Source organism: Marmota flaviventris, chromosome 5 (genome assembly GCF_047511675.1).
Source record: "Marmota flaviventris isolate mMarFla1 chromosome 5, mMarFla1.hap1, whole genome shotgun sequence".
Lineage (NCBI taxonomy): Eukaryota > Metazoa > Chordata > Mammalia > Rodentia > Sciuridae > Marmota > Marmota flaviventris.
In genome coordinates this window covers 86,677,697-86,749,785 of record NC_092502.1, presented here as the reverse complement: position 1 = coordinate 86,749,785, position 72,089 = coordinate 86,677,697, and positions in this window count along the sequence as shown.

Below are 72,089 nucleotides of genomic sequence, written 5' to 3'. Positions count from 1 at the left end.
GAGGGGATCCACGGAATAGGGTGGAGGAGAGTGTGGCTGCAGAGTTGCTAATCAACACCTCCGGATACAAGCAGGAAGCCAGTCTGCACAGTTACCATGTTTATATACTCAGGCAGTAGCTAAGCAGATTACAGGCAGCCACCAATGCAATTTCTGCTAACCACCCTTGCAGTGACCAATCACGACCAATCAAGGAATGGGCCATGGAGCAAGCACAGGGACTTCAACACATGGCCTCACTCACGCCCAGGGCTGCGCCTACAGGGTAAGTGTTTGCCACTCACACACCTCCACACACACCTAGCACAAAGGGAGTAGCCTGCCACTCAGACGGCCTGCCATGCATGCAGTACTCCATGCACTTGTCCCCACAAGCAACTATAAATAGCTGCTTTATTGACAACTTGTTTATTAACACATGGCTTGTGGAATTATTGCTCTACCTTTTTGTGTGTGTGTGGTACTGGGGATTGAACTCAGGGCCTTGTGCAGGCAGGCACTCTATCAACTGAGCTATATCTCCAGCCCAAGCTTGTGAAATTAAATCTAAGGAAATATACTCTCAAATTGTAGAAATTGTCTCATAGCATCATTAACAGTTTTGGCTCTACCTCCCTTCTATATTTATTAGCCATGTGACTCAAGCAAATGGTTTAACTTCTCCAATTCTTAATTTCCTTATTTGTAAATTATGGTAAACTTTTAAAAAATCTCAGTTTTATATGCTGGTTTATCTATAGAACAAATAGATAAACAAAAATGTGACAAATCATGAAATTTTATATGTGTAATCATGAAACTTTAAACATTAAATTTCCATACTATCATTGAAGAGCACTAGGTTTAGATTGTGTCATTAATTTTATCCTGAATTTCATTGATTTTTCCTATTAAAAGTATAGGGCAGGGTTAATTTAAATAATATTTCTACTTGAGGGAGCTATAATGATGCAAGACTGTTCTGGCATATGATGTTATTGAGGAAAATGTGGAAACAAATTTGCAATCTTGATCTCATTCTTTCTTTTTAAAAAATTCTTGTAGTTGTAGGTAGACAGAATGCCTTTATATTATTTGTTTTATTTTTATGAGGTGCTGAAGGTCTAACCTAGTGCCTCACGCATGCTAGGCAAGCACTCTGCCACTGAGCTACAGCCCCAGCCCTTGATCTCCTTCTTAAAAGCCTTGTGATCTGTCAGTGGTAGTCACTGTATTGCATAGCCAGCTAGAAGTGAATACAGATTTATTAGCGGAAAGGGAATGTCAGTTGTCTTTGTTATGTTGCCTGCATACATCCTCTGAAGAAGAGAGAAATAGCTACAAAGGAGTGGTAAAATTAGAGTGTTTTCTTGGCAAATGCTTTATTCTGGGGCTACATTTTCTAACAGAGAGTATTCATATTATACTGATTTTCTATATTATGATGTGTGCTTTCTAAAGCCTATTAATTCCTTGCAAAGATGCAAATGAAAAAAATTTGATCCACGAAAGATGTAAATGACAAATTCATGCATTTTAATAAACTGAGAATTTAATGTTAGAAAAGAACTCTAGGATCATAGAATTTTATGATGATATGTTTGGCCTAGTAAACAACCCTGGGATCATATTTGTAGAGCAGACCTGTGTTTATTCATTTATGGTAAATAAAAAAGATAAATACTGTTTTGGGTAATATGAATGGTTTGTTTCCTATTTAGGACTTTTCTTGAAAAAAAAATGTCCATAATCTTTACCAAGAAACCTAAATCATCCCATTGATCTGGCAGTAAAATGTGACTCTCATTTGAATTTTTACGTAAGGGCAAAATAATCAGGAAATCTTTTGTAAGCCTATTATGGTAACTTGGAAGTCAGAAATGGAAGAATTTCACAAGTCAAATGAGATAGAGCTATATGTCAATATTTGTATACTGACTTGTGAAAACGAGCTCCAGTTGCCAGTTTCTTATAGAGCCTTGCAATTTGAATTTACATTAGTAATCAAAATGAATGACCACAAAATCTCCATTTTAAAAAAACCTGACTTGCAGTTTTTGAGAAAAATAACTTTAGATAGTTTTGGCAGCTGCTCATTAAATATTTGAATCTGGTTTTGTGCACATAGAACACATTCTATTCATTACATTAACCACATAGTAAAAAAAAGCCATTTACTTTTCTCAGTACAACTAAAAAGTTAAGTATTAAGTGTGTAATAAATATATAGGAATGAAAAAGTAATTAGAAATATTATTTGGATACTATTATACTTTTCTTGAAATTTATCTGCATAATACTAATTTTATTTCTTATTCAATTACATAAAATTTTTTGGTTTCAATTTAATTTTGACTTTCTTTATTTCCCTAAATGATTTTTAAATATTCCTATAATTCCTGAGCCAAAATTTGTGTTTAATTGTCCTACTGATAACACTTAAAAATATTCTTTTTTTTTAAATTTTTTATTGTTGGCTGTTCAAAACATTACATAGTTCTTGATATATCATATTTCACACTTTGATTCAAGTGGGTTATGAGCTCCCATTTTTACCCCATATACAGATTGCAGAATTACATCAGTTACACATCCATTGATTTACATATTGCCATACTAGTGTCTGTTGTGTTCTGCTGCCTTTCCTATCCTCTACTATCCCCCCTCCCCTCCCCTCTTCTCTCTCTGCCCCCTCTACTGACATTCATTTGTCCCCCTTGTATTATTTTTCCCTTTCCCCTCACTTCCTCTTGTATGTACTTTTGTATAACTCTGAGGGTCTCCTTCCATTTCCATGCAATTTCCCTTCTCTCTCCCTTTCCCTCCCACCTCTCATCCCTGTTTAATGTTAATCTTCTTCTCATGCTCTTCGACCCTACTCTGTTCTTAGTTACTCTCCTTGTATCAAAGAAGACATTTGGCATTTGTTTTTTAGGGATTGGCTAGCTTCACTTAGCATAATCTGCTCTAATGCCATCCATTTCCCTGCAAATTCTATGATTTTGTCATTTTTTAATGCAGAGTAATACTCCATTGTGTATAAATGCCACATTTTTTTTTATCCATTCATCTATTGAAGGGCATCTAGGTTGGTTCCACAGTCTTGCTATTGTGAATAGTGCTGCTATGAACATGGATGTAGCAGTGTCCCTGTAGCATGCTCTTTTTAGGTCTTTAGGGAATAGACCGAGAAGGGGAATAGCTGGGTCAAATGGTGGCTCCATTCCCAGCTTTCCAAGAAATCTCCATACTGCTTTCCAAATTGGCTGCACCAATTTGCAGTCCCACCAGCAATGTACAAGTGTACCCTTTTCCCCACATCCTCGCCAGCACTTGTTGTTGTTTGACTTCATAAAAAGTTTTTTCTCAGCAAACAATAAGAGAGGTAAATAGAGAGCCTACATCCTGGGAACAAATCTTTACTCCTCACACTTCAGATAGAGCCCTAATATCCAGAGTATACAAAGAACTCAAAAAATTAGACAATAAGAGAACAAACAACCCAATCAACAAATGGGCCAAGGACCTGAACAGACACTTCTCAGAGGAGGACATACAATCAATCAACAAGTACATGAAAAAATGCTCACCATCTCTAGCAGTCAGAGAAATGCAAATCAAAACCACCCTAAGATATCATCTCACTCCAGTTAGATTGGCAGCCATTATAAAAATATTCTTAAAAGAACATTTAATTGTCTGTGACTTCAGATATTTTTTCTTAACATTTTATTTTAGGCACTATTATCAAGTTGAATAGTTAAATCACAATTTTAAATATTATATAAAAATTATGTATTATTTGAACTTTAATCAAATGTCACTTATCTCAGAGTTATTTTTCTTCTTTTGCATGTTTTTTACATCTTTTTGGTGGGTAAAGATTGAAAGGAATAAGAAATGTGCTTTTAATCAACATCTATCTGATGATAGAATCTTTTATTCTGCTATTAAATCTGAAAAATTAGGATTTCAGATAATGTTTTCAATGATAATTAAATTTCATATTGTCTGCCTTCAATAAATTTATACATTTTTTTTTGCATTTATAAATTTAAATTGGGAGGGGGTAAGTTATTTGAGTTACTTGGAGGGAAAATTGATAGCTATGTTTACTATTTTAAATAAGATAGATGACAAATTAAATAATATAAGCACGGAGAGAGAAGATGGCCGCTGCGTACGGGGGTTGCTGAAGTGCTGAGCGTGGTGCTCAGAGCAGCGGCTTTAATAGAGATTTCGCACAGTCTGTTAGAGCTCCTTTCACCATTAATCTGTAGCGGACCACTTTGCCAAACAGCAGGAAGAACAAAGAGATCGAAAAAGAGACGCTTGGCTCCTGGAGGCTTGGCTGCTCGGTGCCGCGGGCGCTTTGCTCCCATCTGCTTCCTCTTTCGCTTCGCTCCGGGCAGAGAAGCTGAGTGTGTAATCAGCAGTGGATTGTAAGTACCCGAGGCAAAGAAAGCTCAGTGCGCCCCGCCTTTTTTTCTTTTTTTTTTTTGAATATTTTTTATACAGGGAGAGTTTGTGGATTGGGATTGTTGGCGGGGCTGTGGTTTCTGTGCCGAAAATCCACTCCGCGGGAGCCGCCATTTGCTTTCTGCTTGCTGTCTTGATGGCCCTGTATACATTGTCCGGCAGCCGCACCTAGAGGTTGGAGCTGGGCTGCGTGCCGAGCCCTGTCCTCCGAAGGCTGGACTGCAGCCTCGAGCGCCTCGGTGGCCTGTTTGCCGCTGCACCTTCGGGCAGAGCCTGCTCTGGGGTCGTTCTGCACCCCCCTGCCAGGGGACCCGTGCTCCGGAGGAGGGGGACAGAGAGCCGTGGGGACAGAGAGCCGTGGCGGCAGCCGCTTGGGCCCCAGGGGCCGGGCACCGGGCTGAAGAGCTGCGGAGGCCAGGGCGGCTCTGCTACGGTCGCACACGAGCGCAGTGCCTGTGAGCGCGGCCCAGAGACGGAGGCGACGGTGGCAGGGTTTCATTCCTAGAAATCTGGACTGGAAACAGAAGCAGCAGTTTGTATAATCCCAAGAACTTGCTTATGCCAGGAAGCTGTAAGGGCAACATGAATATTACTGAGGAGATCTAACATGGTGGCAGGCGAAGAGAGATCAAGTCTCTGACATCTTCAACTGCGCGGGCATAGGGAGCCGTAAACTGCCTAAATGCTGTTTGCTCAGGATCACTAGGCAATGCTGAGCTGACGTCGATCTGGGGTGTACAGGCTGGGCCCCTCAGAGCACACACACAGAGCCCGAATCGGAGGCAATTAAGCTCTGGTTCGCCTGCTTCGTGTGACTCAGCACTAACGATCCCACTGAAATAATTGGTCGGCCCTTAGGAACTTACAGAGGTAAAAGCCAACCGAGCCTTCATAGGCAGTGGCCACAGGACTGAAACAGGGATTGGGAGAGACAGTCAGGACCCACCCGTTGCATTGGTCACCCGGCAAAGGGAACGAACGGTCACCATTTGCATGGGAAACCACCATGGCAGAGAAATGGCGTCACGGGCGGAGGAGATAACTGCATTGAAACCAGCGCGACAGGTGTGTAATCCCCTAGTCATCTCTCTCCACACAGCGGGGAAACCTTAAGGGCCACTCCCAGCTCTCCTGTTAACGCAATAACCAGACCGAGGGAATCAGGAGTGGCGTGGGACTCGCGGCGTGGAACTCCCGGCTACCGCTCCCACCAGTGCTGACAACTGAGGGCTCTTGCACCAGCTACCGGGGGCGTGGCTACAGGAGGGCAAGCAAATTCGCTGGGGGATCTCAGCCCCAAGCTCTACAAACTTAGGGTCTGAGGGAGGCAAACAGGGAGAGTGAGCCCAGGTGTTCATGAAAACAGGGCTCCCAGGAGCAGCAGACCTGGCGTGTAGACAGTATTGTGGTGAGCGCCACAGGTGAGCACGGCCTGGCTTGAGGAAACACAAGACAAGGCCCTAGACACTGAGGATTGGAGACCAGCCCAGTCTAGGAGAAAGAGCTGCTGCACAGTGAATGGTTCCCACCTACTGAGAGGAGAAGCTTGGCCCAGTGGGCACAGCTCCACCTACTGGAAGAGAAGTTAATAGAACTCTAGGACTGCATTTATTATTATTATTATTATTATTATTATTATTATTATCATTTTTTTTCTTTTTCTTTTTTTCCTTCTTTTTCTTTCATTTTCAATTTTTATTTGTTGATGTTCTTTTACTTTTTTTCAATGTTTCTAATTTTTTTTAATTTTTTTATTTTATTATTATTATTTTTTTTAATTTTAATTTTCATTTTTTTATTATCATTATTATTTTTGTTAAATTTTTTTTCTCGTCTTTTCTTTCTTTCTTTATTATCTAATCTTTGTTATTTTTGTTCCTTTTGTCTTTTCACTTTTCTTATTCCCCCTTCCTTGAATTCTACCTGCCTACTCTCACTCTCTTTAGTGACTTGACTTCTTCCTTTCCCTTCTAATATCTTTCCTCCCAAGCATCAAATAAATCTATAAGAGTAAACAGAAACTCAGCAGTCAAACAGAACAAGAAGTAACATGAGCAGCATAAAAAAGCAAGGAAGAAAAGGAGTACAAACAATGAAGGACAGCCTAAATATTCAGGAGGACCTAGAGTCAGCAGAAAAATGGTCATATAAAGAACTCAAGGAATACCTTAGACAAATGGAATGGAACCTTAAAGAAGATACGAGACAGCAAATCCAAACAGTGAAAGAACACTTTGAAAATGAATTACATAAACAGATAAAAGAAGAAGTTAAGCATCTTTATCAGGAGATAGAGATTATAAAAAAAAACCAAACAATAATTCTAGAAATGAAGGAAACGATAAACCAAATTAAAAACTCAATTGAGAGTATCACCAACAGAGTGGAGCAAGTAGAAGCCAGAACATCAGATAATGAAGACAAAATATATCATCTTGAAAAGAGCCTAGCCAACTCAGAAAGGCTGGTTAAAAACCACGAGAAAAACATCCAAGAGATATGGGATAACATAAAAAAACCAAACCTACGAGTCATCGGGATAGAAGAAGGTACAGAGATTCAAACCAAGGGAATGAGTAGCCTGCTGAATGAAATAATTACAGAAAACTTTCCAGAAATAAAAAAGGAAACGGATATACAAATTGTAGATGCATACAGGACACCGAGCACACAAAATCACAGTAGACCAACGCCAAGACACATTGTTATGAAGATATCCAATATACAGAACAAAGAGAAAATATTAAAAGCTACAAGAGAAAGGAGGCAGATTACATTCAGGGGTAAACCAATAAGGTTAACAACGGATTTTTCATCACAGACGCTGAAAGCGAGAAGATCCTGGAACAACGTATTTCAAACACTGAAAGACAATGGATGCCAACCAAGAATTCTGTATCCAGCAAAATTAAGCTTCAGGTATGACAACGAAATAAAAATCTTTCATGATAAACAAAAGCTAAAAGAATTTGCAGCCAGAAAACCAGCATTGCAAAGCATCTTGAGCAAAACACTACACGAGGAAGAAATGAAAAACAATAACCAAAACCATCAGTGGGAAGTGCCTCTATAAAGACAGAGGGCGGGGGGAAAGCTAACCATGGAGAAACAAACTAAATTAAAAAAAAAAAAAGAAGAAGATAAATAATCAAACATGGCTGGAAGTACAAGCCATATATCAATAGTAACTCTAAACGTTAATGGCTTAAACTCTCCAATAAAGCGACATAGGCTGGTAACATGGATTAAAAAAACAAATCCAACAATATGCTGCCTCCAGGAGACACATCTGATTGGAAAAGACATACACAGGCTGAAGGTGAAAGGTTGGGAAAAAATATACCACGCACACGGTCCTCGTAAGCAAGCAGGGGTGGCCATCCTGATATCGAATAAAATTGACTTCAAGACTAAATTAATCAAAAGGGATAAGGAAGGACATTATATACTGTTAAAAGGAACCATTCACCAACAAGACATAACAATTATCAATATTTATGCACCAAATAATGGTGCTGCGACGTTCATAAAACAAATTCTCCTCAAGTTCAAGAATCAAATAGACCACAACACAATAATTATGGGTGACTTCAACACACCTCTCTCACAATTGGACAGATCCTCCAAACAAAAGCTGAATAAAGAAACTATAGAACTCAATATCACAATCAACAACCTAGACTTAACTGACATATATAGAATATATCAACCATCATCAAGTGGATATACTTTTTTCTCAGCAGCACATGGATCCTTCTCAAAAATAGACCATATATTATGCCATAGGGCAACCCTTAGTAAATATACAGGGGTGGAGATAATACCATGCATTTTATCTGATCATAATGGAATGAAACTGGAAATCAATGATAAAAGAAGGAAGGAAAAATCCTACATCACATGGAAAATGAACAATATGTTACTGAATGATCAATGGGTTACAGAAGACATAAAGGAGGAAATCAAAAAATTCTTAGAGATAAATGAAAATACAGACACAACATATCGGAATCTATGGGACACAATGAAAGCAGTTTTAAGAGGGAAATTCATCGCTTGGAGGTCATTCCTCAAAAAAAGGAAAAACCAACAAATAAATGAGCTAACACTTCATCTCAAAGCCCTAGAAAAGGAAGAGCAAAACAACAGCAAATGTAGCAGAAGGCAAGAAATAATTAAAATCAGAGCGGAAATCAACGAAATTGAAACAAAAGAAACTATTGAAAAAATTAACAAAACTAAAAGTTGGTTCTTTGAAAAAATAAATAAGATCGACAGACCCTTAGCCATGCTATCGAAGAGAAGAAGAGAGAGAACTCAAATTACTAACATACGGGATGAAAAAGGCAATATCACAACAGACGCTACAGAAATACAGAAGACAATTAGAAATTATTTTGAAAACCTATATTCCAATAAAATAGAAGATAGTGAAGACATCGATAAATTCCTTAAGTCATATGATTTGCCCAGACTGAGTCAGGAGGATACTCACAACTTAAACAGACCAATAACAATAGATGAAATAGAAGAAGCAATCAAAAGAATTCCAACCAAGAAAAGCCCAGGACCGGATGGGTATACAGCGGAGTTTTACAAAACCTTTAAGGAAGAATTAATACCAATACTTTTCAAGTTATTTCAGGAAATAGAAAAAGAAGGAGCTCTGCCAAATTCATTCTATGAGGCCAACATCACCCTGATTCCGAAACCAGACAAAGACACCTCAAAGAAAGAAAACTACAGACCAATATCTCTGATGAACCTAGATGCAAAAATCCTCAATAAAATTCTGGCAAATCGGATACAAAGGCACATCAAAAAAATTGTGCACCATGATCAAGTAGGATTCATCCCTGGGATGCAAGGATGGTTCAATATACGGAAATCAATAAATGTTATTCACCACATCAATAGACTTAAAAATAAGAACCATATGATCATCTCAATAGACGCAGAAAAAGCATTCGACAAAGTACAGCATCCCTTTATGTTCAAAACATTAGAAAAACTAGGGATAACAGGAACTTACCTCGACATTGTAAAAGCTATCTATACTAAGCCTCAGGCTAGCATCATTCTCAATGGAGAAAAATTGAAGGCATTCCCCCTAAAATCTGGAACAAGACAGGGATGCCCTCTATCACCACTTCTATTCAATATAGTTCTCGAAACACTGGCCAGAGCAATTAGACAGACGAAAGAAATTAAAGGCATAAAAATAGGAAAGGAAGAACTTAAATTATCACTATTTGCAGATGACATGATTCTATACCTAGAAGACCCAAAAGGGTCTACAAAAAAACTACTAGAACTAATAAATGAATTCAGCAAAGTGGCAGGATATAAAATCAACACGCATAAATCAAAGGCATTTCTGTATATCAGCGACAAAACCTCTGAAACGGAAATGAGGAAAAACACTCCATTCACAATATCCTCAAAAAAAATAAAATACTTGGGAATCAACCTAACAAAAGAGGTGAAAGATTTATACAATGAAAACTACAAAACCCTAAAGAGAGAGATAGAAGAAGATCTTAGAAGGTGGAAAAATGTACCCTGTTCATGGATAGGCAGAACTAACATCATCAAAATGGCGATATTACCAAAAGTTCTCTATAGGTTTAATGCAATGCCAATCAAAATCCCAACGGCATTTCTTGTAGAAATGGATAAAGCAATCATGAAATTCATATGGAAAAATAAAAGACCCAGAATAGCAAAAGCAATTCTAAGCAGGAAGTGCGAATCAGGCGGTATAGCGATACCAGACTTAAAACTATATTACAGAGCAATAGTAACAAAAACAGCATGATACTGGTACCAAAACAGGAGGGTGGACCAATGGTACAGAATAGAGGACACAGAGACTAATCCACAAAGCTACAACTATCTTATATTTGATAAAGGAGCTAAAAGCATGCAATGGAGGGAGGATAGCATCTTCAACAAATGGTGCTGGGAAAACTGGAAATCCATATGCAACAAAATGAAACTGAATCCCCTCCTCTCGCCATGTACAAAAGTTAACTCAAAATGGATCAAGGACCTAGATATCAAATCAGAGACTCTGCGTCTGATAGAAGAAAAAGTTGGCGCCGATCTACATATTGTAGGGTCGGGCTCCAAATTCCTTAATAGGACACCCATAGCACAAAAGTTGATAACAAGAATCAACAAATGGGACTTACTTAAACTGAAAAGTTTTCTCTCAGCAAGAGAAACAATAAAAGAGGTAAATAGGGAGCCTACATCATGGGAACAAATTTTTACTCCTCACACTTCAGATAGAGCCCTAATATCCAGAGTATACAAAGAACTCAAAAAATTAAACAATAAGAAAACAAATAACCCAATCAACAAATGGGCCAAAGACCTGAACAGACACTTCTCCGAGGAGGACATACAATCAATCAACAAGTACATGAAAAAATGCTCACCATCTCTAGCAGTCAGAGAAATGCAAATCAAAACCACCCTAAGATACCATCTCACTCCAGTAAGATTGGCAGCCATTATGAAGTCAAACAACAACAAGTGCTGGTGAGGATGTGGGGAAAAGTGTACTCTTGAACATTGCTGGTGGGACTGCAAACTGGTGCGGCCAATCTGGAAAGCAGTATGGAGATTCCTGGGAAAGCTGGGAATGGAACCACCATTTGACCCAGCTATTGCCCTTCTTGGACTATTCCCTGAAGACCTTAAAAGAGCGTACTACAGGGATACTGCTACATCGATGTTCATAGCAGCACAATTCACAATTGCTAGACTGTGGAACCAACCCAGATGCCCTTCAATAGATGAATGGATAAAAAAAATGTGGCATTTATACACCATGGAGTACTACGCAGCACTAAAAAATGACAAAATCATAGAATTTGCAGGGAAATGGATGGCACTAGAACAGATCATGCTTAGTGAAGCTAGCCAATCCCTAAAAAACAAATACCAAATGTCTTCTTTGATATAATGAGAGCAACTAAGAACAGAGCAGGGAGGAAGAGCAGGAAGAAAACATTAACATTAAACAGATACATGAGGTGGGATGGAAAGGGAGAGAAAGGGAAATTGCATGGTAATGGAGGGAGACCCTCATTGTTATACAAAATTACATATAAGGGGTTGTGAGGGGAATGGGAAAATAAACAAGGAGAGAAATGAATTACAGTGGATGGGGTAGTGAGAGAAGATGGGAGGGGAGGGAGGGGGGGATAGTAGAGGATAGTAAAGGTAGCAGAATACAACAGTTACTAATAGGGCATTATGTAAAAATGTGGATGTGTAACCGATGTGATTCTGCAATCTGTATTTGGGGTAAAATTGGAAGTTCATAACCAACTTGAATCTATTGTATGAAATATGATATGTCAATAGCTTTATAATGTTTTGAACAACCAATAAAAAATAAATAAATTAGAAAAAAAAATAAATAAACTGAGAGTAAAAGTTGATCTTAAGAAGAAAGATTATTATGGCTACTTATAGGCTCAATAATATGTACTTCTTTATACTATTTTATATTTGTAACCAAATATTATAAACTAACTTGAAGTAAAAAAATATTGGAAAAGATGAAAAAAAAATAAAAATAAAATAAAATAAATAAATAATATAAGCACAAATAACATAAATCTGAAATTACTCTGGTGATGGCAACATTTTTAAGAGCTCTGAACAAATTTTAATGTAATATTAAGAACTCCAGATGATTAACTTTCCTTTAGGTATTTTTAAAAAATATTTTATTTCTTATTTACTAGTTGGACACAATACCTTTATTTTATTTATTTATTTTTATGTGTGGCTGAGGATCGAACCCAGGACCTTGCATGTGCTAGACAAGCGCTCTACTGCTGAGTCACAACCCTAGCCATTTTCTTTAGTTTTTTAATGAAGCTAAATATGTGTCAGAACCTCAAAATTTAGAAAGTAAATAAAATAAAATTAGACCTTTTAAAATCTATTTTTGCTAATAACCATTACTGGAATATTATACAGATTATAATATGTTACTTTTTATTTTTTCAAATATCTATAATGTTTTCATGAAAAGATGATGGTAATAAAGCATCACTTTTGCTTTTGCTTTCAAGAAAAGAGTTAGAAAGTTTTTGGCTTACTGTGAGGTTAATGACCAGAATATATTTGATTTTTGAAATTCTCCATGGAATGGAAATGAAAATAATTTAGTATGAAAAACCCTAATCCAGACTCAAATTCTTAATGTAAGAAGAAATTTGCTTGAAAAAGAGTTAAAGGGAATAACTTAATTAGAAATCAGAGTTCTAACAAGAAGCTCTATGCAGTTTCTATTATGTATCAAAAATGTTTCTTTTGCATTTTATACTCCTCAAAGTCATCTGACATTTATACAAAGTCAAAGTGGATTTACTATGAAAATAAGGAAGTTTAATTTTCATGACCCCTGTGTTATTCAGCTTTTCATTGTTGTGTCTCACATACCTGACAAGAACAACTTAGAGAAAGAAATATTTATTTTGGTTTGTGGTTTCAGAGGATTTGGTTCATGGTCAGCCAGGTCCAAGGCAGAAAAATCACTGTAGAAGGGCAGAGGAAAGCTTCTCAGAAGATGGCAGCCAGAAACGGGGTGGGGGCGGAGAGAGAGAGATGGAGAGAGAGAGAGGGAGGGAGGGAGGGAGGGAGGGAGGAAAGAAGGAAGGAATGAAGGAAGGAAGGAAGGAAGGAAGGGACCACATATAAGAATCCAGGAATAAGATACAGTCCAAGGCCATGTCCCCATTGACCTACTTCCTCTAGCCATCACTTACCTGCCTATAGTTAATATCCAGTATCCCATTCATATTATTACTCCATCAAATGGATTAATCCACTGATGAGATCAGAACTGTCATTACCCAATATTTTCACCTGAACATTGCTATGATGCTTAATACATGAGCTTTCTGGGGGATATTCCTAATTCCAAACTATAGTACTATTCACTTGAAGAAAGACTTGACTTATCTATCTTGTCACTATAGAAAGTGATATTTTAAATAATTAATATTTAAAGAAGTGGTGAGAGAATATGCAGTGAAAAAACACAGAAAAAATACAATTGTCAGGTCAAATAATTTTTTTTGTGATTTTTGTGATATCCATGGTATTTTTCAGTTTATTAAAATCTGTAATTTGTTATTTCTCATTCTAAACAAATGTGTACTTTCATACAAAATTTTATATTGTCACTCTTTCTTTATTTTGGTACTGGGGATTTAACCCAAGGGTGCTTTATCACTGAGCTACATCCCCCGCAATTTTAATTTTTTTAAATTTTGAGACAGGTTTCACTAAGTTATTTAGGGTCTCACTAAATTGCTGAGGCTGGCCTTGAACTTACAATCCTCTTGTCTCAGCCTCCCAAGATTCTGGGATTACTAGTGAGTGCCACTGCACCCTGCTTGTCACTCTTTTTCTTAAAGAGGAGCCCCATATTATAAAACTTCCAGCTTTCCAAGATCTCAACCCAAAGAAGTATCTTTGCTTTTACGTGGTAATTTGAAAATAATGTAATAGTCATATTTTCATAAGGTGTTACTTTCATTTTTCCATAGTTGAATTTTTGTGAATTTTAGTTATCCACTGCAGTGGTAGATGAGTCATTTTAAGTCAGTCTCTTATTATGATACCACCATGAAACATATCTCTTATAGAAAATTAATGGAGTGAAAATTTCATATTGCAGCTTCAGATTTGTGTACCACTTTTCCTAATATGGATATATATATTTTTTGTTTTTCTGGAGGTAAATTTTTAATTTTTTTTAATTGTAGATGAACACAATACCTTTATTTATTTATTTGTATGTGGTGCTGAGGATCAAACCCAGTGCCTCACATGTGCAAAACAAGTGTTCTACCACTGAGCTCCAGCCCTACCCCTAAAGGTAAGATTTATGTTTTGCTAATTAATAATGATATTTTCTGTGATTTAACACTAATTTTCTTTATCTTCTTATAATAGCTCTTTAATTTTTTCAGTTGTTTGAATTTGTAATGGTTTAGATATGAGGTATCCTACCAAACTGATGTGTGAGAAAATGCAAGGATTTTCAGAGGTGAAATGATTATATCATAAGAGGTGTAATGTAAGCAGTGGATTAATTCACTGAGTTAACTGGGAAATAGCTGTAGGCAAGTAGGGAGGAGACAGGTGACTGGGGGTGTGACTTTGGGGTTATATATGTCCGTGGTGAGAAGAGCTCTTTCTCCTTCCTGACTGCCATGTCCTGAACTGCTTTCCTCCACTAGGCCCTTTGCCATGATGTTCTGCCTTAGTTCAGGCCCCTGAAGTTGGCTGAGCCAAACCTCTGAAACCATGAGCCAAAATGAACATTTCCTCCTCAAATTGTTCTTGTCAGGTTTTTTGGTCACAGTGACAAAAATCTCACTAAAACAAAATTAAAAAAAAAAATCAGGAATGAAAAGGCTTACTATTTCAGAGTGTAAGCAATTTTCAAAAAAGCCTACTTTCAGAGCATAAAAAAATTTTCAAAAAATGCAGAAAAACTAGATTCATTTTGAAAAGACAGAGTACACCAAGTATATTGGAACACACCTGTAATCCCAGTGCCTCAGAAGGCTGAGGCAGAAGGATCTGAAGTTTGAGGCCAACCTTAGCAATTTAGGGAGACCTTGTCTCGAAACAACAAAATATAAAGAGATAGGGATGTATCTCAGTGGTAAAACACTCCTGGGTTCAAGCCCCAGTATCACACACACGAAACAAACAGGAAACAAACAAAAAGCCATTGTAACGACAGAGTTCTATGGGTAGGAGCGTAACTCCTCAATGGTAGAACACGTCCTTAGCGTGTGCAAGGCCCTGAATTAAATATCTCTCTCTCTCTCTCTCTCTCTCTCTCTCTCTCTCTGTCTCTCTCCTCTGTCTCTGTCTCTCTCTCTCACACACATATATACACACAGTTCTAAGAATTATTTTTCCATTTTAAAACTTAAATATTAAGAATGTTCATAGACAATCTATGTCCTTAAAGAATTCTTTTTCTTTTATTTTTAGTGAAAGAATTTCTAATCATGGCATTTTACCTGTATCTTTTCTCATTTTTTAAAACAAAATATTTATTGTCATTCTAAAGCAAACTAACCTGGTAGTATACAATCCTTAGGCGGGGGAAATATCAGTAGTATTGATAAGAATCTAGGCATATATTATCTCCTCACTGGATTTTTGGGAGGCATTCAACATAATTATTATTAGTTGGGGGTCTGAAACTATACTCTTGAGTTTCAATCCTGGCTATGCCACTCATTGACCTAGTGAATTTATAGAGATCATTTAATCTGTTTGTGCTTCTCTACCTCTTTTGTCATATGCTAATAATGTTAATATGTAAACAAATGCTTTTCTTATGTAATACCGACTTTATCTGTTTTGTGTTGCTTTAACACAATACCTGAGACTGGGTAATTTATAAAGAAAATTATTTCTTATAGTTCTGGAGAATGTGAAGTTCAAGGTCAAGGGACCTGTATCTGGTGAGGGTTTTGTTATTACATTATCCCATGGTGGAAGGTGGAAGAGCAAAAGAACACATGCATCACAGAGGGGAGTGGGATGGGGCAGGGATCTCAAGATAGGGCCAATTCACTTTTATTACAAATCCACTGTCCAGATAACAAACACACTTCCTCTGTAACAGCATTAATCTGTGCATGAGGGCAGGGTCTTCATAATCTGATAACATCTTATTAGGTCATAGCTCCCAACACTATTGTATTGGGGATTAAATTTCCAAGCCTGTTCTTTGGGGTATACATCGAAACCATAGCAAGTTCATAGTAAACAACAAAATAGATGAGAGTTGTTATTATAATGGTGCAATAATAATAATTTGGGGGCATTTGGTTTTCAACAAGGGGACTGAATGCAGGCTTTGTCCTAGTCTGTGAGGGCTACTATAAATATTTTAGACTGGAAATTTATAAGCAACAGAGAGAGAAAACTCAAGATCAAGGTGCTGTGTCAGATTTGGTGCTTGTTGACAGCTCATTCTCTGCTTCATAGATAGTGCTTTTTATGCAGCATCTTCATATGGTGGAAGGGGTGACAAAGCTCTGTTGAGCCTCATTTATTTATTTTATTCTTGGGGTACCAAGGATTGAACTCAGGGACACTTGACCACTGAGTCACATCCCCAGCCCTATTTTGTATTTTATTTAGAGACAGGATCTCACTGAGTTGCTTAGCTCTTGGGCCTCTTTTATAAGGCATTAATTCTATGACGTATTTAATCTCTTAGAGACCCCACTTCTTACTACCACCATATGGAAGACTAAGTTTCAACATATAAGTTATAGGGGAGCACAAACCTTTAGGCTATAGCAGTCATATTCCCCTCCAGGAGGCTTTGGATGTTTTTGGAAAATTGAAGTCCACTTTGTATGTTATATAGTGTCCTATTGGTCATGCAGCCAGACACAATATAGAGACTTTGATCTTATTTAGGGGGAACCTTTAGAAAACATAATTACATTATGAAAATTATTTATTCAAGATGGTTAACATAATAAATGTCTTCCTAGTTTTAGTAAGAGAAAATCATGTATAGGATTTGAATTGAGAGCTAGATTATGATGCTAATTATCAGCTGGTTTTTGTAGAAATTTCTGGGATAAAATCAGATTCTTTAATTCTATATTTATTCTAATACCTGTACCTCTGCTTCACTATGTCAGACATTGTTTTAAGTGGGAGGGTTGTTTTTAAACCCTGTTATATGAAGTCACATTATTTTGCAGTACCTAAAGATGCAATGATTGAGGAGGGAATTTATGGCCTATCAGGTGGGACTGGAGAGGTTGGGAGAGGGTGGAGGCCAAAGAGGTGGAACAGTGATAAAATTTGGCTGACTGGAAGGATAAGGAAATAGAAGAGCTTCTGAATTGCATGCCAATCTTTCCAAAGTTCAGAGTAGTAAGCAATTCTTGAGTGTTAGGACAAAGTGGAGCCAATGTGCCTAGACTTATCCAAGAGGATTTTGGTTTCTTCTGTGATGGTGCTGCCCCTTGTGGTAACTGCCTCTTGGAAAGAAGGTAAAGACAAGCCAGGATTGTGTGGTAAGCCCCTGGCCAATTTGGATTTCATGACTAAATGAGTACAAAACATTTGTGTCCTATAATTCCTCATGCCTTGGTAAAAGAATCTTTGCTAAAACAAGACTGAGATTTTTAGAGTATGATTGATTACCAAGATGCAGAAAAGACTGCTTTCCAGACCCTGTCCTAAGTAGTTTAATCCTGTGCTTGTGGAATAACATCAGAGCAAACAAGAAATGTCTGTTGGCAATTTCCCTTAATAGTTCATTAGAACTTCTCACCCAGCTATTTTGAAACATATCTGTACTTCTGTAAATATACCGTGACACTTTGGAGTGAGATAGGAAGTAAGAAGAAAATGTCTAATTGCAAGTCAGTGTGAGATCACTGACAGATATAAGATGTGCTTAAGAAGAAAAATTCCATGTCGAGTGCATCCTATAGTTTCTTTTACCTCTATTGTAAATGCCGTTCTATAGAGATTTTTTGTTTGTTTGTTTTGTTTTTATTTCCCCAAGAATCTTCCATAGTGTAGAGTCTTCATTAAGAACATATGATGGGCAGCTGGGGTGTGGCTCTGTGGTAGAGCACTTGCCTCCCATGTGTGATGCACTAGGTTCAATCCTCAGCACTACACAAAAGTAAATAATATAAAAATACTGCATCCGTGTATAACTAGGGATACATATATATATATATATATATATATATATATATATATATATATATATATATATTTTAAAGAACATATGATGGCCTGCCCAGATTTATCCCTTTGCCTTTGCCTCAGGCTTCAGTTTGCATTTAGTATGATCTGTCATTTATAGGAGCTGTCTGGAGGCAACCAGACTTTTACTGCTGCCATCCCTGGAGTAAGAAAAATAAAGGAAATAGAGTTATACGATATAAGAAGAGAATTTCAAGAGACCATCTCCAACAGTTTTCAAGCAACTTTTTCTTTCTCCTTCCTTTTCTTCCTCTCTCCTTTCTTTGCCCCAACTTCTTTCTCCCCTTCTGCCCTCCCTCCCTCCTTTTCTCTTCCTTCCTTGTGTCTTCCCTCCTCCTCTCCTTTCCCTTCCTTTTCTCCTTCCTTCCATCACATCTTTGTTCCTTCCCACACCCCTTCCTTTCTTCTCTCTCCCTTCCTCCCTTTGTTCTTTTTTTTTTTTTTTTTATTGTTGGCTGTTCAAAACATTACATAGTTCTTGATATATCATATTTCACAATTTGATTCAAGTGGGTTATGAGCTCCCATTTTTACCCCATATACAGATTGCAGAATCACATCAGTTACACATCCATTGATTTACATATTGCCATACTAGTGTCTGTTGTATTCTGCTGTCTTTCCTATCCTCTACTATCCCCCCTCCCCTCCCCTCCCCTCCCCTCCCCTCCCCTCCCCTCTTCTCTCTCTGCCCCCTTTACTGACATTCGTTTGTCCCCCTTGTATTATTTTTACCCTTCCCCTCACTTCCTCTTGTATGTACTTTTGTATACCTCTGAGGGTCTCCTTCCATTTCCATGCATTTTCCCTTCTCTCTCCCTTTCCCTCCCACCTCTCATCCCTGTTTAATGTTAATCTTCTTCTCATGCTCTTCGACCCTACTCTGTTCTTAGCTACTCTCCTTATATCAAAGAAGACATTTGACATTTGTTTTTTAGGGATTGGCTAGCTTCACTTAGCATAATCTGCTCTAATGCCATCCATTTCCCTGTAAATTCTATGATTTTGTCATTTTTTAATGCAGAGTAATACTCCATTGTGTATAAATGCCACATTTTTTTTATCCATTCATCCATTGAAGGGCATCTAGGTTGGTTCCACAGTCTAGCTATTGTGAATTGTGCTGCTATGAACATCGATGTAGCAGTGTCCCTGTAGCATGCTCTTTTTAGGTCTTTAGGGAATAGACCGAGAAGGGGAATAGCTGGGTCAAATGGTGGCTCCATTCCCAGCTTTCCAAGAAATCTCCATACTGCTTTCCAAATTGGCTGCACCAATTTGCAGTCCCACCAGCAATGTACAAGTGTACCCTTTTCCCCACATCCTCGCCAGCACTTGTTGTTGTTTGACTTCATAATGGCTGCCAATCTAACTGGAGTGAGATGGTATCTTAGGGTGGTTTTGATTTGCATTTCTCTGACTGCTAGAGATGGTGAGCATTTTTTCATGTACTTGTTGATTGACTGTATGTCCTCCTCTGAGAAGTGTCTGTTCAGGTCCTTGGCCCATTTGTTGATTGGGTTGTTTGTTCTCTTATTGTCTAATTTTTTGAGCTCTTTGTATACTCTGGATATTAGGGCTCTATCTGAAGTGTGAGGAGTAAAGATTTGTTCCCAGGTTGTAGGCTCTCTATTTACCTCTCTTATTGTATCTTTTGCTGAGAAAAAACTTTTTAGTTTGAGTAAGTCCCATTTGTTGATTCTAGTTATTAACTTTTGTGCTATGGGTGTCCTATTGAGGAATTTGGAGCCCGACCCCACCGACTGTAGATCGTAGCCAACTTTTTCTTCTATCAGACGGCGCATCTCTGATTTGATATCAAGCTCCTTGATCCATTTTGAATTAACTTTTGTGCATGGCGAGAGAAAGGGATTCAGTTTCATTTTGTTGCATATGGATTTCCAGATTTCCCAGCACCATTTGTTGAAGATGCTATCCTTCCTCCATTGCATGCTTTTAGACCCTTTATCAAATATAAGATAGTTGTAGTTTTGTGGATTGGTTTCTGTGTCCTCTATTCTGTACCATTGGTCCACCCGCCTGTTTTGGTACCAGTACCATGCTGTTTTTGTTACTATTGCTCTGTAATATAGTTTGAAGTCTGGTATCGCTATACCGCCTGATTCACACTTCCTGCTTAGCATTGTTTTTGCTATTCTGGGTCTTTTATTTTTCCATATGAATTTCATGATTGCTTTCTCTATTTCTACAAGAAATGCCGTTGGGATTTTGATTGGCATTGCATTAAACCTATAGAGAACTTTTGGTAATATCGCCATTTTGATGATGTTAGTTCTGCCTATCCATGAACAGGGTATATTTTTCCATCTTCTAAGATCTTCTTCTATTTCTCTCTTTAGGGTTCTGTAGTTTTCATTGTATAAGTCTTTCACCTCTTTTGTTAGGTTGATTCCTAAGTATTTTATTTTTTTTGAAGATATTGTGAATGGAGTGGTTGTCCTCATTTCCATTTCAGAGGATTTGTCGCTGATATACAGGAATGCCTTTGATTTATGCGTGTTGATTTTATATCCTGCCACTTTGCTGAATTCATTTATTAGCTCTAATAGTTTCTTTGTAGACCCTTTTGGGTCTGCTAGGTATAGAATCATGTCATCTGCAAATAGTGATAATTTAAGTTCTTCTTTTCCTATTTTGATGCCTTTAATTTCTTTCGTCTGTCTAATTGCTCTGGCCAGTGTTTCGAGAACTATGTTGAACAGAAGTGGTGAGAGAGGGCATCCCTGTCTTGTTCCAGATTTTAGAGGGAATGCCTTCAATTTTTCTCCATTCAGAATGATGCTAGCCTGAGGCTTAGCATAGATTGCTTTTACAATATTGAGGTATGTTCCTGTTATCCCTAGTTTTTCTAGAGTTTTGAACATAAAGGGATGCTGTACTTTGTCGAATGCTTTTTCCGCATCTATCGAGATGATCATATGGTTCTTATTTTTAAGTCTATTGATGTGGTGAATAACATTTATTGATTTCCTTATATTGAACCAGCCTTGCATCCCAGGGATGAATCCTACTTGATCATGGTGCACAATTTTTTTGATGTGCCTTTGTATCCGAGTGGCCAGAATTTTATTGAGGATTTTTGCATCCAAGTTCATTAGAGATATTGGTCTGTAGTTTTCTTTCTTTGAAGTGTCTTTGTCTGGTTTAGGTATCAGGGTGATATTGGCCTCGTAGAATGAATTTGGAAGTTCCCCCTCTTTTTCTATTTCCCGAAGTAGCTTGAAAAGTATTGGTATTAGTTCCTCTTTAAAGGTTTTGTAAAACTCTGCTGTATACCCATCCGGTCCTGGGCTTTTCTTAGTTGGTAGTCTTTTGATGGTTTCTTCTATTTCCTCAATTGATATTGGTCTGTTTAGGTTGTCTATATCCTCCTGACTCAATCTGGGCAGATCATATGACTTAAGAAATTTATCTATGCCTTCACTATCTTCTAATTTATTGGAGTATAAGGATTCAAAATAATTTTTGATTATCTTCTGTATTTCTGAAGTGTCTGTTGTGATATTGCCTCTTTCATCCCGTATGTTAGTGATTTGAGTTCTCTCTCTTCTTCTCTTCGCTAGCATGGCTAAGGGTCTGTCGATTTTGTTTATTTTTTCAAAGAACCAACTTTTAGTTTTGTCAATTTTTTCAATTGTTTCTTTTGTTTCGATTTCATTGATTTCAGCTCTGATTTTAATTATTTCTTGCCTTCTACTTCTTTTGCTGTTGTTTTGCTCTTCTTTTTCTAGGATTTTGAGATGAAGTATGAGATCATTTATTTGTTGGTTTTTTCTTTTTTTAAGGAATGAACTCCAAGCAATGAATTTTCCTCTTAGAACTGCTTTCAATGTGTCCCATAGATTCCGATATGTTGTGTCTGTGTTTTCATTAATCTCTAAGAATTTTTTAATTTCCTCCTTGATGTCTTCTATAACCCATTGATCATTCAGTAACCTATTGTTCATTCTCCAAGTGATATATTCTTTTTCCTTCCTTCTTTTATCGTTGATTTTCAGTTCCATTCCATTATGATCAGATAGGATGCATGGTATTATCTCTACTCCTTTGTATTGTCTAAGAGTTTCCCTGTGACATAATATATGATCTATTTTTGAGAAGGATCCATGTGCTGCTGAGAAAAAAGTGTAACTGTTTGATGTTGGGTGGTATATTCTATATATGTCAATTAAGTCTAGGTTATTAATTGTGTTATTGAGTTCTATAGTTTCCTTATTCAACTTTTGTTTGGAAGATCTGTCCAGTGGTGAGAGAGGTGTGTTGAAGTCTCCCATGATTATTGTATGGTGGTCTATTAGACTCTTGAACTTGAGAAGAGTTTGTTTGATGAACATAGCTGCACCATTGTTTGGGGCATATATATTTATGATTGTTATGTCTTGTTGGTGTATGGTTCCCTTGAGCAGTATGTAGTGTCCCTCTTTATCCCTTTTGATTAACTTTGGCTTAAAATCTATTTTATTTGATATGAGTATGGATACTCCTGCTTGTTTCCGAAGTCCATATGAGTGATATGATTTTTCCCAACCTTTCACCTTCAGCCTATGTATGTCTTTTCCTATCAAATGCGTCTCCTGTAGGCAGCATATTGTTGGGTCTTGTTTTGTGATCCATTCTACTAGCCTGTGTCTCTTGATTGGTGAGTTTAAGCCATTAACATTTAGGGTTATTATTGAGATATGGGTTGTTCTTCCAGCCATATTTGTTTATTTATGTTACTAAACATGGTTTGTTTTCCACTTTGATTATTTTCCCCCCTTTAGTGTCCTACCTCCCACTGTTGGTTTTCATTGTTATTTTCCATTTCCTCTTCCTGTAATGTTTTGCCAAGGATGTTTTGAAGAAATGGTTTTCTAGCTGCAAATTCTTTTAACTTTTGTTTATCGTGGAAGGTTTTAATTTCATCTTCCATCCTGAAGCTTAATTTCGCTGGAAACACAATTCTTGGTTGGAACCCATTTTCTTTCAGTGTTTGAAATATGTTATTCCAGGATCTTCTAGCTTTCAGAGTCTGTGTTGAAAGATCAGCTGTTATCCTGATTGGCTTACCCCTAAATGTGATCTGCTTCCTTTCTCTTGTAGCTTTTAAAATTCTCTCCTTGTTCTGTATGTTGGGCATCTTCATTATAATGTGTCTAGGTGTGGGTCTCTTATGATTTTGCACATTCGGCGTCCTGTAGGCTTCTAGGATTTGGGGTTCTGTCTCATTCTTCAAGTCTGGGAAGTTTTCTCGAATTATTTCATTGAATAGATTGCTCATTCCTTTGGTTTGAAACTCTGTTCCTTCCTGTATCCCAATGACTCTTAAATTTGGTCTCTTGATGTTATCCCATATTTCTTGGATGTTCTGCTCATGGTTTCTTAACAGTCTTGCTGAGCTGTCTATGTTCTTTTCAAGTTGAAATACTTTATCTTCATTGTCTGATGTTCTGTCTTCTAAGTGTTCTACTCTGCTGGTAGTATTCTCAATTGAGTTTTTAAGTTGGCTTATTGCTTCCTGCATTTCTAGGATTTCTGTTTGTTTGTTTTTTATAACCTCTATTTCCCTGTATAGTTGATCTTTTGCTTCTTGGATTTGTTTATGTAATTCATTGTTGAAGTGATCTTTCATTGTCTGATTTTGCTGTCTGATGTCTTCCTTGAGACTCCAGATCATCTGAAGCATGTATATCCTGAATTCTTTATCTGACATTCCATCAGCTGCAGCTATTACCTCTTCTAAAGTTGAGTTGACCTGCAATGCTTGTGGTCCTTTCTTTCCTTGTCTCTTCATACTGTTCGCGTTCCTTTCTTCTTGGTGAAACTGTTGTGCTATTGAATTTTCCCCCTATATATTTCTATTGGTCTTGTATAGTTGCAAAGTCTCCCTCGCAGGCACGGGCGGCGGCTCTGCCCCTCCGCCAATTGGGGCAATGTGCCTACCACGCCGGCAGGCCGCTGGGCCTGCTCTGCCAGTCGGTAGCAGGTCCGCCGTCCTTGCAGGCGCGGGCGGCGGCTCTGTCCCTCTGCGGGCCGCTAGGCTTGTTCTGTCGGTGGTCGCTGTTCTGCCTACTTTGCAGGCGCAGGCAGCGGCACTGCCCCTCTGCAGGCCTCTGGGGCTGTACTGCCAGTGGGTCGCAGGTCCGCCTACTTTGCAGGCGTGGGGGGGGGCGGCTCTACCCTTCCTCAGGCCACTGGGCCTGTTCTGTCTCTCGGTTGCAGGTCTGACCTGTTCTGATGGTGGTCTCAGTTCTGATTACCTTGCAGGCGCGGGGGGGAGGGGGCGGCTCTGCCTCTCAGCAGGCCGCTACTCCTCTTCTGCCGGTGGGTCGCAGGCCCGCCTACCTTGCAGGAGTGATTGGAAGCTCTGTCCCGCCGCGGGCCACTGGGCCTTTTCTGTCGGTGGTCACCCTTCCCCTACCTGGCAGGCGAGGGGGGTGGGGGGCGGCTCTGCCCCTCAGCAGGCCGCTGGGCCTGCTCTGTGTTTGGTCCCAGTTCCCTCTACTATGCCGGCGCAGGGGGAGGGGGCGGCTCAGCCTCTCAGCAGGCGGCTGCTCCTCTTCTGCCGGTGGGTCGCAGGCCCGCCTACCTTGCAGGAGTGATTGGAAGCTCTGTCCCGCCGCGGGCCACTGGGCCTTTTCTGTCTGTGGTCACCCTTCCCCTACCTGGCAGGCGAGGGGGGTGGGGGGCGGCTCTGCCCCTCAGCAGGCCGCTGGGCCTGCTCTGTGTTTGGTCCCAGTTCCCTCTACTATGCCGGCGCAGGGGGAGGGGGCGGCTCAGCCTCTCAGCAGGCGGCTGCTCCTCTTCTGCCAGTGGGTCGCAGGCCCGCCTACCTTGCAGGAGTGATTGGAAGCTCTGTCCCGCCGCGGGCCACTGGGCCTTTTCTGTCGGTGGTCACCCTTCCCCTACCTGGCAGGCGAGGGGGGTGGGGGGCGGCTCTGCCCCTCAGCAGGCCGCTGGGCCTGCTCTGTGATTGGTCCCAGTTCCGTCTACTATGCCAGCGCAGGGGGAGGGGGCGGCTCAGCCTCTCAGCAGGCGGCTGCTCCTCTTCTGCCAGTGGGTCGCAGGCCCGCCTACCTTGCAGGAGTGATTGGAAGCTCTGTCCCGCCCTGGGCCACTGGGCCTTTTCTGTCGGTGGTCACCCTTCCCCTACCTGGCAGGCGAGGGGGGTGGGGGGCGGCTCTGCCCCTCAGCAGGCCGCTGGGCCTGCTCTGTCTTTGGTCCCAGTTCCCTCTACTATATCCCTCCCTTTGTTCTTTATTTCCATCTTCCATTCCTTCTTCCTTCCTTTCTTAAAGTCTAAAGCCATTTCTTCTGTGAAGGGTTTCTATGGAAACCCACAGGAAGACAAGATAAAGGCTGCTCTCCAGGATGCGTGGATGAGGCAGTGCCCATAATTCGTCCTGGTTGTGGTCATGAGGAAATACTTTAAAGAACATTTGTTTGGTTCTATTAATAGAAAAAAAAAGACATAAAATTGACTTGCTTCGATTTCTGATTTTGGCTGTTGAGACAATGAGTGCATGGGACTTTCTGGTGATGGGGAAATTCTTGACATGGAATGCCACATCTAGCCATTGAAGTTTGAAATTCTCTCCCCATTTCTTACTTTCTAAAAAACTGTTTCAATATTAAGTGTAGATATGGTGGCAAAATTATATGTGTCAATTTTGTTTCTTTCTGTAACTCTGGGGTTGTGGTTCATTGATAGAGTGCTTGCCTAGCAAGTGTGAGGCACTGGGTTTGATCCCTATAAAAGTACCATATAAAAAGTAAATAAATAAAATAAAGATATTGTGTCCATCTATAACTAAAAATATTTTTTATAAAAAGATTATGTGTACTGTACACATAGCTCTATTGCTGTAATAACTGGGGACAAATGTCTGGTATATGTAAAACTACATACTTTAAGAAAAACTAAAATCTTCCTTTTCTCTGAAACAAATCTGTATTATGTAATGACAGTGCAAAGGTATTACTTAAAAAGTTTATAAAATAATGGTCCCTCAAAATTAGCTTATCAAACTCTTGAAACAAACACCAAATTTGTTATAAAAATTTAACACTTACTACACTGAATATATTTTATGTTTCTTCTCAATGCCCTAAAGATTATATACTTGAAATTAGGACATTACCTTGTATAAAGCAGCACTTCATTACGGTGAAGCAGCTGCGGGCTGCAGAAGCCCTTGCTCCTCTAGGGGGCAATGCTTCACTTTCACATCTGTAACCCAGAGGGAAGTTGAGAACAGCCTTCTTCCTTAGGCGACCAGAAGTGCTTTATTCTCATTCTCTCTTTCAAGAAATATATTGTATAGCCAAGGCATTTAGCAGACATGTGTTTTACCAGAAAATATCCAAGATAATTAGAACTTCCATAAACTAATATTTGATTTGGATTTTTAGGGAAGATTTCTTTGGCTTTTCTTTTTTTATTTTCTAAGAAAGTATAAAAAGAGCTTGACCTGTGCTCTAAATTTAGGTATAACTGAGTTCTTTTTTTTCTGAAAGAAATTTTCTTTCTTCCTTAAAAACCTTTTGATTTAAGGTTCCAGATTTGTCAATAGACTTGCTAAAAACCAAAACAAACCTCCAAAGCTAATCAAAACAAGAATACCCCCCCCCAAAAAAAAAAAAAAAGAAAAAAGAAAAGGAAAGAGGAGGAGGAGGAGGAGGAGGAGGAGGAAGAGGAAGAGGAGGAGGAGGAAACAGTTTGAAACTATTTGAAACTCTCTGGGTCTACTTTTTTTTAGTTTCCCCAGAAGGTAGTTTTGACAACAGACCTCACTGGTCTACTTTTATATTTTTTTAATTTGTGTTTATCATGCTATTTAAAAATTTAAGTGATTTCCCTTGTGCCACAATCATCATTGTCTTCTTCTTCATCTTTTTTTTTGGTGATTTTTTTTAACAAAACCAGTGGATTTATTAGGAGAACAAATGTCTTTTTCATCTGCGTCAACCAACCCTCACTTCATCATCGTTAGAATCAAAACCAAAATACACTAATACAGTAGGCAGAGTTCTAAGATAGTCCTCAAGCTATCTGGCCTTGGTATAAATATGCACATTCACCAAGTTGTTCTGTGTAACCCTAATATAGTTACTGCTGTGAAGGGATTTTTATAGGTGAATTAAGATCCTAAATAGTTAAAGTAGGAAATTTTGGGGGGTGTGGACCTGACCTAAATTATAAGAGCCATTTAAATTTGTGTCTATAGATCACAGACAGAACCTGACAGAAATGTGAGAGGGATTCATCTCAAGAGAGGTTCTCCTTTGGTGGTGTGAGATAGACTGGAGTCATGGAGAAAAGAATTGAGAGTGGCCTCTTGTGGCTGAAAGTGTCCACAGTTGATGACCAGCAAGAAAAACTCAATTCTATAACCCAAGAAACTGAATTCTACCAGAGTCAAGTGAGCTTGGACGTGTCTTTATGTAATACAGATTTGTTTCAGAGGAAGGGAAGTTTTTAGTTTTTCTTAAAGTATGTAGTTTTACATATACCAGACATTTGTCCCCAGTTATTACAGCAATAGAGTTATGTGTACAGTATACATACTCTTTTTTTTTTTTTAAAAAAAAAACATTTTTCATTGTAGATGGACACAATATCTTTATGGTCATGAAGTCCAGACATCTTTGATTTTGTCTTTCTGACACCCTAAGCCATGTGTAGAGTTTTGACCTACCCACTAGTAAGATAATAAACAGGTACTGTTTTAAGTCTTTAAGTTTATTGTTATGCAGCAATAGAAAACCAGTATAAGGTAAGTATATTCCTTTAATGTTTGTTTAAAGAATTGACCTGAAAAATGAAAGCTGTCATATGATCAAATATGAAGAAATAATATTCAACATATGGGGATTAGTGTATCCTATTATAGTGCTGTTTTGCTGGCCAGTGTCCATGCTCCCCTCTCCTGGCAACATTCCCTAATGGGTTGACCTCATGCCTAATTCTAAATGTGAGACAGTTAGCTCAAGCTATTTAGAATGTACCAGGCTAAGATAGGGCATGTGGCCAAAGCTGATTTAATCAGAATAAATCTCAGAAGAATTTTGGTAGGAATATTAAGATATATACTCTTTCTTCTCTGAGCCTGGTGATGTGAATATGAGATTTGTAGATATTGAATATTTGAAGGAGAGCCTAGAGTTTCTCAGAGGCTGCCAGGATATGCCTAAAAGTCAAGCAACCCAGAGGAAGCAAAGTTAGGAAAGGGATTGTAGTTTTGTTTTAAAATGTGTGTGAATGTAAATGCAATCACTGACTGTTCATTTCCACGAGCCAATAAATTTTGTCTTAAAAATATTTTTGTTTAAGCCTCTTTGCACTGAGTTTATGTTTCTTTCTATTGAAGAAAGTCCAAACCAATAGATCACTCATTATCTATTTGACTTTTGTAGTATCTTTCTTCTTCTTTCAACTCTCATCATTTAGACTTGTTTTCTTTTGTCTTTGTCTAGTTTTTAAAGTGTAAAGATAGTAATTGGTGTAAGTATTATAATGAAGTATTATAATATCTATTGTTCTTATATTAAATCTTTTTATACATCCAGAAAAAGAGGCATCATGTCTTTCACAATATTCCTATATTTGAATAATATTAATTGCTGTTGGTTTTGTCTAAATTTGTTTCCAGAAATTCTGTCAACAGAGTGAAACTCCATTTTGTTAAATGTTTGGTTTCAAGCTAATGAAAATATAAACTATATAACTCTCATTAATTGCCATTATAATTGCCTATAACTCTGTTGACAGAAACATGTTGAAGTTAGTTTTGTGTGAAAAACAGTAATTAATATTTGTCCTGTATAAAGATGAAAACAATTGGTTTGTATTATTAAAATTAATATTCAGTACCTGCATATAATTATAATTTTACTAGCAGGAGTGAACAGACTCCATGATATAATGACTTTTTAATAAATAAATAAAACACCTTTGAAATATGTGTATTTCAATTATGTGTTTATTGAAAATTTTATTGTGTGTGTGTGTGTGTGTATGTGTGTGTTTTACTTGCTTTTTATCTTTAAGGCCTTTTCTTTTACTTGAAGATATTAGTTTCCCCAGAAGGCAGTCTTTCTTTAAATATTTTTTTTTTGTAGTTGGACATAATACCCTATTCATTTATTTTTAGGTGGTGCCTAGGATCAAACCCAAGGCCTCTCACATGCTAAGTGAGTGCTCCACCACTGAGCCACAACCCCAGCCCCCAGAATGGAGTTTTGACAACAGACCTCCCTGGTCTTTTTCAGCTTGTGCCACCTGAGTAAACCCTTCTATGAGGGTATTTTAAATAATTAGTATTTTAGCAGCTTAAAGCTGACTTGAATCCAATTCATAGAAAAAATACTTCCATTTATATAAAAACTTAAAAGTAATTTTTGGGTGAATAAAATTTACATGTGATGTTTTAGGATTTGTTGTTGTTGTTGATGAGTCTTCTTAAGAAAATACCATAGAGTTTGTGGCATACAAGGTACATATTTTCAATATATGACTTTCAAAATGAAGTTTGGCTATTTGTACAAAAGGAAGTGGAATACATGTTGAATAAGGAGGATTGATTATTAATGTAGGAAATAGAAAGAGCCAAATAATTTAGTTTAATTGTAAGAGTGGATTTATAGAGGAAGCTTTAACTCAAATATGGAAACTGGTGTGAATTGGAGTGGCACTACTGAAGAGAAAAGATGCAAAAGATTCTGGATGTAATGGACATGACAAGATGTGTAAAGGGTGGGCAGAGCATCTGAAAGAGTGGCACCTAATGTTGTCTTTCATCAGGGAAATTGAAAAATGTGGGAAAAAACAAAATAAGAGAAAAATACGTGAGATATTTGCTGTGGCCAACGGACAAGGGATCATTGGAACAGATCAAATATAGATATGAATATCACATGAATTTTCTAGGACTGCCATAATAATATGCCAAAGACTGAGTGGCTTAAACAATGAGAATATATTTCATCACACTTTAGGCAGAAAGAAATCCAAAATCAAGGAATCAGCAGTGTTGATTTCTTCTGAGGGCCTCCCTCTTTGTCTTGGAAGTGGCTCTTTTCTCCCTGTGTCTTCCTGTGGTCTTTCTTCTCTGTGTGTCTGTGTTCTGATCTTTTCTGGTAAGGACCCCAGTCATATTGGATTAGTGCTCTCTAGGGGCTTCCTTTTACTTTGATCACTTTTTTTAGATGTCTTATTTCTTTATATGGTTACCTTATGAGGTATGAGGAGTTAGGTCTTCAACATACAAATTTGGAGAGGATACAACTCACTCCATAACATACATGTTTCCTTCAAGTTTGCCACAAACCTAGTCTAATATGGTGGCTGTGGGAACAGATAACAGAGTAGATAATAAAAAGAATCATTAAGATGGGTTTTTGGGAATGCAAGATAGATGCACTTATATTTTTTGAACATTTATGATAGAAAAAGAAGACATTAGGAAAACACCTTGTTTCACATAGGAAGATGTATTTGAACCTGTTAATTCTGAGACACTGTCAGGATGTGAAAGTGTTCTATGAGGAGATGGTAATGGAGACCTGTAGAAATGAATCTAGGTCAGGTCTATACCCAAGCCTCCTGAGGAATATTAATAACTTTTTTTTTTCTCTCAGTCTCACCGTGAACTTTGGGGAATGGACTGGGATTATTTTACACCAGCCACTACCCTATAAGAGTTGAGTAGTACAGAGAGAAGTACCAAGTGGGGCTTCAGAGAGCAATGAAGATGGCAAGGCTGAGCCTCTTTTCTTTGGTGGAATATTTACTGGCACTATTTGTTCTCCTGGGGACTTGGGAACATAGAAAGACCATTCGTTTTTTTTAAGGAAATATGCTGTATTGTTTTCTATTTTGTTTATCTGTCTCTATAGGTTTTCATATTGTTTGCTCATTAGACAATTGTATATTAACTTTGCCTTTTGATGTATTCTAATAAACATCTCATAATCCTATGTGACAAGACAAATAAGCTTGAAAATAGGCCATAATGGGAATAGTTCATTCAACAAACACTGAGCATCAACATAGTACCTGTTGCAAGAAACCATACCCTCTAGTAGGTGAAATTATAAGAACATAGGTGCTGTCAATGGAAATGTAAGCAAAAGAACAAAAGGGAAAAGTCAGCCCTCTGGTAGGACCTCAGTAGAAAGAGGTATAAAATGTCTCAGAAGAACTATTTATGAGAACAGGAAGATACCTATGATTGTGAATTATCATCTAAACTAAGAGAGTAGACATCATGAAATGCTGGCCAAAGAATGAATAAGAGGATTTGTCAAGAAGGAGGCCATTGATGTCTCAGAGCAATACTTTCTTGTATGGTAGGAGTGGTAGAGAAGGTGGGAGTCATAGTCAATATATTTTGAGATATATAGGTGCTGTAATTGGGAAGAAGATGCTCAATTTTATCCTTTACAAAATTCATAACCATTTCTAGTTTCTTCTACAGTGTAACATACTCATCTGTCATCTATAGCTTACCAAACATTTTGAATTAATGTTTAGGTTTTAATAAGCTATATAGCTCATATTTTAAATAAAATTGAATTATTCTCAATAGTGAGTAATCCAAAAGCTGCACTTGTGCTTTTGGTTGGTTACCTCAATATTCAATGCTTGAGTAAACAGAGAGAACATGTAAATCCTTATATTTTCAATCTATGTCTAATTTTTGGCTCCAAGATTTGTTCGAATCTGTTCTCAGAACCTTGGGGCCAAACACTTAGTTTATGTTTATTTCCTTGAACAAGTAGTGGTATAAATTTGTGTAGAATCAGTTCAGATACAGAGTGCCAAAGGCAGATAGAATATTACTACTCAGAGGTGATCTGGAGCCAAGGAATACATGGAGAGGAGTCCTATGTGCTGAGACTTGTCCACTGTGGACATGATTTTCTTCTGCTGAGGATGATGCCAGAAGGCCGGTTACATGGGCCTTTTCTTTAATGAAAACAGATTAGCTCTTCCTGGAGATTATTTTTAGAAATTAATACCTGATTCTGTTTTACAGTAAAGTACTTCAATGAAATTATTTATTTATTTTAATTTTGACTTTATATTTTAGTCAGACATTCGGCAACTATTTGTGGAATTTAGTAGGCATTGTTCTATGTACTTAGTGAACCTCTGCTAAAGTGGAGGCTTACATTCTAGCTGGGGAGACAAATGATAGCCAGTAATATAATGTTAACATAGTTTAGCTATAGTAATTAACATATAAGTACTTACTTTAATATATAGTATAACAAATAAGAAAACAATGTATCTAGTGTAGGTATTTAATGCATTACCTTTATAAATTTTGAAAATGCTGAATTCTGAAATACATCTGTCTCAAGAATTTTGGCTTTATGGAATTGAGGGATTGTGAATTTGAACATTTGTTTTTCCAATCAGGATACTGAGTATTCTTATATCAAAGAAAACATTGGCATTTGGTTTTTTGGGATTGGTTAACTTCACTTAGTAATATCTTCTCTAACTCCATTCATTTAGTGGGATAAGGAGAGGGAGCATGGGTGGAATAGATGAACTCTAGATTGGGCAGAGGGGTTGGAGGGGGAGGGGGGGACATGGGGTAATTAATGATGGTGGAATGTAATGATCATTATTATCCAAAGTACAGGTATGAAGACATGAATTGGTGTGAATATACTATGTATACAACCAGAGATATGAAAAATTGTGCTCTATATATGTAATGAGAATTGTAATGTATTCTGCTGTCATATATAAATAAAAAAGAAAATAATTTAACAGCAAAAACAACAACAAAAATGTAGTCTGTATTCTACTAGAAAGTAATAAGTATAATCACCTTTCTTTGGTCACAATTGGGTACACTTTTTATTTTTCAGATATAAAACTATTTTGGAAGAGTATGTCAGCAAGTAAAATCTATGGTATAAAGTTATAGCAAATGGTTTTATAACCATGAATAATTAAAATTTTATGATGCTCTTCAACATTTATATTTATTACCTACATTCAACTGATTTTCAAATTCAGAAACTTTCTCCCAGATAAAATAGCTCACATTCATTAGCACGATTTTGTTAATCACCAAGTCATTTACTCACCATACTGGTTAACCTGAACTGTGTTCCATCTAATCTTTGAACATTCATTCCTACTGGAAGGCTCGGGGCTCTTTTGAGGGCAGAATTTTACCCCTTCACCCAAAAAGCAATGGAACAGGTAAAGTGCCTTTGTTTTTTCCTGGGATCCTGATAAAGCAGAGCCTTACCTATTCTGACCCAAGATGAAATGGTTGCAACAAGGGAAGAAAAAGTAAATAATACTATATACTATAGTTTATGTGAGTCCTCTCTCTCTCTCTCTCTTTCTCCATAATTGATGTACACTTGCTATTTTGAAATATTTCTATTAGGGAAAAGAACAAACAGAATTCTCAGTGTCCTGATTGGAAAAACAAATGTACAAATTAACAATCCCTCAATTCCATAAAGCCGACATTCTTGAGACAGATGTATTTCAGAATTCAGCATTTTCAAAATTTATGAAGGTAATGCATTAAATACCTCCACTAGATATTTGTTTTGCTGTCCTCTTCATTTAAAATTTCCAACCCCAATAATTGTCCTTTAAGATTATTATTGGTATTAATTAACTTTATTTACTTATGGTTTATGATTCTAAAGATGCATATTTTAGCAAACACGATTAGTATTTTTTTACTAATCCAGTAATTTTTAAACCCTAAATAAATACTGAAAGACAACTCAGCATTGCTAGATTGTACAAAGCATTATCATTTTCATATATAGAGTGTGTGTATATACATGTATATGTAATTATATATATACATATATATTGATGTACATATATACATCAATATATATGTCAACTTACTTATAAATATCCAAGAAGACAGCTATTTTTTGTGTACAAATAAGTTGAGTGGGTGAAGTAGGAGAAATTAATTTAATAGTTATTTACTTCATTTATTAAAGAATGTATGTTGTTTTGGTATATAATAAAAATATTTTCCCCAGACTTAATGACATTAATAAGAAGGTAGGCACACTTCTTTTTTTTACTCTTTATAGAGTTTTTGCTGTGAAAGTAAAAAACAAAACAAAACAAAAGAAAACACTAATCATATATGCAAACAACCTTTGGGAGCACTAGTATACTTTTGCATTAGAAGACAAAAAGGATAGGTACTTAGTTTTTGGACCCCTGGCTTGGATATCATACTAGGTAATTCTAAACACTAAATGTATTTGCTAATGAACTTTTAGCCTTTAAATTGAGATTTGGCTCTGATTTTCGGTGAAGTTGCCAGGTGTTGCCTTATCATAAATGTTGGTATTTAGAAAAAGTTTTAAAAAATTTATCTCCTCCACAAAGTTTTCTATTTTCTTTAAAGCAACTCAACTAAATAATGAGACCTATCAAATTGTTTCATTTTAATTCAGGGACAGAAGGGAATGCTGCTCTGGAGGACTCCAGCATATACCAAGTATTTTCTCATTCTTTGCCAAGTGTACAGTTCATTGTTCGGTCACCTGTGTCTGTCAGTTTGCACATGTAAGGCAGTTCTCAGCATCCACCATTCTTCTCTAAACTTACACAGAGGCTTAAAACATTGTCTGGCTCATTATTTGCCAAAGAAGGTTAAGCCCTTTACTGTCAGACCAGAACCTTTCGCTAATTAGAGACCTTGCTTTGTCGCTGAATGTGTCATGTCTGAGAGCCTTCCCGCTGTGATCAGGGGCAATGCTGCTCACTCGCATAAGTGTCCAGGGACCACAGATCTCTAGTAAAGGTTGTCTTCCATTTTCTGTGTGACAAACTTCTGATTTGCTAAAATCCCAACTCCCTTTTAACAGGCTCTCACTAGGATTGGATGAGCTATTCACCAGTTCACTAAGATTTTACTTAATACTAACCTGTTCATCCTTTTCACTGTTACTGAAGTAGACTTCACAATAGAATAACAAAAGTAAACTATCAAATGTGAAAAAAGTAGTAAATTTTTCCACTCTTTAAAGTAGTGGATATTTGTGTTGGTATATCTGTTACATAGTATTTAACTTCATCTTTGATGAAAGAAAATCTTCGTTCTTTTTGGTTAGGCAAAAAGAATTCTTTGTCCTTTTGTTTTAATGAGTAGGAATTAATTAGATCAAGATTGGTTTAAATTATCAAAACTATATCTTATAAACACATGCTTCTTATTGATTTTCTTCTTTGCATAAGAAATTATGTTATTTACAGTTCCTTTTTCAGTTCATAGTGTTTTACCAACCTGCAGGGATAGAAAGACTAAACTGTCAGTTTTCGTGTCCTTGAATTTTCAAAGACTGCCTTAGGGAGTGAGTACATCATAATAGTGCTCCCCTATCTGGTTTGATCATTTCCTCCTTCATTTCTAGCTCTCCTTGGTTAGAGCAAGGAGCTGGCATGAATGTGGCAAGTGTCTTATTGTTTAATTATTATGGGTTAGTTAGTTTCTTGAAGAAAATTTTCTCTCATGGGTGTAGACCATAATGAGATATTTGGCTAGTTGATTCCAGGTTAATTTTGACATAAGGCTAGCTCTACAAGTATTGTTCATTTTTCTCCTCGAGAGAAAGAAAGTACATTATGAAAGTTAAAACTTTGTTTTAAAAGTTAAAAAACTTTTGCTTTAAAAGTTATAAACTGTAGCCAAATATGGTGGCACACACTTGTAATCATAGTGGCTTGGGAGGCTGAGGCAGGAAGATCCAGCCTCAGCAATTTAACAAGGCCCTAAGCAACTTGGAGAGACCCTTTCTCAAAACAAAAAATAAAAAAAAGGCTGAGAATGTGGCTCAGTGGTTAAGTGTCCCTGGTGTCGATTCTTGGCGCGCGCGCGCACACACACACACACACACACACAATATATATATATATATATATATATATATATATATATATATATATATTATATAGAAACATAGATATATATATAAATATATAAAAATTATATATATAATTATATATGTATATATATACACACACACATATACACACACATACACTCTTATTTTGAGGGAAATATACTATATAAAGTTTTTCATGTTTCATGACTATAATAATTATATTTTATTATATTATTATTATTATTTTATTATATTATATTATGTTGATATTTTATTATAATTATTTCATATATATAGGTTGACATTTTAAATTTTGGAATTTATTTTGTTTTTGGTAATCTGTCTTCTTATATACTAATTAAGTGAAGACAGAAAAAATAGAAGTTTCAAAATTAAAGAGTTATATTAAATATCAGAATCATTAAAGGCCAGAGGAAACACATTTTCTTTTTCACTGAGGAAGTTTTTATAAAATATTTTTTTAGTTGTTGGTGGATCTTTCTTTATTTATAAGTGGTGCTTAGAATCAAACCTAGTGCCTCATACAGGCTAGGCATGTGCTATACCACTGAGCCACAACCCCAGCCCACTGAGGAAGATTTTTATCATGAATTTTTCTTTGTAAAAGGAAATAAAAAGTCAGCAAGCTGTGGAAAATTGTTCATAGAAAGTTCTAGAATAATAAAAAAATACTTATTATTTAACTCAAGAATTTTGAAATTTGTGTTGATACTTCTTTAAAGATTGTTATATTAAAGATTCAATTGAGCAGGAGGCAGTGGAGCATGCCTGTAATCCCAGCAATTCAAAAGGCCAAGGCAGAAGAATTTCAAGTTCAAGGCCAGCCTCAACAATTTAGTCAGACTCTGCCTCAAAATAAAAAAGAACTGGAGATGTAGCTCAGTGGTAAAGCTCCCCTGGGATCAATCCCTAGTACCAAAAAGAAAAAAAAAAAAAAAAAAAAAAAAATATATATATATATATATATATATATATATATATATAGTCTTAGTTGACTCCTTTATTCTATTTCTTTATTTATGGGGCTGGAGATTGAATCTGGGCATGCTAGACAAGTGTTCTCCTACTGCATGATACCCCTCAGACCTTATTATTTTGAAACAAGATCTTGCTTAGCTGCTCAGCCTGGCCTCAAATTTGTGATTTCTTCTGCCTCAGTCTTCCAGGTAGCTGGGATTACAGGTGTGCACCACCACGCTTGGTTTCCTTTTTTTAAAAATATAAAATCAATTATAAACTATTAGATCATTGAAGCTGTTTTTACACATTTGTACTTTAAGGGAAAAGGAAAAATAATTAGGTTTCCATTCTGGGCTCTGAGTTTCTTTATTTCTTTTAATTTTTCTATATTTCTTTTAATTTTATTACTATTAAGACTCAATGTATGTGTATTTGGCATATAAATACATACATATCTTTTACGGGGGGAAAGATAGGGATGATAGAGGCTCTTTTTGAGTCTCCTCCCACCCCAATTTTAAAGATATATATATTCATTGTAGAAATTTTACAAAAGAAGGGAAAAATTTATATATCCAATATTCCCCAAACAGTCTGAGTTATGTATATACATATAATTATTTACTTATATGGTTTATCTATTAATCTTTTAATATTATTCATTAATTTTATGATGACAAAGCCCATTCTGTGATTTATATCCACTTCTATGTTCTTTTTGACTGTTGGTGATTAATGCTTAAAATTTCATTGGTTTTGAAATTTTCTTTTGATTTACTTTAAATTATACGAGTAATAATATGACTGTAGTTTTGGAAAAGATTCAGACAGTACATGAGTATGTTCCTTTCTTTCCAGTTCTCCATACCAGTCTCCTATTAGATTTAAACATAATCATTAGTTTGGTGTGTCCTTTCCCAACATTTTTCTTTTTATTAACAGATATATTAAGCTATCAAGTAGGACTTGACTTGTTGCTCTGGACTAGGGGACAAGACGTAGAATTTTAGGGACAGCAAATAGCTTAAATTCTGAAGAGAGCATAGTATGTCAATCCCTTTAGGACTCAATTTCAATCTACAATTCCTGACCATATACCAGCCCCTTTTTCTAACTATGGGTTCCCCCAGTGTATGCAAGAGAACAAGAGACCTCTAGAGAGGGGTGGGAAAAAGAAAAGAAAGTTCAGGACACAGAGAGAAGGAAGGTAGAGAAAGAATAGTTAATATTGGTTTCCAAGAGAATTGCTTATAGAAAATGGGCATTCCTGCAAGAACAGGTTGGAGTCTGCTTATGTAGCTGCATAGCTGACCTGTTTCCATGACTATTTGAGCATAACTGGTGAGAAACAATGGGCAGAGACAGGAGGCAGCAGGGGTCAGCCTGTATTCCTGAGATTTGGAATGGCAGGAGTGTGTGAGCTTCTTATGGTCAGTAGGCAGTATGGGAAGTAGATGGGCTTACACCCTCCTGCGAGTATCTCAACAGAGGGTGGTTTCCTGGGTAAGGAGGGCTCTGGGTTAGACGAAATGAGGGGATCCAACTGATAGATCCACCCTATGTCACAAGGCAGAGAATAGGCCTTTGGAGGGGGAATTGGAAGAAGGTGGATTCACCATAGATCTTCCAAGGTCAGAATCTATCACATTCAGTGAATTATTTTCTATTTCCACTGATTTTTTTTTTTTTTTTTTTTTTTTTTGCTTAGGTTTAGTTATTTTTCAAATCTTCTGTACATAACCAATGTCACTAGTCCCTACGTGGACGCCTTGCTATCTACACTCATGTATCAACATTCTAGGCTAGATCTCATCCCCAGTATGGAAAGCTTACACCTGGCCAGTGTACCTTGGGCCCCCATACAAATGTTCTTCTCATTTTGCCCAGCCAGCCTCTCTTATGTCCTCCCACTTAGAAGTCCCTCCTTCCCGTGCTCAGGCTTAAACTTGCTGAGCATATCCCCTTGCCTTCCTTGTTGACTCAGGCTCTGATTCCACACAAGGCCACTAATCTTGCATAGATTCCCTTATGAATGCACTGCAGCTCAGACATCTCACTCTGATTGAGCTTTCACTCTCCATGCAGAGTGCCTCTCCATGGGATGACTTGCTTACTCTGTCTGGACTCCAGCATTCTGCTCTGGGTCCTTCCTTCACATACAAGTATAACTCCTCAGCCAGCTAGGGCTCTGACACCCTGAGCTGGGTCACCTCCAATCTTTATGCTCTTTGCACTATGAGCTCTGTCTATACTGGGCTGCCACAATCCACAGACTCCTTCATCACTTGCTCAGGTCCTACTTAGGCTGTGTGTTATCCTATGTCACCCTAGCTTGGCTTCCAACTTCCGACTTCAGGTTGCCCTCTCACATGAATGCTGTCCTCATTCCACTTAGGCACTTATGATAACTTCCATGTTGGTCAGCCTTCGTACCTTTCTAAAGTTTTGGACCTAGACACCTGCCTTGTCTTGCCTCACAAACAACAGTCTGAATCATTCCAAAAAAGAGGAAAGAAAGGAAAAGATAAGCAAAAGAGTCATGGTAATGACTATTGTGCATTCCTTTCTCCACACTGAATGTGGTGCTGAGGATCAAACCCCACAATACTCAGGTATTGTGTCCATCTACAACTAAAACTAACAAACAAACAAACAAAAACCAAACAAACAAAACACACACACACACAAAAACAACAACAACAACAACAAAAAACAGATAGATAGGATTCCTGCTTTTACATTCTGCAAGCAGAAACAGACTTGAAAAGGCATTACACTGCATGATTCTAACACAGCACTCTTCTCTACAAACTGTGGTGGGAGATTGGAGTCACACCTATCCCATCCTGGAGTTACTGGAGACCTTTTGGAGGTGGTGATGAGACATCTTTAAGGAACAAGATACTTGAATCAGGTGCAAGATAGACCAGGGTAGATTGATGAACCCACACTAAAATTTACATCTGATTATTTCGAAATTTAAGTAAGTATTATATAAAAATTTTCAGATTGCTAAGAAAATAGAAATTTATTTTGTTTATTTAAAAAGCCTTTATGAGAAAAATCTTATGATATACGCAAGCAGAACTTCTCTGCTTTTATTTGTAAGACAAAGAAGTTTTTTTTAAGAATGAGTTCATGTTGCTTTGAGGGTAGGGCAAACACCCGGATAGAGTAACTATCACAAAAAAGAATTTAAAATTAAGCCTTAAATATTTTAAAATGGGGATGCTTACTTAGGGCTGAGAATAAAAATGACAAACCTCTGACTAAAAGGAAAGCAAAGTTTTTTTTTTCTTTTTTGATGGAATGTTTTTCAGTTTCTTTTTTTTTAGACTTTTCTTTTTTTATTATTTGTTTTAATTAGTTACACGTGATAGTATAATGATCTTGCATATCATACATTTGAATCAAATGGGGTATACTTACTCCTTTTTCTGAGTGTACAGTTTGCTGAATCACATTGGTCGTTCAGTCACATATATACATACAGCAATAGTAGTGTCTATTAAAGAAAAATCCATCAAGAACGTTATTCATGATGGTTTTTCCTGCAATAGGCCTTGGAGCTTGCCTCCATTGCCCATGCAGAATGGCCAAGAGGTTTTGCTTCAGGGAGATATCATTCAATAGGCTTAAGAATCACGTTTAGGTGAGCCATCTAGTGGAAGGCTTAACAATGGGACTAGAGATTCTGTACCTGGGGGATTTCTTTGGATGTATGGTTAGCTCTTTTAATTTGCTTTGCTTATGTATGTGAATTGGGGTGTGCATATTGTCATGAAAGAAAACATGCATAAAATGCTTTACTAAAATCAGCATTAATTGATCTATGGAACATATTTGTAGACTAAGAAAACAAATACTTTTGATAGTAATTTTGCATGTCTGAATATATCTGGTTTAAAGAATGCATTTTGTGTTTTTTTTTTTTTTTAACAGAACACTTTGAAATTCAAATTGAGGGTTAAACAGGCAATTTTCATGGTCCCAATTGGTCCAGAAAGGCCCAGTTCTACCATTTATAAACTATATGACCTTGGGCTAGTTACTTAACATTTCTCAGCCTCAGTTTCTTCATGTGAATCATGTAAATAATTATATCGAAAAAAATGATATCCTTTCCCCATAACATCTTATGTTATTGGTAAGTTAGTAAACTGAATTAATCACAGATATAATCCAATTTCTTCATATAAATTCCATTACTGAATAACATTATTTTTAAGGAAATAATGCCTAATGGACTCGGTTCTTGGCAATAGTAATTTTTTTCGAGTAATTTTTAATGAAGATAATTTTATTTACCTAAAGTGTGAATAGTAAAACTTTCTTCAAGTCAGCATGTGGAAAAAAAACAAACACGAAATTTGCTAGCATTAATTCCTTAGTACCTAACATACGAAGGAGTAAAGATTATATTTTTTTCATCCCTAACATAATGTGGATCATGCTGTGAAAAGTATTTGTGTTGGTTGTTAATAGATTTGCCTGAAAATGATGCTTCAATTACTGATATTATGTTTTAACTTCTCCTATAAACAATGGCAGTGCTCTCCTCTTGTGCACTGCAATTACTTATGCAATACAAGATATGACAACATGATAACTGGTTGTGAGAAGCATGATTCCATTAAAAAAACAGTTACTGTATTTTCAAAGAAATCAGGGTCATCACTACAACACTTTTGGAAAAGTAATTTGCAATTGCAATAAATTAGAGTTCATTCCTATTATTTTCTTTGAGAAACAATTTTCTTTTTACAAATATAGTTGCTTGTCTAGCTATTGAAAAATCTTTTGTTTAGGCAATTTTCTTCTAAAATATTCCAGGTTGCAGTGTATCATTTCAATTTTCATGGCTGTTTTTACTGTGCATGTTTCTGCTAAAACACTTTATCAAGTGGAAATGCTATTAAACTTTAAGACTAAGTGAAAATAGGCATACTCTTAAACAAAATAAAATCTCTGAGGATTTAATTAGATTTTTTTTAGGAAATGGCTAACTTTTAAAATTAGTACCTATAAGAAAACATACATTAAAATGCTTTTTCTCTTGAATTTATTTTTTATTAGAAAGTGTCAGTCCAAATTATAACCAACTCATAAATCTGAGAAAAAAGGTAAACTAATTCTGTACTTTAAGAAAGCATGTCATCCCAAACTGTAAAGAAATATGACAAGCACCCCCATAATGCACAATTTAAGGACTTATTCCAGTGTAGAATTTTAAAAACTTTCTCTTTACAGATAAAATAGGTTTAGATACCGACAGAGAACTAAAGCTACAGAACTGCAGAATAAAAAAAGTTTTTTTGGTTACAAAGAATTTTGTGTTTGTGGGGAGAGTAATTTAATGCATGAAGTTATGAGATAGACACAAATAATCATAATTGTTAGTTCTTCAGAAAGCATTCAGTAAATATCTATTAATAAGTTCATAAATTTCAATGACAAAATATATTTATTACTGTGATTATACTTAATGTTTGTTTTGTGAAAACGTAAGTATTATACGTTAAATGCATCTCTTGTTTTCAAAATTAATCACATCATTTTTATTATCAAAGGACAGATAATTCACCCAAGATAATAAACTCACATCTAGCTGCCATGTGCTATAAAGTTTCTTTCTGAAAGATTAATACTGTGCTACACTGATTGGGTTTTATGTGTTAGGATATGTAATTGGGAGTATTTATAAGCTTTCTCAGGTTTAAAATAAAAGCTGTGTTTATAATGGTTTTATTTACAGGTGAATAACTTGTTATTGTATTTTATTTTTTTGGTTTTGGTGCTGGAGACTGAACCTAGGGCCTCATACATGCACATGCTCTACCTTTGAGTCACTCTTCAACTCCTAGGTAGGTAATTTCTCCTTTTTCCAGTATTTTGGAATAGGGGAAGTTCAGTTGATAATTTTCTGTGGTGAAAAAAAAAATAAGTTAATGGTCAAATTTTATGCCATCCCTTGCCTGACCTCCCCATCACACCACTACTGGAGATTGAATCCAGAGGCCCTCTACCACTGAGCTACATCTCCAGGCCACTTAAATTTTATTTTAAGATAAAGGTCTCATTAAGTTGCCAAAGCTGGCCTGGAACTTGTGATATTTCTGCCCCAGTCTCCTAAGTAGCTGGGATTATAGGCATGTATTTGTTTTTTTTTTTTCTTAAATTATCTTTTAGTTATCGGTGGACACAATGTCTTTATTTTACTTTATGTGGTGCTGAGGATAGAACCCAGTACCTCATGCATGCTAGGTGAGTGCTCTACCCCTGAGCCACAAGCCCATCCCCTAGGCATGTATTTCTGCTCCCTGCTTTTATGCCATTTTTTTAAAAATCATTCTCAAAAGTAGAAATTTTTTCAGGTTTGTTTTGTTTTGTTTTTGTTTTGGTACTGGGGATTGAACCCAGGAGCATTTTACCACTGAGATACATCCCCAGATCCCCTTCTCTTTTTTTAAAGTTGTAGGTAAACACAATACATTATTTATTTATTTAAATAGGTAGGGAGTGGGGATTGAACTCAGGGGCACTTGACCATTGAGCCACATCCCCAGCCCTATGTTCTATTTTATTTAGAGACAGGATCTCACTGAGTTGCTTAGCACCTAACCATTGCTGAGGCTGGCTTTGAACTCACCATCTTCCTGTCTCAGTCTCCTGAGCCACTGGGATTACAGGCACAAAACATGGTGCATGGCTTATTTATTTATTGTTATGTGGTGCTGAGGATTGAACCCAGTGCCTCATACATGCTAGTCTTGTGCTCTACCACTGAGCTATAATCCCAGCCCTTTTCATTTTTATTTTGAGACAAGTTCTCTCTTAATGGCCTAGGCTGGCCTCAAACTTGCAATCCTCCTGCCTCAGCTTCCTGAGTGGCTATAAATACAGATATGTCTCACTATGTGAAGCTTTATTTTTCTGTCTCCCAGTTCTTATTAAAAAACAAGGAAGGAGGACAAGGATTAAGAACAAGGAAATTATTCTGGTCTGAGCCTATGACTTATGGAATTTTCAGATGACAAGTGATTGCTCCTTTGTTGGACATATATGACTTTCCATGATGCTTTTAAATAATGACAGTTATTTTTTAGTATATATTTTTTTGTTTTGTTTTCAATATTTTTTTTCCTTATGATTTAAATTTTAGTACTTTGAATGACGATGAGGTGTAATTTTGAATCATGTTATTTTAGCTTCTGAGCTTTTTATTTGGGTTGGCAAGTAGGGGCAATTTTGGGTGACCTGGGTTTCTATTAACTGTGACAATTTCATGCCAGATGTTGACTTCTGTGATTCTGACCCTATCATGGTCTCATGACCTCAATTTCTGATTAATTGTGCTCCTGACAGTTGGACACTGTTTGTCTGTCTTGATTGCTTGGCTACAGCTGTTCAACAGGAAGGGCCCAAAGCTCCTCTCTGACACATAGAAAAAAAGTATCTTTATTTTAACTTGACCAAAATGAATTCTCAGATTGCCCACATAGAATTTTTTTTTAGTATTGACTCTTTTTTTTGTTTTGAACAATAATTTTCAAAGTTAATGACTAATTTATAGGAATTTTCCATATGTGATTAGTGAATTGTTTTCCAAATTATCACAGAATAAAGTTTCTAGGTTCTAAATATATGAAAAACACTTTATAGTTTCTCTTTTCTCTTGAAACCTTCTAGTGCTCATTAGTCCTATGGTGAAAAAAAATGTTAAAATGTTCACTTTGTTATTATTATGAAGACCAAGATTTGTGCTGTAATTGATCAGCTTTGAAGCCATTTTTTATGCCCCAGAAACTTGAGATTACAGTGTTATAATCATGTTCTTTAGGGGAAACCTGTAACTTCTGCAATAGTCATATTTCAGATTTGTGGCTCACTAAACTTATATTCTTGTCAAGTGTTTTCCCCCTTTTGCTAGAGGGAGTAGCTTGAGTGAATTATAAGGAGCTGAATTAAGTGAGATAAATGGATTGCTTTCCCCCTCCCTCACTTTGATTGGTGAGTAGTCCTAGTGTCACTTCTCCAAATAAAAGCCAAGTCATGACCCCATGGTTAGGGTCAGTGGCAGGTGGCAGAGACATTAGGGGTCCAGCTCTGTTATCTGATAATCTATTGCTGAGTAAGCTTTGTGTTTAATGAGCAATAACTACAGATATGGCCAAATGGGCATGGCTGAGAATAGTGGAATTATGATGAGGGTTGATAAACAAGAAATTCTAAGGCTTGGATGACACTTTTATTATGTTATGTTCATATGTGTACTCTGTATGTTGGAACATTGAAAATATCTTCAGTACATATATTTCATCTATCATCTGTCCCTTAGAGTGAAGTTGATTTCATATGATTTTTTGAATAACCCCCAAAGTTTCTTAGTAAATCTAGACTCCTGGGATAACTTTTAAGAATCATTTTAGTTATTTCATAATAAAATAGCATCGTTTTGCCAAATTACTTGATTTTAGAATCTTTTGGGGTGGTAGGAACTTAACACTTATTAATAACTCACTGAATCAGAGTGCTATGAAGCCCAGTTTGAAAATCGTTATGTTTCTTAATATAACTGGGGCTCATTTTGCTGTAAAATAGAGAAGATATGTTTTCAAATGGGCATAATTTCTAAATATCTGCACATATTCATTTGCTTTTGATCCTGGGTAGAAAGTCATTTGTTCAATAAGTAACATAGTTCCTAGTCATTTACATTAGTCTAATTACCACAAATTTGATGAATATAGAAAAAAATGTTTTTCTGACTCTTGCACACCATAATACTCTGACACTGATTGTGTGTGATTTCCCCCCATACACCAATCAATTCTCTAGTAGATACCAACTGGTTGTCCTCTCATCCAGTTCAATTCTGATGTTGTCTACCTGGAAATGGCATTAGATGCCACAGGGTAAGGGCTCAGTTCTAAAAGAATGATGCCTCCAACTTGAGATATCAATTGCCAAGTAGTAGGTTGTCACCTACACTTCTTTTAAAAGTAATTATTATTGTAATTACAAGTCAACTAATAGCACAAATTAATGGGATATTTCCATACGTGTATGTGTGATAGTGACTATATATATATATATATATATATATATATATATATATATATATGGAGAGAGAGAGAGAGAGAGAGAGAGAGAGAGAGAGAGAGAGAATTGATCTACTCCTAACCATCCCCAACCTTTATTTCTGAACAACCAGCTTTAAGTAAGGTTCCTACACTCCCTATTCTGATTCAGTTAATTTCCTAGAGTGATTCACAGGCCTAAGAAAAGCACTTTACTTAGATTTTACCATTTATTATAAAGAGTATTACAAAAGGTACAGATGAATAGCTAGATGCAAAGTACATTTAGAGCAAGGTATGTGAAAAGGGATGAGGAGCTTCCATGCCCTATCCCAGGTGCTCTGCCCTCCACGCACCACCATGTGTTCAGCTGTCTGGAAGCTCTTCAGACCTTGGCCTTTTGGGTTTTTATAGAGGCTTCACAACTTAGGCATAATTAATCACATTATTGACCATTGGTGATTAAGTCAACTTTTAGCCTTTCTCCCATCACTGGAAATCAGGGGTAGGATGAAAGTTTCAATCCTTAATCATATGGTTAGTTTCCCCTGGCAAACAACCCCTATCCTGAGGCTACCCAGGAGCCTACCAAGAATCTCATTAGAAAAAATGATGCTTCTACCACCCAGGAAATCCCAAGGGATTTAGGAGCTCTGTGTCAGGAATCAGGTGCAGAGACCAAATATTTCTTATTATGTGACAGTGACTTAAAGAAGACAAAGCTATTATCTTACATAGTTTCGGAGGTCAGAAGTTCTACAATCAAGGTAACATCAGGGATGTTTTCCTTCCAGAGGCTTCTGGGGAGAATTCCTTTTTCAGCTTTCAGATGCCACCTGCCTTCCAGAGTTCATGCTACCTTGCCTGCATGATCACTTCAATCTCTGCTTCTGTCATCAATGTCTTCTGACACTGAGCTGCTTGCCTCCCTCTTCCAGAGACTCTTGTGATTATATTGAACTCACTCCAGTAAACCAGAATAATCCTAACCATCTTGAAGTCCTTAACTTAATTACATTTCTAAAGTCTCTTTTGGCATGTTTGGTAACATAGTCACAGGTTTCAGGAATTAAGACATGGACGTATTTGGAAGGTCAAGAATCTTTCTACCAAAGTCATATACTTCCATGAAGGAGAAAACTACTGATATGTAATCTAAGGTTTCTTATAGTAAATCAAATCCATCACTAGAATTCAATTTTTCTCAAAGATATGTTTAAGCAATACCAGTGGCTAACAATTACACAGCGGAATATCATCATAGAACACGTTGGCTATCTCTTTATTCTCTGTTTTAGCTAACTATGTTTATTTTTGCTGATACCATGGAATATTCTCTCTAAATATATCAGCAGGAATCTCTGAAATATAAGTATATTTATTTCCATTGCCCAAATAGTAGTGTCCTCTTTTTAAATAAGCAAATTGTTACAAACCTTAGCAGGAGGAAATTCTACTAGCTAAACATAAGCTTTCTTGTGCAAATGATTGTTGTTGTTGTCAAGCTTGTACATATTAAATAAATAATTGATCTCTTTGCATATACTTCTGTGATGCAGAGATTTAAGTCGTGGCACATACTTAGTAGTGGTATCATTAGTTTTTTCCTACAATTGCTTTTAATTATTTTCCCGATTTCTCACCTGTTTTCCACCCCTTTAAATATATTTTATATATCTTTATGCCTTGCATAAAAATCTTTGGACTTAAGTCATGTATGTATTAATAAGAAAATACTTCCTGTTAGTGATACGGTGTACTTTTTTTGAAGAAGCATATAGAAAATTAATCCCTGCAAGTCTCTTAATTTGGTTAGAATGCCATCCAAATAATTTGATTTGGAGTTTGACTAGGGAAGATTTAAAAATCCACTCAAATTCACTCTGATTTATTTTACTCTCAAGAATTGTGGAAATATCAACTGACTTATTTTGATATTGGATACTATTTTATATTTTGAAGACAAAGAAGAACTTGTGGAGGCCCACCAAAATCAAACATCTCCTACTTGATTCAGTATACCTGAATTCACTCTACTCACATGAGAAGAGCAAAGTTTGGAGGAAACTCTGACAGCATCAGTGGCAGCAACAGGAGGAGCAGAAGGCGTAGGAGGAGAGTTCATAGAATATGAAAACGATGGTATAAGGAACATTTTTCTGATCATAACTAGAAATTCCTTCCTATTTATTTTTTGATAAGTTAATATAAATACTGCAGTCCTTCTACAGAATGTCTTTCTCCTTTACAATTTTTTTCCATGGTGCTAAATAGTCTAAAATTGCCCTGAGGAAGGAAGCATATTACTTCCTCTGCCCTCCTCCCAGTTTTCTGTTTAAATCCTGCTGCTGCCAAGTTTGAGTGGAAAATCATTCCACTGCCAGTTGGCAACTTACATAACTCCTGGCCAAGAAAACTATTTAAGCAACTTTGAAATCTGCTTAGATTTTCAGAGCTCTGTGTGTGTGGTGCAACACCAGTGCTCCTGGAAAACACTGGGAGGCACGCCATCCTCCCTGATGAAGCCTCACAGGTGACACCAGTTCCTTGTCATGGACACTAGCATAACTGAAGCACCAAGAGGAAGTCTCGGGTTTCCTTGTGTGAACTTCCTGCCATAAATCTATGGAGAACTATTACTACTATTATTAGCACATGTTAATTGTGCACTAACTCTATGCTAGGAATTGGGCTAAGCCCTAAAGTGCATTTTTAATTTAATCTACACAACAGTCCTTTGATGGAGCTACTATTACTAACCTTACCTTATGAATAAAGAATCTATTGACCTAAGAAGTTAAGTCATTTGCCCAAGATCACATAGTTTATCAAGTCATGATTAAAACCTTTGTGTATTTGACTTTTAAGCCTACAATGTTAATGTTTATGTCGTATTCCTAGTTTGTGAGTATACAGGGAGCCAAAATTTTGTTGTGAGAGCTCACATTTGAAATATATAAATTTCTGATACAAAAGTAATATAGAAGACATCTCTTTAAGTTAAAAACCCTTCATTTAGTATTGTTTCACTCTCCCCCATCAACTAGAGATTGCCTTTGCATTCCGAAAAGAAATATAACTCTAAAATTACTTTGAGATTTATGTGTCATCATTGGGGCATAGTATTAGGGGTAAAAAGAATAACTTTAAATCATTTTGATGGGAAGCAGCATAACAGGCAGATGTAATGATGCTAGAAATGAGGAAATGGATCTTATGCTCTGGTTCAACTTTGACTTTTGAGAACTACTCAGCATTTTAATAGTTTTCATATCTTTTTCTTTAACTGAAGATATACATAAATATTACATTATTATTAAATGTAGAAAATTTTAATTATCTGTCTAAAGGCCATTGACCAGCAACTAGATTGCAGGCTTTAAGATCTAAGTAACTCATACTTGCTGCCCATTCCTTCTCACAAAGGAAGGTGGGAAGCCCAGCTGCCCATATTGCCCATAAGTCTTCAGCCTATTCTCTGTCATGCCTGATTTGGTCCTCTTTTTGATGTGTGAGCTTAGCTTTAGGTTCTGTTTCCATAGAATTCTTGGCAGTCTATCCAGCCAACTTGGCTGTATACTTACACTCTTTGCTACACCACTCATCTTTGCCCACCAGTCGATTTCTGGATATTGCTTTTGACCCCTTTTCATGGGCTGAAGTGCAGAAAAAAATTGCAAATGTAAATTGGTCCTGCCAGCTCTCATTGTAGTGAGCTTCCCTTAACCCAAAACTAAGTGCCTGAAAGAATCAGCGCTAGATAGGTAAAAAGTCACTCTAAATATAATGTTTTCAATATTTAATATTCAAAAATATCTATATTTAATCATAAAATTACAGTTTTTATACATAACTGCTTTTTAAAAGTTAGAACCTGCCAGGTGCAGTGGTGCATGTCTGTAATCCCAGCAGCTCAGGAAGCTGAGATAGGAGGATCTTGAGTTCAAAGCCAGCCTCAGCAATGGCGAAGTGCTAAGCAACTCAGTGAGACCCTGTCTCTAAATAAAATACGAAATAGGGCTGGGAATGTGGCTCAGCGGCTGAGTGCCCCTGGATTCAATCCCTGGTACAAAAAAAAAAAAAAGAGAGAGAGAGAGAGAGAACCTGATACATTTGCTCACTTATTTCCTTCTTCCTTCCTAATTTCCTTCTTTCTTTCTTGACTTTCTGTCTAGAAATTTCAGTAAAGTTTGAACTAGGAGGTGTGAATTAGCAGCTTTGGGGTATTATAACACTTCAACATGTCATAGTAGTTAGAAAAGCATTTATATTAAAGTTTTAAAAAATAGATTAACTGGGAAAATATGAGACTATATCTTATAAAGGTTCCTCTAAAATTGCTTTCATTATCAAGGTCCAACCAAAACTATAAAGATTTAAGAGAAAAACCCTACCATGCTTTATTTTTCTTACTTTTGTATATGTATTAGGCAGGTTCCCCAGAGAAACAGAGCCAGTAGAATATATATGGAGGTATATATAAAAGAGATTTATTATTCAAGATTGGCTCACTAGATTACATTGGTTGAGAAATCCTATGATCTGCCATCTGCAAGGTAGAGAACCAGGAAAGCCCATGATGTGGTTTCTGTAGGCCTATGACTCTGGGGAGCTAATGGTACACAGGACAGAGAGTGAAGGCCAAATAAACAGGAGTGTTGATGTGCATGGGTAGAAGATGGATGTCTTGCTTCAAGAAGAAAGGGAATTTACACTTATTCTGTCTTTTTGTTTTTTCTGGAGGTCTTCAGTTGATTGTATGATGCCCACCCACACTGGTGAAGGCAAATCTTTACTCACTCTAACAGATAACAATGCATTATATATTTCAAAGAGCTAGAAGAAAGGATTTTGAAAATTTATTGTAAAGAAATTGATAAATAGCCAGGTGCAGTGGCACACACCTGTAATTCTAGCGCCTTGGGAGGCTGAGGCAGGAGGATTGAGAGTTCAAAGCCAGCCTCAGCAAATATGAGGCACTAAGCAACTCAGACCCTATATCTAAATAAAATACAAAATAGGGCTGGGGATATGGCTCAGTGGTTGAGTGCCTTTGAGTTCAATCCCTGGTACCCCTCATCCCCCCGAAAATGAAAATGATAAATATTTGAGGAGATAGATAATGCTTATCCTGTATTAGCATGTATCAAACATTAAATGATACCTCACTAACATATATATGTATAAATACACATATTTATGGTTGATATTTATTACACAGGGTTGACTCATACACACACACACACACACACACACACACACACACACATATATATATATAAATTTTATGTTTTTGATGTGTCAAATTTTATAAATTTTTATCATTCTCTACCTATTTTTCACAAATACATTCATTGAAACAAATATGTGTTTGTCTAAGTCATTCATCCTAAGTGTTTATTTAGTTTAAATAATACATAAAAACATCTTCTTTTCTTGAGCTATTTGATCTTCCTATCCCTTGTATCAGATTATTCTCCAAATTGTTTTATACTGAAAACTAGAGCCCTATTCAGTAATGGACAAAATGAAATAATAACCTTATTTTAGAGTCTACTTCCTTAAATTGTCAGTAGTTTCACATAGTTTTCATACCTTATGTATTACTTCAATAGCCAAATTACTGCCTTGATGCTAAGGTTCTTCATTTATTTTTCCCAACTTTAATTATTATAACATTTTCAGATAAAACCTGATTTGTTTTACAGTTTTATAACTTATTTTCATTAAGAGAGGTTTTTCATAAAATGTATTGTTTCAAAACATATATTGTTTCTGACACCTTAAGTCATCCCTGGCTTTAACTAGTATTATATTAAAATGATATATTCAGGCCAGGTGTGTAGTGCACACCTGTAATCCTAGTGATCTGGGAGGTTGAGACAGGAGGATTGCAAGTTTAAGGCCAGCTTTAGTAAGGATCTGTCTCAAAGTAAAAAAATAGAAAGTTCTGTAGCTCAGTGGTAGAACTCCCCTGGATTCAGTCATCAGTACAAAAAAAAATTCTCATTAGAGGGTTAAGATAATTTATTCTTCACTTTGTTTCAATTTCTTCAAATTTACTTTGTTTCTATTTCTTCAAATATCAGTATTCTCTAAGATGGTGACTATTTCTACTCTAATGAAACTAAAACCTATGTCAATAGAGAATCAATGGAGAATCTAGTGTTAACTGTGTACAGAGTGAGTTAACTGCAATAATTTGACATATTTTTCTAATTAAAATTCCATGCATAGATTGTTAGGAACACAGATTCCTATTTTATTAATTACTTGAGACTTTCTTATAAAAAGTAGAAATTTTAGGGAAAAGGATGTCATTTTGTAAATAGAAAGATCCTCTGCTGCTTATTTCTCAGTGTTTCTGAAACTCCTTAAAGATGCTTGCATATATGTCTCAGGACCCTTTATGAGGAATACAGATGTTCCTTAACTTGAGGTAGGGTTATGTCCCTATAAATCCACTGTAAGTTGAAAATGCGTTTGATTCACTTAACCTACTGAGCATAATAGCTCAGTAATAGAGTATCAATTGTTTACCCTCATGATCAAATGACTGATGGAGATGTGAATTGCTGCTGCTGTCCAGCATGGTTAGAGATCATACAGAAAATAGCATCAGAGAAAACTCAAAATTCAAAGCATTTTTTTTTCTGAATGCATATCACCATTGTAAAGTCAAAGACTCCTAAGTCCAACCATCATAATTTGGGGATCATCTTTAAATGAGATAATATTGGCTTGACACTGTTTTTGTGGGCAATGTGTAGTTTCCCAGAATCTTTTTAGATAAAGATTGTATATAGGAGATTTTTCTTTACATGCTTTTATAGGAGAGTTTTCTATACATGCTTATCAAAGAAAAAAGTTATAAAGTGGGCATGGTAGCTTGCATCTATTGGCTAGTTATTTAAGAGACTTAGGCAGGAGAATCTCTTGACTCAGTGTTTGAGATGAACCTGGACAACAGAAAGAAAGAAAGAAAGAAAGAAAGAAAGAAAGAAAGAAAGAAAGAAAGAAAGAAAGAAAGAAAGAAAGAGAGAAGGAAAGAAAGACAGGAAGAAAGAAAGAAAGAAAGAAGGGGAGGGAAGGAGGGAGGGAGGGAGGGAAGGAGGAAGACAGGGAGGGAGAGAGGAAGAAGTTTCACACATGTAGTCATTTTTTATTTGTTTTTGAAATGCTGGGTATCAAACCCATGCCAACTAAGCACTGTATTACTGAGCAACATCTCTAGCTCCAAAAAACTTCTCTAATGTCCTAATCTGTTTGTGTTGCTGTAACATACCACAGTCTAGGCAATTTATAAAGTGCAGAAATCCCTCCCTCTCTCTCTCTCTCTCTCTCTCTTTATTTATTTATTTGTTTGCCCCTCTTTCTGTTCTCCTCTTCTCCTTCTCCTCTTGTGCATGGTGCTTAGGATTAAAGCCAGGAAAGGTGCTACCACTGAATCACATTCCAGTCCTTTTTATTTTTTATTTTGAGCTGAGTTACCCAGGCTGGCCTTGAACTTGTAATTTTCCTGCCGTTGCTGCCTGAGTAGCTTGGATTACAGATGTGTGCCAACTATTTTTTACACTTCTGGTAGCTGGGAAGCCCCAAATCAAGTTGCTAGTCTTTGGTGACTGGTGAGGGCCTTATATCATGTCTTTATGTGGTAGAATGGGTACAAGGTGTTTTAATCAGCTCTTTCATCTCTGTAAACAAAAGACCTGACAAAAACAATTTTAGAGGAGGAAAAGTTTATTTGGTACTCATGGTTTCAGAGGTCGCAGACCATAGATAGTTGGCAAAATTGCTCTGGCCTGAGGTGAGGCAGAATATCCTGGTGGAAGAGTGTGGTGGAGGAAAGCAACTCAATACATGGTCACCAGAAGCAGACAGATTCCTCAATAGGAATAAATATACCCAAACAGCATGCTCCAGTGACCTTCCTTCTCCAGTTACACCCTACCTGCCTAGGGTTATCAACCCAGTTAATCCATTCAAGTGGATCGATGCACTGATTAGGTTAAAGCTCTCAAACCTAATCATTTCACCTTTAAATTTTCTTGCATTGTTTCACACATCAGCTTTGGGGATACCTCATATCAAATGATGACAGAAAGGCAAAGAAAAGGAGGTGAGCACTGTGTTCTCAAAGGGTAAAGAGCAGAAGAGCAAAAAAGGACCAAAGGCAATTCCTTTTAGCTCTTTTTATAAGAGATGGAGTAATACATTCAGGAGGGTACAGCCCCCATGACAAAAACGCTTCCCAGAGGCCCCATCTCTTATTACCACCACAATAGGTATTAGTTTCAGCATGTAAATTTTAGGGGACATCCAGACCAAAGTGGCTAGAAAAACCCAACTTCTGAAATTCTCAGTGCCTAATCTTAATAAGTGTTCAAATGCTTCAGGGTCCACAAAGTGAAGTGCAAAGAAATTGTCAGGTACATCTTTATTTGCCACAATTAGAACCTGCATGCTCTCTTTTTCTTTCATAAGTGTTCCTACTAGATAAAAAAGGAAATTATTATCCTTCATAAGATTCAAACATATTTTAAAGCAATATTTCATTATAATTTTTGTGTTTGAATTTTAATATTAATTGCTAATGGACAACACCAAAATTTATCTTGGAATGATAATTTTCTGAAAGTAAAAATTAAAGATAATAACAACATGTTGGAGAATGACTATGACAATTAAATAAATATTAATAGATTATAGTGATTAATGATAAATTTTTGCTAATGGAACTTAGTTCTATGTGGCCATCCTGATGAGACTGTGATGGAATTGTTTGTTTTTGAAATAAGCTTTTACTGTAAAAAGAAGAGAGAAATGTAATGATGCTCTTATTTTTGATCATATTTAAGATGCTATTGATTCAAAGTTTCACAATTGATTTATGTACGTCTAAGTAAGAAAAAGCATTGCCAATAAACCCTGACACACTATAGGTTGAAATACTCATCCCAATTTTAAATTGCTAAGATGGTGAGAAATAGAAAGTCTGGTGGTTTATTTTCAAAATCCAGCATTCAGCCTTAACTGGATTCATTTGTAATCCTTTCCTTGCCCACCCTAATTCTAAAATTAGCTAATCGTGTAGATTGTACCCTGAGCTCTTCCTAGGGTCAATACTTCCTTAGGGATAAATGTTGGTGGGATACCTGCCCATTGTGCTTTCTTGCTGGATTCCCTTTGGGAGCACACCCTTCTGCAGAAGTAAAGTTTTGCCTTGCCTGCCCACTTTTGAGCACGTTTGAATTCTTGAGATACCTCTTATATCTAACAAATGTAGTAACAAGCAACTGTAAAATTGATGAAAAATTATGAATTTAATTTTTAAAATATAAACGTTTCTTTGTTTGACCAGCGCAAGGTGAGAGAAAAAATGTCTAAAGCCCTTAAAATAAATAACTTGGAAAAACAAAGCACACTCAGTTTAGGTATCTAATTTGATTTTTAACCTCCCTGTTCAATAATTTACATGTCTCTCTTCTATTGAGAATGGAAGTAGAGATTTCAATGAGAAAAAAAAATGCTGATGGAATAAGCTTTTGTCAAGGGACCACACCATTTTTCTTGTAAGTTTAATGAAACTGTGTCTTCCAGAGAGTATGTAAGTTGGAGAAAAAATAATGGGAAAAATGAAATAAAAATCTGAAGGTAGTACCCTTGCCTCTCTATAGAGTTTTAGAATCTCTACAATATCTTCACATGAACATTACACACACCCCTGAAAAATAACCTATGAAATAGATAGCTTTGGTCAATTTAATTAGGATCTTTGAACTCAGTTTTAACATCTCCAAAATGAATAGAATATCTACTTCATGGGATTCTTGCAAAGATTAAATGAAATTGTCATCATCCAATTGTTCATGAGCAGAGGAGACCTTTACTTGGAATTTTTGGGTTCTTGACTCATTGCAGAAAAGAATTTAAGGACATGTTGGGTCAGAGTAGCAGAGCAAGGAATTTATTGTAATGGGAAAGTACATAGTCAAAAATGAAAGTGCAGGCAACCCCAGAGAGAGTCATGCATAGTTTCAGTTTGGGGTTCCAATACTTACAGTGTAGCTACGGTGCTGGACTAGATGTGGAGTCAGGAAAGGCTTATGGTGCCGCAGTCTGGCTGGGCACAAATCAGAGCCACTGAAGCAGGAACAAACTTTATTTTTAAACTGCAGGAAAACACTTCACACAGCTCCCCGGGAATCCTCCCCAACGCCAGGAGGCTTGTCCAGGAACCCCCAGCCCGAAATATCTCTCCCGGAAATCCCTCCTCCTGCACTTCCCCAACCAATGGGAACTCTTGGGGAATCCCTGGAAATCCCCATGAGAACTCCAAAATAGTGCGAGAACTCAAAAGTTGTGGCAGAGGCGGATAGTAATGCCTCGCCAGTCAATCAATACTGTTGGCAAAATGCCAGGGGCCATACAGACTCGGCCGTGGCTCTCAGCATTATGGAATTTTATGCCAGTTTTCCTTGCACTGTGCGTTGCCCTTGTGTGTTGTAATTGTGCTATTTGCTGCACCGCATGCCTCATTAATGTCTTAAATCTCCACGGGGGGATGTGTGCCTTACTATTAAGATGAGGTTAACGTCACTTCTTGGTCACTAAAGCCTTTAATGGGTAGACTCTCTAAAGGAGCAGTCACTCCTGCTGTCTTCTAGTTATCTTGCGGTTTTGTTGCTTTTTCATTGGCCAGGTTGGGGGTGGGTTGCTTGAGAGTTGTTTTTCATTCCAATGGTCCATGGGAGTTTCCTGCCTTCTAAGAGTTCATAGGCATTTCCCTTTTAAGACTCAGTCCTTTCTTTAATCCCTAAGTTCCTATCTCAAAATGTTTGTCTGGTACTTGTGTTTGACCCACAGCATGTATTCAGAAATGGATATTTATTGTGTATATCTATTAATAGTTTCGATATGTCAAATTAACAGGTGGAAGCTTATGGAGACTTTTATTTGTCCAGGCCACACAGGTTTAGAATAGAGTCAGGTCAATTGATTAAAGCCCTTTCTATTGTTATCTCCCTGAAATTTCCACACAACTATACTCCCTCTTTGTGATCCATGGGAACATTTTGAAATGCTTCCTTTGAAGATTAAGTATGTATAAGGTCCTTGCTTAGTATCTGGAGAGCCATCTTAAGTGACAAACGCCATTTGAAGGAAAAAGTTTTGCTTTCCTGCCCAAGGACATTTCTGAGAAAGGCTCACCACTCTCTCATACCAACCCAACCCCTAATGCCCACATGAGGACCCCCCCAGCTTTGATTTCTGAACCTGCCCCACAAAAGTCCCCAAACCCAAGCCTGTTTTGCCTCTCTTTTCTATAGAGAGATGACTTTTATTTGTCAGCTCTGACAAATAAACTCTGCTGTGTATCTCTGCCTGATCTCCGGCTTTCATTTCTTGCTTACCCATCTCTCTTTCTTCACTTTCCCTTTATTTTGGTGCCAAAACCTGGGATTGGGTTCCCTGGTGTGCCCGCTCCCCTCTTTGAGGGTCACTGAGAGTCCCCGGCCTCCTTGATCTAAATTCCATTGTGGGACCAATCCCTCCATCTGTACCCACCACTGGACATTCTAGGTAAGACCACTGACTCTAGTCAACCTAAGTGACCTATGGGTCTCAGGAAATGAACATTGGGACATGTGGTCAAGGCTACCTCTAGCAACTGCTTTCACAGCTATGGCTGATCCCTACTGTTGACTGGGTCTATAGGTAATCTTTTATTTGGGTCCTGGGTTTTGAGAAAAAAACCACCAAGGGTGACTGAGAATTATTCCTGGTGAGACTACCTCTCAGACTTGGGTTAATCTCCATGGGCTTCTGCCCCTACTGCATAGTCCCTGCCAGGTGCCCAAGTGCCTCTACGGGCTCCTGTCCCGATGCTTACCCAGCTGTGGTGATGTGCCCCTGAGCATAACCATCCTCTCAACTAGGTGATACGAGAGACTGGGGGATGCCCCACCCCCCTGTATCTCACCCTGGGCAGCTCCTCATCCATTCCCTCCCATGGTCCCCTAGGCTTTCTCCTGGCTAACCAAGGGTCTCTCTCTGTCTCTCTCTCTCACCCTGGACCTAACCCCACCCAAACTTATCTGCTTGTGCAATCAGATCTGGCCTCAATATCCTTTGGATAATGATTCTAAATGATCATTAACGACACTCTAGATTCCAATATTATCAGGGATCTTTTCAACTATTGTTAGTGTTCATGAAAATGGAAAGGGATACTGTATGTTCAGGCCTTCTCATCTCTGTGTTTTAAGCTTTCTCTCTGCAACTCTTGCTCTCCCACACCAGTCCTCTTAACTCTCACCTCCCCAGTGCCCAGCAGATGAACCCCCACCATACCACAATTCTCTTTCCAATGAAGCCGCTGCAGCAACTGCCCCTTAGCCCCTTTGCCCCTCTCTCCTCCCGCTACCTGCTTATAGGCTGCTGCTGCCCAACCTGCATCTCTGTGTCCTCTATGTGAGGTGGCTGGGGTAGATGGTGTAATATGGGTTTATATGCCTTTCTCTTTGTCAGATCTTTCACAGATAGAAAAGTGGCTTGGGTCTATACTTCAAGCCCCACCACATATATCAAAGAGTTTCAATATCTGACTCAATCATATGATTTGACCTTCCACAATGTCCATATAATCTTGTCTAACACCCTCCTGCCCAAGGAGTGCAGGCAAGTTTGGGAGCAAGCTAGAAATTATGCTGATGAGGTACATCAGACCTCCCCTGCCCTTCTGATTGGCACTGAAGCCGTCTCTGATTAGGATTATAATTCACCTGGAGGAGTAACTAGTGGAAACTAATTCATTACTTGTCTCATGGCAGGATTTATAAAGGCAGCCCATAAGGCTATCAATTATGAAAAGCTCCAGGAAATCATCCAAGATAAGAATGAAGGCTCTTTAGCATTTTTAGATTGCCTGACCAAGGTTTTATTACAATATACTAATCTGGACCCTGAGATTCCAGATGCGAGACAACAATTAATGACCTACTTTTTCTCCAAGAGTTTCCCCGATATTAAAATGCCAAACTAAGCCATCTCGAGGGTGGCCCCTAAACTCCCCAAGCTGAGGTTCTGGGAGTAGCCTTTAAGGTGTATAATGGGAGAGACCAGAAGGCCTGGAAGCAGAAATATCAGATACTCACTTAAGCCATCCATCCAGCCTCAACATCTGTCCCTGGTTCCATGGCCTGGGGAAGGGTCCCCGGGGACCTCCCAGAAGGGTCACTAGGCTCGTACATGTCCCAAGCCTCACACGCCTCTGAGCCCTTGTCCTAAATGCCATCACGAGGGCCACTGGGCTTTTGACTGTCCCCAAGCCCATAGTGGTCCCCGGCCACCCAGCCCTTCTAGTTCCCCTTTCTAACTTTTAGGACCAGCTGCAGAGGACTGACAAGGCCTAGGTCCCCATAACCTGACCACTACCATCACTCCATAGGAACCCAGGGTAACTGCGTATTTCAGGTAGTCCTATCTTCTTCCTCCTAGACACTGGGGCTACATATTCAGTCCTCAAAGAGTTCTGGGGCCTATTACTGTTGGCAGCAGGTCCACCCTGGCCCCTGGAGCCCAACCTCCACTAGTTTGTTCTGCATGCCAGTGTGGCCAGCTCACAAGGCCATGGCGAACTTGCGGTTTTTCTGTTCCTGCTTGTCCGTCTGAGACATATGTATCCCACGGGAATGCCTTGACCTTTTCTGGTCTGATGGACTTATTGTTAAGGGAGGTTTCGGTATCTAACAATAATAGATGTTGAAACTAAATTTCTCCCCCCTCCCTCCTGCTTTTGGGTAGTTTTCCACTTCTGCTGCTTGGGGTATAAAAAAAGGTGTGTTAGCAATAAAGATTATTATTGACTCCTGGATGAAGAACCTTGGTGTCCTGTGTGTCTTTTAACCTCGCCGTCCCTCGCCGGACTCGGCTCCCTTGGCCGGACGCGGCATATTACTCATTCTATGACCTCTATTGTTGGGGTAGAGGGTAAACCTTATCAACACTTACAAACACCTAGCCTTGTTTGTGCTTTTGGCTCTGTAATTTTTACCCACTTCTTTTTGGTCATACCACAGTTCCCTGTTCCCCTTATGGAAAGGGACATCAGCACAACATTGGGGGTTATGCTTTCCTTCTCCCCTCATATATGCTTCCATTCAGACTTGCCTACTACTCCCCTGATCCTCACCCTTACCTTAGGATCATCCACTATTCTGTCTGCCAGTGGCTTCCAATTACCCCCTTCTGAGGTGGACCCTACTGTCTGGGATATTTCAAGTCCTCACACCTCACACCATGAGCCCATTCACATCTGTCTCAAAAACTCCCTCCATTTTCTGGCCCAATCACAATACTCGCTCTCCAGACAAAATCTCCTAGGCTTAAAGTCTATCATTCAAGACCTCTTGCAAGAGGGATTCCTTAGACCTACTCATTTCCCTTATAAAACTCACATCTTGAAAGTAAAAAAAAAGTCCAATGGTTCCTACCACTTGGTCCAAGACCTTCATTCCATCAACTCTGCGGTCATCCCAATCCATCCCATGGTAACCAATCCTTATATTCTTCTCTCCACCATTCCTTCTGGGAGCTCTTACTTCTCAGTGCTAGACCTGAAAGATGCCTCTTCTTTATTCCCATACATCCTTACTTTTAAGACATTTCACCTTTACATGGACAGACCTGAGTCATGTAACTCCACTTTGTTGACATGGACAGTTCTCCCCCAAGGGTTCTGAGACAGTCCTCTTATCTTCGGACAGGCCTTGGCTAAGGATCTAGCATCCATACATCTCACTCAGCCTATGGTGCTACAATATGTTGATGACCTCCTTCTTTGCAGTCCCTCCTTTGAGGTCAGTCATCAGGACACCTTTATGCCTGTGGCCATAGGGTTTCTCCATCCAAGGTACAGCTTTCTTTGGCAATGGTAACATACCTAGGCCTCCTCCTGATTGGACTAAACTCCTTCCCTTGGCTCTTAGGTTATGGGTCCTCCTAATGAAGCCACTCAACATCTCCCCTTTTGAGCTTCTATATGGACGACCTATCTCCTCGCTCAGCTCACCACCCTCTGATTATCCACTACCCCTTGCTCCTCATCTTTTCTAGCCCCTTCTTGCATATATTAGGAACAGCAATACAGTGATGCTGTTCTGGCAAAGCCTAGTTCTGCCTCTTCCCCTTCTCCCACTCTGTTTCCTGATGACCTGGTACTTTTTAACCCCCCAAACAGGCTCCCCACCTTCTCTCAACTATCTGCAAAATGGATTGATCCCTATTGGGTCATTCTTACCACTCCCTTGTCAGCCTGCCTTGAGGGTATCTCATATTGGATTCATAACTTTGTCTGTTTATACAGTGACACCCACAGGCCCTCTCAAGCTGCATTTCTTCAAGGCCAGAATCCCCATTCTTCCTTTGGTCTCTGAGGACCACAAGGACACTGCAAAACCATAAGTACCATCCTTCCTTTTTCATTTTACCCTCCTCCCTCATTCTACACTCATTCCCAGGGGTACTATTATCAGGAATTATCATTCAATTTCTAGGAGACTTACAGCAACTTGCTCAAACCATACTGACCGTACAATCCCAGCTTGATTCTTTAGCTGCTGTGGTTCTAAAGAATCAAAGGGGCCATAATCTTCTTATGGCCAAAAAAGGTGGACTTTTTACCTACAGGAGGAATGCTATTTTTATGTCAATCAATCTGGTATAGTAAAAGACAAGACAAAACAACTCCAACAGGACCTTGAATGTCAAAAACAACAGCTATCCTCTGCTGAAGGATGGCACCTAAGTAACCCCCTTCTCCAGTGGGCACTTCCTTTTCTGACCCTTCTTCTTGTCATAGGCCTTCTGTTAATGCTTGCCCCCTGTGCCATTAGATTTTTTCAAGACCAAACCCAAAATAGTCTATAATCAAACTATAAACTAGCATTTTTTTTTTTTTTACCGGAATACCAATCCCTCACCAAAGAGCATTCCACCACCACTCAACCTCTGTCATCTTTCCAATGTCATCCCATGTTTCTAAGGGATTCAAGTGCCACTCCTTCCTAGCAGGAAACAGTTACAAAAGATCAACCTGCATCCCTGTTCCCTAAGGGGTCCAATAAAAAACACAAAAAGGGGGTAATATAAGGTCCTTGCTTAGCATCTGGAAAGCCATCTTCAGTGACAACCGCCATTTGTTTTGCTTTTCTGCCCAAGGGCATTTTTGAGAAAGGCTCACCACTTTCTCATACCAACCCAACCCCTGGTCCACTTTATACTTTGCATATAGCCCTTGGTTGCTCTGCCAACTTCTAATGCCGGCACAAGGGCCCACCCAACTCTGATTCCTGTGCCTGAATTCCTGATTCCTGTGACTTTTATGGAAAAGTCCCTGAACCTAAGCCTGTTTTGCCTCTCTTTGCTATAGAGAGATTGTCTTTATTTGTCAGCTCAGACAAATAAACTCTGCTGTGTATCTCTGCCTGATCTCCATCTTTCATTTCTGGCTTACCTGTCTCTCGTTTCTTACTTTCCCTTCTGCTGCAGTCTGGCTGGGCACAAATGCCGCAGTCTGGCTGGGCACAAAATCACGAGCCACCACACAGCTTGTAGATTCAAACAGCAACTCTTTATTCCCGAACTCACACCAGCCGTCTACAATCACGTTCTGGGGAAATCCACGTTCTCTGCCCAAATCCACCACCACTGGGCTTCTGTGTCCCAAAAAATACTGTCTGAATCCCGTGAGAACTCAAGGGGAACTCAGGCAGCAGGATACGCCCTATTCCCAGCAGGAATAATCTTAAACCTGGAACGCCCTAAACCCGATTATCCTAAACCGGGAACACCCTAATCCGCCCTGGTCCTTGAGCAAGGTCACCTACATGCAATGTCACTGCAACATGGGGTACGCTGGCAAGGAAATTGTCATACCTACTTGGCTAATGGCTCCCAGCACCTTCAGTATGTTTTTATGAAAAGTACAGGTTTAGGAGGCACAGAAACTTGGATTTAACTCCAAATTCTGACATCTACAGGTTATGTAACTCTGGAAAAATTACTCAGGTCCACATTTTTCACATTTGTGAAAGTTCCTCAGGTTTGTTATCATTGAGAGAGAAAAGAGTCTACCTTCAAGTTATTGGACATGCAAACATGCATATAAATATAGATATATAGATATGGGTATAAATATTTATAAAGAAAGGGCCTAGTAGAGTGAATGTCTAATGCATAAAAATTTTAATAAATGGTACTTAATTATATGATATAGAAGATGGTATTTTCATTGAATTTTTTTAAAAAAATTTTTTGAACAAAATAAATTAAAAAAAAATTAAATCTAATTAAAATGTAGACAGTTGTTTTGCATCAAAGAATTGCTATCCAACACATTATTTATGTCCAAAATACACAATCATTATCAAACATAGAATTTTTAGGCTTTTGTAATTGACAATTTTACAGGTATGTGCATCTAACAGAATTTTCTGAAATTATTCAGAAATTACTTCAAACCCAGATTTTTTTTTATTAAGTAGGCTTATATCTAGATACTGACAGTACACAATCATACTATCATCAAAGAACCAGAGGTATATTTTGGAAAAATCAGAGTAACATTCAATAAGAAGCCTGATGATACGTATCAATCATATCTCATTTAAATTTGTGACAGTGGTTCACTTTATACTTTGAATATAGCCCTTGTTTCTCTGCCACTGCAACTTATTTTCTTGTTTCTTTCTCTTCCTCTTTTCCTGCTCCTCCTTAATCTCTCCCCTTCCCTTATCAGGGGAAACAGTATTACCTTTTTCCCATCCTAGGCAGAGTTATCTGTCCTTGAACACACACCCAGTACAGGAATGAAGTAACTGGGAATGGCACCAGAAGATCTCAGGAATGACTATTTCCCAAATTAGCAAGTGAATTACAACTCTGAACAGAGAACACATGGAATATAGCCTTTGAATCACTTCTTTAAAATCCCCTGTTGCCCTGATGGGAGAAACACAGCCTCTGAGACAGGATTCCTCTATGTTTCTCCTTTGTTAGCAAAGCAATAAAACTTTTCTCCTTTTTCTCAAAAAAACATGTTGTTATTATTGGATTGGCACTGGGAACAAGAACCAAACTTTCAGTAAGATTATGTCATGTCTTCAACTTTTCCCTGAGAAGATAGCCAGTCTCCTAAAGAGAAAAATGTGAATTTGAGGGATAGGAAAATGGTAATGGGAATGGATGTAAGACAATAAAGGGGTTAGTCATACTTGAAGAGATGGACATCATACATAAACATATTTAATAATTAAATGGGGAAGGGTATATTTCAATAAATGTAAAAAATTCTGATTAATTTGTTTCCAAATGTAATATTTCTCCACAAGACAAAATACCTGCTTAGAAATGCTCACTTAGAGGCAATGGATTATAGATAATTTATTTGTTTCACTCTTCAGTCTCTCTTACACTATTGTAATAGCTATGGCTGGGCACATTTTTCACATATTATTTGAAAATTTGCATACTTTTTTTAGAACCATGGAGTCACTGATAAAATAGCATATGAATAGGTTTCTAGATTATCTTCTAAATACTATTAAAATGCTTTTGCTAATAGTGATGCTTTTTATCAATCTTTTCCATTTTCTTGATAAATCTATCAAACATGCCATCAGAAACTAGAAATATAAATCTCCTTTATTTTGAATCAAATTCTCATTGCCTATCCATAAATGCCCATATCAAGAAAATTTGACCTCTTTTACTTACCTTGGGGAACATTTTACCTGTGTCTGTTGTCCATTTCTTGGATGCATATCAAGTCTGTGCCTTCCCAGTGTAATTCAGAGAGAATGCTGGTCAAAGGTGAGCATCCCTGGCTGTCTGTCAGGAGTTTATTTACCTATGAGAAGATTTGCTTTTTTGTCTTCTTTTTGCACTAGGAATTGAATCCACAGACCCTCTGTCACTGAACCACACCCCAGAATTTTTTATTTTAATTTTTTTTTAAGACAGGGTTTTGCTAAATTGCCCAGACTGACTTCAAACTTGTGATCCTCCAGCCTTGTCCTTCTGAGTTGTTGGGATTATAGGTGTGCACCACCATACCAGGCTAGGTTTTCAGTTTTCTATTCCAAGGGCTCTGACTTTCATTCACCTCTAAATTGTTAATGTCTTTTATACAGCAGATTCTTGCTCTCATTGAATCTTATCACAATATTTGAATTTTTAATTAAAATCATCCTTAGAATTTAGCATGCTTTGAGTTTTGCTGAATAACATATTTGGGATTAGAACCTAGGATTCTTGATTCCAATGTTCAAATTTCTGCTTTAATTGTTTTCTTTCACTACTTCCAGTATATCCACAAATGTGCCTTATATTCCTGCAGAGCTTTTCCAAGAGTACTTACAAATCAGGGCCTAATGCTCAGATTCTACCCACAGGTATATTTTACTTGGCTTATGCAGTATCTTACATTTTGTGAATTACTTTGAATTGAGGATTCTCTATTGAAACGAGTATATACTTTCCCATAGTCCCCATGATCACCGTTCTTCATTGCTTACTGATAGTAAGACTGCTTCTGTTTTTCTTATATTTTGTTTCACTTATTTGAAAAACCATACTATTCTCCATTAGCAGAGTTTATGACCAGATAGGTAGTATCTCTGACACCATTACTAGACATTTAACATTTTAAGAAAATGTGGCATATGTATATACAGTAGAATATTATTCAGTTATAAAGAAAGGTGAAATCCTGTAATTTGTAGCAAAAAGGATGGAACTGGAGGACATTATGTTAAGTGAAATAAGCTAGACACAGAAGGGCAAGTATCATATTTATTTGTCATATATGAAAGTTAAAAAAGTCAGACCTGATGTGGAATAGTGACTGGTTGAGAAGGGCAAGGGGAGGGTGGATGAGAGGAGGCTAGATTTGATTGGTACATAACAGTTTAAGTATATTGAAATATCCTGTTGAACTTTATTAACATGTACATTTAATACATACTAATAGAAAATACAAAGCAAAAAGAAATTTAGCTTTTTAAATTGAAATATTCTTCTTCATTTCAAAAGTAATTTGCTCTTTGTCATGCGTGATGTTACATGCCTATAATCACAGTGGCTCAGATGGCTGAGACAGGAGGATTATAAATTCAAAGTCAGCCTCAGCAACAAAGAGGCACTAAGCAACTCAGTGAGACCCTTTCTCTAAATAAAATACAAAATAGGACTGGTGATGTGGCTCAGTGATTGAGTGCCCCTGAGTTCAACCCCCATTCCCCCCCTCCAAAAAAACCAAAAAAAACAAAAACAATATGCTATTTATAAAAAGTAAAAATTAAAAATATCAAAATTACTTGTAATCTAATCTAATTTACTTAAGATTCATGCATATGAAATAATCAGAGAAGATTGTGAAACAAGTGTTTCTCTCAGGTGGGTAATTTAGGTAATAGAATACTCAATGAAGAAAATTTAATGGCTCACACCTTCAAAACATTCAGAAGCAGGACAGCTTCCACATGAAGCTCAATCAATTCAGTTTTCCCCTCTAGAAAAATAAAAAAGATAGTAACTGTATTGTAACTGTATTAGCATACTGTGGATGATGCCACAAATTATCACAAACTTTCTGGCTTAAAACAATAGACTGCTTTACTATCATAGATCTGGAGACCACAAGTCTAAAATTAGAATCACAGGGTTGAAAACAAGACTCCAAGGTCATAGGAGAAGATTCATTGCTTGCCTCTTGCAGCTTCTGGCATTCTTTGTCTTGTGGTCTCTGCCCTTGTATTCACATCACCATCTTGTCTCTTTGTGTCAAAACTTCCTCAGCTTTCCTCTTTTGAGGAGAATTTTCATTGCCCTTAGAGCATATCTGGACAGTTCAGGATAACCTCACCATTTCAAGTGCCTTAACTTCATCATGTCAGCAGACTCTATTTTCTTCATAAAGTAAAATTTGCAGGTTTTAAGAATTAGGACTTGATGTCTTTGGGTGGCCATTATTCTGTCTACTACAACTACTTATTATTAGATTAATGAATTAGTATGTATAAAGCATTTAGAAGCATTGAGAAACATGTTATTGGATACTGTTATTACTGTTATTATCATATATATTTGCCATAGAAATCTACTCCCTGGCCAACTATCCATCATATAAAAAGATCCTTGCTCCTTTGGACAACAAGCCCATTAACAGCCCCAACTAGCATAGGTATATTAATATGTAAAGACATTCTCCCTATCTAGTGTTGCATTTGTAAATGTGTACATGCATTTTCATACTACATAAGCCTTCTCCTTAATTTAGAGATACTTAATTCTCCATAGAACTTGGTACCTTGTACTTCATTGTTCTATCTTGATCCATTTAATACTTACAAATATTGGATACTATTATATGGTTAGGGCCTACCTTTGCTATTATTTCAATTGATTTTTTAAAATTTATTCAATCAATTTAAAATGTATTTTTATAATGTTTTATTCATTTATGTAGGTCCTACATTTTGATGACTATCAAATTGGTAATAATTTTCTCTATTCTGTAGAACATTTTGACAGTGGAGGTGGATTAGTTGACTGTATAGCATGTTATTTAGTTATTTAGTTTTCAGTGATGAGTACATCTTTTTGTTATGTCTGTAAGTACTAGAGTTAAGTACTGGAGTTAGGTGTTTGTAGTGTAATACTAAATTTTATCCACTTGGTGGCTACTATGATTAAACTTCTGGTCAATTTTTACTTTGAGAATAAGATTTAGTTTATAATCAGCTTTAATTACTGGAACTTATGCTAAAATTTTTATTATTTGTTCCTTCTAATATATTTTTTGCAGATTATTAAAACTGACATTAAGTATTTTATTCATTTTTAGAGATTTTCCTTAAAATTCAGCTTTTTAAACATTAGAATATTTTTTCCATGTAGTTTGACATTTGGATTGATACAAATTGCTGAAAGTAGATAAAATATAGTTTCAAATTTAAATTGGTTTTCAATCTATAAATTCATTTTTCTAAGCAAATAAAGGTCCTCTACCTAATATTTTAACTTGGGAAGAGTATGAAAATATTGTGAGAGCCCTAGAACTTGTATTATTGTATCTTTTTTTTAAAATTTAATTTATTTTTTGTTAGCACATTATAGTTAATGTAATAGTGAAATTCACTGTGACATAATCATACATACATATAGTTTACTCCTTTTTAGTACTCAGTACTTCATTTTCCCTCCCCTTAGTCCCACCCCATTTCCCTTCCTCTACTCTACTGATCTTTTTTTTCCTTTTTTCCCTCTTGATACTGAGGATTGAACTCAGGAATGCTCTACCACTGAGCTACATCCCCAAACTTTTGATCCTCCTGCCTCAGCCTCCCTACTTACTAGGATTATAGGCATGTACCACCGTACCTGGCTATTCTATTGGTATTTCTTCCTTTTATTTGTTTTTTAAGTTGGCAGCTTATAGGTATGCATAAAGGTGAAATTTACTGTGGTATATTCATATATGTACATAGTATAGTTTGGTCAATTTCATTTCTCATTTCCTCCCTTTTCCTATCCTTCCTCCCTCCCGCTCGATCCCCTTTGTCTATTCCATTGATCTTCCTTCTATTTTCATAGGGTACCCCTTTTTCCTCCTTATTTTGCTCTAGCTTCTGCATATGAGAAAAAAAAAATTTGATCCTTGACTTTCTGGGTCTAGCTTATTTCACTTAGTATGATCTCCTGTTCCACTCATTTACCAGTAAATGCCATAATTTCATTCTTCTTTGTGGCTGAGTAAAATTCCATGGTGTATCTCTACCATATTTTCTTTATCAGTTTGTCTGTTGATGGACACCTGGGATTCCATAACTTGGCCACTGTGACTTGCATTGCTATAAACATTGCTATAAACATTTGGAACATTGTGTTCCAAAATGGTTCTATTAATTTACAGTCCTTCTAACAATATATGAGTACACCATTTTTGCTTGTTTACTTTTATTAAGTACATGTTTACAGGGAAATCATATTGTATTATTTGGATACAAAGCTAACTATTTTCTTAATTTAACTCTTAATGAAATAATTGGGGGGGGGGGCATAGACAGAGGTACTCTAGAACCTTGAGTCCTTACTAAGTAAAACAAAACAACTTAAAGTAGGTACTCAGCTTCTATCCTAGGAAAGTAAAATTTTAGCTTAATCAATCAGAAAACATCAAGTAATCTTGAATTTTAAGGCTACTGTTGCTCATTAACCAGTTAACTGTTTTCTTTGTCTTGATTCCAGGAACACCATTGAAAAGCCACTCTTCACCCCCAGCCCCTCTGATTGTTGGTGCTACCTGTTATTCACTGTCCAAGAAATTCTTTAAAACTTCAATATGCCAAAAAAAAAAAAAAGATGTCTAAGTTTATCTTTGAGCTCACCAAAAAGGGATATTAAAGACTATGTCTTAATTTTTTCCCTATCTTATCATTATGTGAATCACCATCAGTATATGACACATTTTTTCTGCTTTTATGGCACATTTCCTATAGTCCTATATTGCTCTAAGTTTGAAAAAATCTAATTTTTTACTGCTAAGCTTAAAACACTTTGTTTTTCTGGGAACACAAACTGAATATTATAAAGATAAGATTTATTGTTCTTAATAACGACACTTATTTTTATCTCAAATACGTACATTATTAATAATATGAATAATTAAAACAATAAAAATAGAGGCCTTGCTTCCAATGAACTCAAAATAAGAGAGATAAATAAAGCTATATGTAATTAAGATTTATTTACAAAATATGAGGTGGAAAAATTCAGTGTGTTTACTCAATATTTTTCATTAAACATTAAATAACTTTAAAACATTTGTAAGAAATCTTGGAGGACTCAAACATTGCCTAAGATAGAACTAACGGCTATTATTAAAAATTTCACTAATCCAAACTTAAAATATGTAGAATTCATTCATATTTTTGAAGTTTATAAATCTTCTTAGTGAGTTTCATCAAATGTTGGGTTGAAATATCTAAAGTATAAACATGTTAGGTGAACAAAGTTGGTATAAATAATTTGAATGACCAATGCTAAAATGATTCCTTATAAACCTCTCTAGTGTCTTTTTATATGTGAAATTAGAATTCATGGGTCATGGGAATATTTTTAACTTTACTAGAAAATATCAAATTTCTTTCTAAAGTGGATTTCACAATTTACACTCACCAGTTCTTGGTATTGAAAGACACTTAAATTTTTGTTGATATCAGTCTGATAGAATATTTTATTTGTCTTCCTCTGACTGTTATTTAATGTGAACATGTTTTTCTTTATTGGCCATCTCTGCTTCCTCATTTTAGAATTGCCTGTGGACATCACTTACTCATTTTCCCTTAAGGTTACTTATGTTGATTTTTGTGAGTACTTTAAGTACTCACTCATTCCTGTATGTGAATGATTTGAAGTTTATGTGCATTGTAAATAAATTCTCTTGGCAAGTGGTCTTGTCTTTTTATTTTAATAATTCTACTGTTCTATATAAGTTTAAGTTTTAATGAAATTAACTGTATCAACCATTTCCCTTTTTTATCTGTCCTTATTTAGTATCTTGTGTGAAAAATACATTCCTACCCCAAGATCATAAAAATGTGATCTTTATAGGTATTTTTTTCCATACAGATTTCATTCAGATCCAGTTTTTGAATAATGAATCCTTCTGCCCTTGACTTTATTTATTTATTTTGGTACTGGGAATTGAACCTAGGGACATTCTATCACTGAACTACCCCAGTCATTTTTAAATTCTTTTATTTTGGGACAGTATCTTGCTAAAGTGCCCAGATGGTTGGCCTTCAACTTGTGATTGTCTTGTCTCAGCCCCTCGAATACCTGGGATTACAGCATGCTTCATTGCACCTGGCCTGCCTTTGATTTTTATATAACATCAGTCATATATTAAGTATGCTTAAATCTATTTCTGAGCTTTATTCATCTTCATTGGTTTATTTTTCTATTCTTGACCAAAACAGCACTATCTTTGCAATATTATAACAGTCCTGATTTCTTGAGACTGGACTCCTGTTCTTTAAAAATATTTTGCTTATTTTTGGTGTTTTTAAAACTTCCAGATTAATTTAAGAATCCCCCTCTCATTATTGCATTTTAATTTGAATTGTATTTAATTTATTGATTGTGTTAGCTTCATGTCACTGTGACTAAATACTTGAGAAAAAATAACTTAAAGAAAGAAAGGTATATTTTGGTTCACAGTGCCTGAAGGTTCAGTCCATGATTAGCTGACTCCACTGCTGTGGGCCAGTAGTGAGGCAGCTATCATGGTGCAAGGGTGAGGTGGAATAAAGCTGCCTACTTCCTGTATCCAGGAAACAGAGGGGTGGAAAGGAAGGGATTGGGGATAAGACCATAGTGGTATGCCCTAATGACCATCTCCTATAGTTTCTATGACCTTCCAATAATGTCATCAAATTATAAATTCATCAAAGGTTTGATTCACTGATGAAGTCAGAGCCTCATAATCCAATCATTACCTACAACTCTAACATGGGGATCCGGCCTTCAGTCCATCAGCCTTTGGGGGACATTCCAGATCTAAACCATAACATAGACCAACTGACATCTTTTAAGACACTGTTTCAATCCAGGAACACAGTGTATTTCTCTAATAATAAAATTCTATGTTTTTAAATAATTTTTCATAATTCTCCAAAGAGTGTTCACAAATGTTTTGTTTGGTTTATTGCTAGGTACCTCATTTTTGTTGTTGTTGTTGCTGTAGTGTATTAGATATTTTCATTCTTTTTTTTTTCTTCCTTTCTTTCTTCTTTT